Genomic DNA, 58,259 nt, shown 5'->3' with positions numbered 1-58,259 from the left:
CTGGGGGAGTAGAACCTCTGATCAGTTCACCCTACTGAACCTAGGCAGTCATAGCGTGAGGAAAATGGTGAGTACCAGCATGACAGGGAGCACGAAGGCCTTTTCTTACGCTCTTTGAAGTGTGTCTCTGACGGAAAGCTGACGCAGCTCCCGCTGAAGGACATCACCTTCACCGTGTACTCCTGCCCGCATTCCTTTGAGCCAATGCTCAGCATGGGTTGCGTGGTGTTGTGCCGAGTCATCGTCGTCTGGTTTGCGTCTGAGATTACAGTGACGTAGCCGTCTGCTTTTCTCTGTGCGTCCCAGCTGATGTTCGCAGCACCGGACGCACAGTTCAGCTTCACGCGGACGTTGGACGGGCCGCAGGGAACTGGACAGAGACGAGAGCGAAGACGTTTTAGTTACAAGAGCGGGAGGGTGTGGAGGTGCATAAAGGTAGCTGTTAGGTAAGCTGTGGAGGGATGTAAAATGAGCTCATGTTCAGAAACGTTAAGTTGATCCTGATTTTTTTTTTTAAACGGTAACGCTTATATTAAGACTGATTCTTTACTGGTGGATAAGTAACAGGAGACAAACACTAAGCAGAAGGTTTGATTTCATGACTTCAACATAGTGATTATGCCCTCAACAATGTCTTGCACCCTTATACAGCTGAAACCAGATATTTACATACAGTCTATAGAACAACACGTAACCTTTTAAGGTCCCCCCCCCCCCCCCCCCCCCCGGGATAAACCAACCATTTGCTCAGTGGCAGAATAATGAAAGAGAAAAAGCAATTTATTTATTTTTAGCTATTTTTACATTCTTAAAATCAAGACATTTCCAAATATTCCCTCAATATTTGGTAGAATTGAGTTTTAAATTGTAATACTCGTGTCAACCTTTCTCCCATTTTTTCAAATATCTGTTGATTGGTCCTGACAAGCCTGATGTAACTGAGTAATGATGGGATTTTAACAGCGACTCCAAAGATAAGTGGGGGCTCCCGGACGAGCCCCCACATATCTTACGCCCATACTTGGCTGGAAGAACGGGGCAACATAAAATTAAAGAGTCTAGTTTGTAAAATTGATTAAAGGTTTACTTATATGTTTTTTTTTTAACAAAAAGAGACAACGTCCAACACGTTGTTAAACTAGATAAAAACAAAAAACTGGAATTAACCATCTTTTAATGAATAAAATAGCTTCTCAGCAAAACAAACCCAACAAGAAAAAAAACACAAAAAAAGGGGAAGGACTAAACTCAACGTTTTCAGGTTTGCAAAACAATAACATAACCAAAACTAATATCTAAGCGGAGTATTTCAAGTTTAGCAAGCCGAAAACTAACTAGCAGTCAAATGGCAGGAGTCAGAGCATTCACACACTGCAAAAACAGAACTAAAAATAAGTTAAATGTTCTTAAGATTAGTGTATTTGTCCTTGATTTGCCAATGGAATTAGATTTTTGCACTTAAAATAGGAACAATTCATCTCATCTTATTTCAAGTGCAGGATATCTAATTATTTTATTTTAGTGGTCAAAATACTCATTCCAATTGGCAAACCATCTTATTTACCTGCTCAAATCAAGGACAAATGCACTAATTTTAAGAACATTTTACTTATTTTTATATCCATTTTTGCAGTGCAAGGTTTGCAAACCAATAGTGATTCACAAAATGCCCAAACAGCACACAGCAGCTGCATTCGAACAGTCAACACTGTTTGTTAATTTTATGTTACCCAGTTCATCCAGCCAACTGTGGACGTAACAAACGTCCCTGAAGATTATGAGGTTAGGACATATGTCTCATTACTCAAGCATTTAGGAAACAAAATGTAAATAAGGTAATTCCAGCTGACCTAAAACAGAGACGGTTTGGTTTGATTGGATGTCAGAAAGTGATAAAAGGGTAGATGAGATGTGTATTTTTTTTTTTTTATTTTGCCACAGATTAATGTGTGGATCTGCTAATGTTCCTACCAGACTCCATTTGGATGGGCTTAGAGGGAACGCTGGAGCAGCTGGCGGCATCAAGGTGAGACACGGACACGCTGTAGTTTCGGCCACACGTCAGGTTGGAAACTTTGCAGCTGGTGGTGGTGGAGTTACAGCTCAGACGTCCGCCAACCTCGTCCTCCACGGTGGCGGTGAAGGAGTTTATTGGTGACGGCCACTGCCAGGAAACCAAAGCCTTGTTGGAGGCGCAGTCCAGGGACGTAGAGACACTATCTGGGGAGCAGGCGGCTGCAAGGGGGGAGATTCAAAACCGTTAGCCACCCTTATCCTTGCCGTTGTTGGCGTGCAACTTGCGTGCAAAGAGCCCCGTGCCGTACCTGTTTTTAAGATGACCGTCTCGCTTTCGGAGCTGTTGCAGTAGAAGTTCGAAGCGATGACGTAGACGGTGTAGTTGCTGCTGCACTTCAGGCCGCTGATGACGCAGGACGCAGCCAGGGAGTTGCAGCTGCTGGTCACACCGTCGCTGCCCTTGGCGAAGGCGATGTAGAAAAGCGTTCCGCTGTTCATCTTCCACGTCACCCTGATGGAGTCGGATCCACATTGCGTTACAGCCGCCACGCCCTGGGGCACGCATGGGACTAAAGGAGAGGAAACAAAAAAACGTCATATCGCTGATGGACGACGTCTCCCACCCCCCAGGCATGGAGCTGGTGCAGAGCTGGAGGGCTCTTTTAGAGACAGACTGCTGCATCCCAGATGCTCTAAGGAGCGTTTCCGCAGGTCCTTCCTCCCGGCTGCTGTCAGACTTTATAATCTTAGCTGCTCGCAACAGACATATCATGCGTTGCTCTTGATGTTTAATCATACTTGTATTTACATAGATTTCAAATGATAAATGCATGTACAACATGTTTATATCAAACAAAGTTAAGGTCAGCCCTTCCAGTTCAAAGGCCAGGATAGGTGTTTGCAAACAAACATGTTCATTGCATGTTTATTTAGTTGTTGTTTTTTTGCCTTCTTTATGTGTAATGTGAACTGGAGTAGCCAAAGAGAACATGCGGTGACAGATAAAATATTCTGATTCTGATTCAATGAAGCAGCTCTCGACTTCTAAAAGGTTTGTGACCCCTCCTTTAGAGCTGACTTTAGATTAGCCCGTTTTGCTATTTTTCTTTTTTTTCCTCATTTATAATAACTGTGTGTAACTGTCCGTGTGTCTGCCACCGTCACGCCTGAATTTCCCCATTGCGGGACATTCGAGGAACTCTTATTCTTAAATTCAATTCATGCCTATTGAAGAATGTCATTCTAAACATTGTTTACAAACTTTGTTCTTTTTGATTAAATATTAAGGTATTATTGGACGATAACTCTTCGCTACCGTCACACACAGCTGAGTGAAACCTGTCTTCCTCACCTGTCTCAGCAGGAGGCCCCAGCTGTGCTGGACTGGAACAGTCGTCATCGTGAGCCGTGATGGTCATGGTCAGCTGATCTCCGCAGAGGACGCCCTCCATGGCGCAGCTGTTGGACCGGGAGCTGCAGTTATAGGTGCTGTTCCTGATGTTGCCTTCAGCCTCAACCATGTACCACAAGGCCCCCTCAGAGTGGTCCCACTTGCTGACCAGAATGTCACTGCTGCAGCTGGCTGAGGTCTGCAGGTTCTGGGGAATGCACGGAGCTGGATAAAAAATAAAGTATATTAGAGGTTGTTTTATCAAATCTAACATGCAGATAGACACAAACTTCACTCGCTTTTATTTACACAGGCAGAAATCTTTGGCCATTCTCCGTTGCAAAATAGCTAAATCTTGGTCAGATTTGACAGAGCACATCAGTGAAGATCGGTTTTCAAGTGTAGCCACAGATTCTAGGATAAACTGAGGTCTAGGCTTTGACTAGGCCGTTTTAACACCTTTGATTCAGTAAATTGTGGGTCTGGCTGCTTGTTTGGGGCCGTTCTTCTGCTGAAAGGTGAACCTGCACCTCACTCTCAAGCCTCAGCAGCCTCCAGCAGGTTTGCTCCCTGGATCCCACAGCATGATGCTGCCAAGACCGTGTTTCCGTGAGCACAGCGGCTACCTTATATGTAATGTGGCGGATTTTAAATGTTATGTCTTTCTGTTAACAAGCAAATTACTCTGGATTCTCTTTTGCAAAGGACACATTTTAAAGTGCACCAGTGGTGTATTCCTGCAGCTCCTCCAGAGTCACCAGGAACCTCTCGGATGTTTCTCAGATTAATTTTCTTGCCCTGTCTCTCATGTTTTGGTAAATTTACAGTTTAAAGTGGTGCTTATTGAGCAGTGCTCTGTGAGATGTTCACCTAACCCTGCTTCAAACATCTCCACACATCGATTCTTGCAGCTTCATTAATACAGAGATTAAGCTGAACGCAGAAGGACTCTATGTACTGACTGGATTTCGTTTAAATGTATGAGATTAAAATGGTTGAGAGAGCAACGGATGCCACATAAATCTTTTTATTTGACAAAATTTGAGAAGGTTGTCTCTCAGTTTTGCTTCTTGCTTAGACCTTTTTAAAGTATTTTGAATAATATGTATCATAAGTTGAGAAGGAAAAGTGACCCTTAGAGTCAATCACCTGCTAATTTTCTTTTACAGTAGAGATAAATGGCTGCCCTGCCAACAGCTTCTGCTATTTAATAAGTTACTTTGAAGATTGACCCAGCTTGGTGTTGCAGCACAAACGCACACAGTACACAAACACGACATGTTTTTAAAGATCTGAGAAGCAGATATTCATCGTTGCATTCCAGAAAGCAGATTCCTGCTTAAGAACGAAAGATAGTCGCAGAGTAAGAAATTAAGATTTAGGAGATCTGCGCCGAAGCTGCGCACATGAAACTGCGCAGGCAGCTGATGGATGAGTTCAAAATCTTAGAGAAAAATGCACATCTGTGTGTCTACACCCACGTTTGTTTTGCAAATCTAAGTGGTTTTTACCTGTTTGAATGCCAACAGGGGAGCTGACGGCGCTCCTGCAGCCCTCTGTGATGGAGAAGACCGTGAAGGAATACCGTCGGCCGCACGCTGTGCGTGTGAAGTAGCACGAGTTGTCTTCAGTCAGGCAGTTCATGACCTCTCCCTGGAAACAGAAACAAAATTTTATTGATAAGCTGTGAAATGTTCTTTGTGTGTTTTAACTAAAAAAAAAAGGTTATTTAAAAAAAATTGTCAATTTAAATTACATGACAAATTTCCATTCATATAGATTCAGTATTATGCATGCCAGACATTGAAATCCATTTTATCTTAAGCTGATTCATAAGTTACGCCAACAGGCTGCAGGAAACTGAAATGTATGCAGTATAATTAATAGAGATGAGGTAATTGAAACTAGCAATGCACAGAATTATGTCTTTTTAATAAATAAAAAAAAAGCTAGAAGTTTATAGTAATCAACGTTGTGATCATTATGATTAAAGCACATTTATTAATAAATGTACAGGTACACCTCAGCTAAGGAAACCTTTGTAGGTGATTGAGGTGTGACACCATTGGGATATTATTCCTCAACATGTAAACATTTTCTGTGACGCCATATTAAAATATTTCTCCATATATGTAGCGGGTCTATGTAGAATATTAGTTTCACTTTCTGAAATCAGTCAAAGAATATTTAACTTTTTCACTATATTCACATTTTTTTTTTTTTTAGATATACCTGTATGTATATGTAATAAACAAGTGCATTTCAAATCTAAAGAACCCAGACTTGACAAAAAGCTGCTTCAATTATATTTTATTTTCTCCAGCAGGAGACCCCGGGCAAACACATTTACACCCAAAGGTAATTTAGAGCGACCAGGAAACCTGACGATCATGGACTGCAAGAGGAAAGTGGAGTACCCGGAGAGAACCCATGAATGCACAGGGAGAACAAGCAAACTCCATGCAGAAAGTCCCCAGGTTGGGATTTAAACCCAGGACCATCTGGGTGCAAGCAAACTTCGCCCCTTTGCAGCCGTTAGCACAGGAATTCAAACCCATCCGTCTAAAATGTATTTAAAACACACAGACACGGGTTGAAATCAAGTCCAGCACGCCTCACCTTTGAGTCCTCTGCCATGGCCATGTAGTAATCTACGTTGCTGGTGTGATTCCATGAGAAGACGATAACGTCACTGCTGCATTCCCGCAGCAACGTCAGGTTGCCAGGAGGACAGGGGGCTTGAAAGTAAGACACATCACAGCAGTAATTTAAACCTCGTAGCCGCACCACGTTACGTACTTTAACATAAACACTCACATAGGGTTACATAGAAGAAGGATGGATAACAGAGGGGCTAAAAATACACGTAATTATGGTTAAATGTCACAATCAAAAGGAAATGTCTCACATCTCCTTTTTTTTTTTTTTTTTTTAGGTTAAAACGCCCTGATACCAAAGAAAGCTGTTTAGCTTTTCGCCGCATTCAGGCTTTTATAAAAGCACGGGTCTGAGACGAACAATGCAACAATGACATATTGAGTGCGAAGATGAATGGGAGACCCATTTAAAAAAAAAAGAAAAAAAAGATGATTCAAACATACATGTGAACTTGGGTGGCAAAAAAAGGACTTGAAATATAAAACCTGTAAACAAGTATCCCCCAGTGGCTTTTGGCTGGTGTGAGCTGAGAAGCACTAAAGGAGCATCTTATTCCTCTTTTAACTCATCTTATTTTTAGTTTTTTGGGGAGGTTTATGATGCTTATAACAAATTTTAGGGGTTATGATCACCACGTTTAATGATTCAAAGGTTTAGTTTGCTTTACTGCTGTGTTTGGTCATTTATCGGCCAGTGAGGAAATTCTATCAAGCAGAGACGAAAGTTCATCTGCGTCATACGTGACCTGCGTGGGTGTGGCAGGACAGCCAGTATGGGCCAGGTTCTTAAGAAGAATAGAGGGATATGTGAGAAGATATAAAAAAACAGACACCAGGGTGGAGCAGTAAACACCCATCGAAGAATTTGTTAGAACGTCCCCGTTCGTTTTAGCCGTGTTTAAGGGATATGTTACGTCTTTTCTTCTGAAATAGTCACCCAATTAATTCTTAGGGGTGTTGTTACAGTGGGGTTCGGGTTTTCTGCTGCTTCTGCATCATTTTCAAACAACAACAGCTTTTAAAGACCGAATGTCCCACTTATCAACTTTTTGGAGCAAGAAACAGGAGGCTGTGGGTTGAAAGTCCAGCCTTCCAATTGTACACTGTAAAAACAAAACTAAACATAAGTCACATTTTCTTGAAATGAATGTATTTGTTCTTGATTTGAGCAGGTAAATAAGATGATTTTCCAATGGAATGAGATTTTTGAACTTAAAATAGGAACAACTCATCTCCGTCATCTTATTTAGAGGGCAGAATATCTAATTATCTTATTTTAGGGGTCAAAATACTCATTCCATTAGCAGATCATCTTATTTACCTGCTCAAATCAAGGACAAACACACTCATTGCAAGAAACTTTGACTTATTTTTAGTTCCGTTTTTGCAGTGCAAGAGCATCAATCAGCCCTCTGATCCACAGTCGCCCTTGATAATCAGATCAGAACGACGACTCAGTTCCTAATTCGGTTGACTGATGTGTGCATTTATGTACAGGAGTTTGTCTTAACTGAATTACTTCTATGGCACCCAGGATTTTATCAGAATACCTGCAGAAACGTGTGAGAATTAAGAGATTTGGGCTGATTTTAGGCTGTAAAGTCTAAAGAAAGAAAAGGTTTGACTCTTGAGGCCGCGTCTTTCCTTCTTTACATAACTGTAACTTTTGGGCCTATCGTAGCAGTTTGGATGCCTCAGCATTGGACTTCACATTTCCTATGGCACCTCTTGTCCCTGTAAGTTTAGTTACTGTGTCTTCAGGGATTTTCCATCCCAGAAGGCCCTTTCTGCTTATGTAGAATCGTACCATTCTTGTTCTAAGCTGCCTTTACTTCAGAAGTCAGAACTTGGGTCAGAAAACGACTTAATGGCATGTCCCAAGCCAGACAACCCGTGAAAATTGCTCACTGTTGTGGTTGCTGAGCAGGCAAAATGCTTTTAACACAACACAAGCCAACAACCAATCAGAGGTTGCGCTCCCTTTTAGACTTGTGGCAGCCATGTTGGATTCTGAGGACTTACCAAGTCAGAAATCAGATGTTAGTGGAGCAGTAAAGGTGATTTTTCCTAAAATAAACTCAGCTATTTCGATGTCAGAAAGCTGGTGTGCTTTTTGTTTTGCTGTGGGTGCAAAATTGTAGCTAATAAACAGGTATTCTGACACTTGTGTCATAATTATTCACTTGTGATGTTGAATTCTTGGAGTTCAGCACTTTGACTTGGCCATATTTGAAAGCTCATTGGTCATCCTGACTTCAACATGAGATTTCTGAGTATTTTGGTTTATTTTTTTTAATCATTTTGTGTCTCACCAGTCTGGAACGATGCTGATGTGGCATTGATCCGGTTCCTGCAGTTGTTGGACATCGGTATTACGTGCACCTCGTAGTCCTGGCCACAGCTGAGTCCTTTGATGTTGCAGCTGGTGCTGCGGTCCGTGCACTCCATCTTGGTTCCGTTTTCACCCACTGCCGTGGCCAGGTAGGAGTCGGCTCCTTGGACGGACGACCATGAAACCGTGACAGAGTTCGTGGAGCAGGAGTAGTCCACCGAGACTGAAGACACTGGTGCCAACTCTGAAAGTGGTCAAGCGTCGCAAATTAGGATAAACTCAGAAACAATGAGGATTACATATTCAAGCCACTTTCAACAGTTCATATGATAAGATCAGAAGGACTGTCTTTGGATTCATTTATCTCTTTATATGACACCCTCATCAGCGGATGAGACGCTGGTGAATCAGAATCCTTTTTGCCCTGAGGATCGTCTTCTGTGTGTCTGAAAGGGTGGCCCGGGAAAGAAAAGCTGACCTAGATCTTTATCCAGAAGTGAGCGACATGAGCCGGGGCTCTGGTAACTCACTGTTGGTGGTGTAGTTGTGCTTCGTGGGCTCGCTCAGCAGCAGGAACTTGCTGAATGAGAACACGGAGATCAGGTAGTTGGTGCACGGGAGGATGCCGCTCACGTCCAGCTTGGTGTCGGTGACGTTGTACACGGACGGCTTGGCGGCGGGCTCGTCGGCGTCCTGCAAGGCGACCTGGTACATCAGGACGTTCTGCACCGGCTCCCACGTGATTCTCGCCGTTCCCACGTTAGTTTGGGTTGCTTTGATTCCAACTGGGGGCTGCACCACTACAAACATGAACAAAATGCGTAATTAGAGTACATTATATACCTCTTTTTTATTTAACACTAAGGATTGTAATTAGAGACGTCCCGATCTCAACCGCTTTGGGGGCCTGGTCATGATATTTATGAGAGATCCCTGACTTAGCTCGATAAAATAGAAATCATATTGATCGCTATCGATAATTATCAACAAATTAAAAACATATTTTAAGAGCAGCCCTGGGCATTTTATGATGCTGCTTAGCAACCTATTATTAGATAAAGAACGCACAAACACTGAATTCAAAGTAAACCAACTTTTTTATCAAAACTGCAAGTTTTTAAAAAAGAAAATAGAACTCGTGCTCTCTGAACTCTTTGAAGGGGGCGGAGCTTAGTTCCTGGGTCTGCGTTTGTGATTGGTTGGGAGGATGTAATGACTGTAATATTAACCTACATGGCTAGAATGCATAAGGAAGGAAAACTGTTATTCTGTTTAACTTTTTATTGACACTTTTTTGTTCTATCATCGATATATATATTGTTATTAAATTATCTGATAGAGGGAGGCTGAAACGACGGGCAGCATTTAAAGCAGGCTGTTTATGAAGTAGGAGAATAGCTTTTTCCGTAAAGGTGGCAACACGCTCTATGACCTTATAGAGACAATAGAAGGTGCTCACACTTACTTTTTTTTATATTTTAGTTCACAACTAAGACACTGGGGGAGCGCTTCAAACTCTGGTGAAAACTCTCTCTGAGGCAAAAGTTTCAAGGACCATACATACCAGCAGGTGGCGCTAACAGATGAGGTTCTCTAACTTGTAAAGGGTTATATTTCTGTTTAACCCTATTTAAAAAAAACAAAAAAACAAAAAGACAGGCAGCTGCAGATGCAGAACTGTAACTTTAATCCACAGGCAAATATGTCTGGAACATGTATTTGAGCTCGTTAGTGGGGTTTGGAACGACTGTATACGTTGACTTTAATCTAAAGTAAAGTAATATTATTTAAATCTGAACAGAAAGCGACATTGTGTTTGGGCAGGTTTGTTCAAATAAGCTTTGAGAATAATTGATAAAAAGTTATGGGGTTTTTTATAGTGAAAAATATTTTGTTTGTTTATTTAAGTCTCCTTACATTAAGGTGCAATTAATGAATTGTTGTGGTTTGTTGCAATAATTATTAATTACTGTGTTTTAGTCATATCAGAGCATCCCTCTGTTATTCTTCACTTGTTCTTTTTAGCACTATGTGGTTAGTTAGTGTGTATTTTTTGTATTTTCTTTTTCATAATAAAGTACAAAAATAGTCAAATTGCAGCCTGTCCTTTTAATTGGGCATCAGCAACACACCGTTACAGTTGGGTCGGGGATGTAAATATTCTAAGACAGAGGTCGGGTCGGGTCGGCTCCCCTCACACATTTACAGGCTCCAATCATAACTCCTCTGACAGATTTTTGTTCCTGCGCTCTCTGCCAACTAACCACCATAGGGGGTAAAATTGGGCCAAAAAGAATCAGGTAGTGTGTTCCCTTTGTTCACACATCGTTTTGTGAAACCGCCCCAGAAATGTGAGAAGTTTTTAATTAAGCAGACAGGAAAGATGCGAAGGCCGTCAGCCAAAAGAGCTCCATGGAAGCACAGGAGCATGAGTTTACTGATGGTTGTGAGATTTGAATTGGATTTATCTTCAGATAACAATAACAAAGCTACGCCTGTTTTAGATGGAATGCTTTCAGGACATTTTACCAGCCTTTGTAACTTAGATAACCCCAGAGATGCTGCAACCTATGAATGCTCGCCATATTCCAGAGGAAAAATATATAGGAAAAATGGCAGCTGCAGTATAATCTTTGTACCAAAGGAGACCGTGTTATATCAGTAAAATGTAGTAAGATGTAGTTCTTTCATGTTCTTATTGCACTTTGAAGACACTGATACTTGATGTATACACGTGTATGTTTCTGATCTTAATAAATAAATGACTGTAGAAGGGATTTGGTGTCATTAAATGCCTAATCTAAAAAAAACTACAATCAAAACATCTTAATTTGTACATCCCTGATTGGGACTCTTTTTAAACTTGATACCTGTCTAAATGTTACAGGGAAGATTGTTTTTCAACCAGAACATTAAATAAACCTGCAAATCAAAGTGAAAAAACTCATTCATTCTCAGTTTTAAGAGAAACATTTGAGATGCACTTGAGAGCCTGATGATAAGGATGTCATTACCTATATGTGTTCCCTGCTTCCTGTTCAAGTTTGTTTCTATTTGGATGCAAAAGAACTCAAATAGAGTTATTACATATGTTTAAAAAAAACGTCTTTTATTCTTTTTTTTTTAAATGAACTTAATGCAGCACAAGTGTGGAGGAGCCTGACGCCCAGCGGTCCTGTGACGAACAGAGGATGCTGTTCATCTTCAGGTTTTAACAGGGGCGGCTCTAGACAGGGGCCCAAAGGGGCCAGTGCCCCTGTAGAAATGGTCCTGGCCCCTGTTATGGCCCCTGTACTACAAACATAAATTAAATAAACTTCTTACGATTATATGCATTGGTGAAGAAACCACCCCTGATTTGTCACTTTGACCAATTATTATTATTTTTTTTTTACCTTTACAATTTCACCCTAACAAGGGTTTAAAAATCAAGGTGTTTTATTTTTTAGCTTTAGCTGTATTGAGCTGGGATCACAGTTTTCATCTGCTAGATCAGGGATTTAAAACCTGCAGTACCAGAGCCACAGGTGTCTCACTTCATATTATTAAGCGATTAAATATTGCCCTGTTTTATGATTTCATTCTTTTATGTGCCCCTTTGAAAAAAACACTGCCCCCCCCCCCCCTCCCCTGGCAAATTTGGTCTAGAACCGCCACTGGGTTTTAATGCTTTACAGGAGGAAACGTGAGACTCACACGTTGTGATGGTCCTGACTTTGCTTCCGCTGCCCCAGCCGGCCTGGTTGGCCGTGAAAACGTAGCAGTCGTAGTTGGTGGTGGGCTGCAGGTTCGTCACCACGGTCGAGGTGTCGGTGAGGCTGAAGTTCAGCATGCCTCTCGTCGTCTGGGAGATCACCTGCAGGACGTAGTACTTTGCGGATGGTACGCTTGTCCATCTTAGAGAGATCGAAGTACTTGTTGGTGACGAGCCGTTTAAGATTTGTGATGTGTCGGGCACTGGGAGTAAAAAGCAAATTAAGGGAGAGGGATGGATGAGCCGCAGGGCAGATTTACACACAGAATGGTTCACCAAGCCTGTTCTAAGAAATCTGCATATCGTTTTATGTCTGTTTTATATCATGTGCAACAGTACAGATATTGCTGGTGGTGTTTACCTGTGGTCACCGACACCGACGTCACACAGTCCACAGATAAAAATTTGACCACTTTAAGAGTCACGAGGTAGTCGGTCCCGGGACTCAGACCCTGAACGGTCCTCTCGGTCACTCGTCCGCTTGACACGAGGATGATTGGCGCCGTATCTGTGGAGTTGACCCTTCTGGTGTCTAACAGGTAGCTTGTTGCGTCTGGGTAACCTTCCCATTGTATCCAAATGGACGAGGCGCTCATTGGCTTTGCTGACAAGATTTTACATGCTGAAACAAAAAACAAAAAACAAAAACAAATGGAAAGCAATAAAGTTTCAGAGCAAATCATGACAAAACAATCAAAAAATAATCTTTCTAAACACCTCTGCAGGGCTTTGAAATCGTTTTTATTTTTCTTACCTTGTGCACTGCACTGGTGTATCTGCAAACAAACATATAAGGCAACGTTATACGATTTGAATGTTAGCAATAAATTGCAATTTAGCCAGTAGGTTGACATGAAAAGCCCGGTTTACCTGCGTGAGAGACACCAAAGCTAAGGAAAATCCTACAGCTCCCAGCAATCCCATCTTTGACACTGAGCATGGGATTAATAGCTGTTTAGTATACTAGGGAGCCAAACACAAAAGGCACTTATGACTCTTTGGAGCTGTGATTTAAGAGGGAGCCAATCAGTTTTACCTGAGCGAGGACAGGCGGTCCAAGCAGCAGCCCGAGGCGGTCAGAGCCTGAGAACACAGCAGGTGGGAGGGATGGAGGCAAGGACCGAGGGATGGAAGAGAGTTGGATAACTTTAGCTGAGAGTTATGTGTCAGTCTGTGTAACCTGTTACGGTTTTTGTAACGGACCAATGAACCTCATAAGCCCCCCTGTCAGTATTTTATTCTAAGCACACCTCACCACTGTTGTGTTTTACTGTAGAATTGTTCCAAAAAAAAAATCCTTTTACATCTACATCGACATAAGTGTGGCTCTTCATCAGCAATCAGGCCAAGGTCAGTGCAGACTGTGGACAAGGACCTGGTGACTATTGGGGAATATTCTCTCCACTTTGATCAAAAAAGAGATTCCAAAGACTTTATTTTTTAAGATGTTTGATCTTTTTTTGTGCCACTAGCAGTAATTTTTTTTAAAAGTGGATTGAGAGGAATCAGGGCAGAGATAGAAGGGCAAGACCTGCAGCAAAGGTCCACAGACCCGGAGTCAAAACGGGGACGGCCGTATGGAGGACCAAGGCCTACACGGCCATCACCTCGCTTTATGTTCGACAAAACACTGAGGATTTTATTCTATAGATCCTATATTGGGTCTGTTTTAGCATTTGGTTTATTACTTCTTAGGGCCAAAAACATCCAAGCCAGCAGATAATTTGTTTTTCTTTCCTTCAGGTGGAAGGTAAAGTTTGCCAGCTATAAGGTGCAACTGGTACAAATGTTCTTTTGTGCAATTAAATAAATTTTTTGTTTGAATCCTTCATGATATATTTGATTAGTATTAAGTGAATGCTTTTAAAGTCTTTGCTGCTGCACAACACATTTCCACGACAATAAAGAACTGAACAGAAGAGATTTCCACATGGATTGTTTTTTATTTGTTCATCTCCATAGTTAATTAAAATGATGTAAGTTCATAAGACCGTTACAATAAACCACATACCTTATATACACCTGTAGTAATTTGCAGACTTTTGCAATGCTAATATCTATATCTAAAAACCATTTCCATCTTTAAGTATGACATACATGCTGTCTAATTCACCAGGAAAACAAATGTGTAGAAGAAAAACATACCAAAACAATAAAAAGCTACAATAACGCACTGGTCAAAGACTAATAGCTTGTTGAGGCACAGTTCATATTGGTTTCAACATTTAAACTTTTTTGTTGGGGGGAAAATCCACTTTGCTCCTCAGGTAACCCACTGATTTTCTCTCAGATTCAGATCTGAATGCTGGCTGAGACTTTGCGTAACTTTCATTTTATTTGCCCTGTGAACCAAATCTTTTGTTTTTCTTCATTATATGTCTTGGGATGCTCCTTTTGGATCCAAACTAGCTGTTATCTAGAAATGTTGTAGTGACATCCACCTTGACAAAGTCCCAGGAAGACGCTCCTGAGTGATGCCTCCATGTTCGCATCGGGTTCTTCTGGCCATGTGTTGCGTCTGTCCCAAACTTACATTTGTCTTAAAGTCGGTGACTGACTTCATCTGATAGTAACGCCTTCTCTCGCATGTTTAGCAGAAACTGCAGCCCTGCTCCATCCTTACACCGAAAAACAGGTTGAGTTAAACACAACCAGTACCAGTCAGAGCTACTGTCAGCCTCACCGGCCAGTCTCCATCTCGTCTTTTAGTTGATTTTGGAGAAACATCCAGTTTATGTAACATCCCTGTTGACCAAAGTCTTCTTGAATTATTCACGATTGCTTTTACGTCGACGACGTGTAACTGGGCTCTGCAGTGCAACAGATAAAACAAATAAACAAATAGATGGAAATGGCATTTTTTGTCATTAGGACCATGTTGGATTGTTGTTGGGGAGGGCTGAAGAAGTGGCTTCCTGTCATTGCATCCATCCATCAGCTTCATGATTGTCTGAGATCTCCGTGGCTCGTGCCTCCAGCTTCACTCAAGCTAAGCGTGGACGAACCCCTCAGAGGGGATGCACACACTCTGGAGTTTTCTCCCAGCGCCGTGTGCCCGGAAAATCTCAGACGAGAGGCGAAGAGGAGATGTTCTGGAGATATTTGCAGCAGTTTTTTTGCAGGGTTCCCGCAGGTGACCGAGCTCCTCATGCTGTCTTCAAAGCCGAGCCGCCCCACAGAGGAAGCTCCTCTCAGCTGCCTGAATGGCCGTTCTTTTCTTCTTGATCTACATCTGACGACTGAATACGATGTTCAGCTCAGAGGAGACCAGGCGTTTGCTGCAGCAGCTCCTGAATTATAGAATCAGCAAAGGCCTCTTCCTCATCTGTCTTTAAATTCCTTCTTAAAACCCTTCTCTGCTCCCCGGTCTTTGACACTGTCTGACATGCTTTTATCATGGGTTACTATTATTATTATTATTATTATTATTATTATTATTATTATTATTATTATTGTCATCATGTGACTGCTGTTTCCGTTATTCTGTGTGCAGTGTTTTGGTCCTGCTCTATAAAAGGGAGCTGACATATTATGGTGTGGTATGCTTTGGAAATAGATGGAACAAATAAAACAAAACATAAAAGGTGTTTATTGATCATATTACCCTCCGGATGGTCTCCATAGCTGTGTACTTGTCCTTTATTTAACTAAAAAAATAACTCATAGAGATTAAAACCTCTTTTTTCAAGAGTCACCTAGCCAAGACAGCAGCACAGAACATACAACAAATCCAAAAATACAAAACCAGACTCATAACACACATAACCATGAAGCATCGCATAATTAAACATTAGTTTAATTATAGAAGTCAAATAATCTAATTTCTCTGTCCTTTCTCCTCAAATTGATTTGAATTGCTCTTAAGAAGAGATGCTACCTTTAAATCCGTCTGTGTGACACTACAGGTAGCAGGGGAAGAACATTTAAAAGCCTTTTTACCCATTTCAGCTCAGATCTTTGGGACCTGCATTAAAGTTATGTCCCTAAAGCGCATAATAAAGGGTAAGATTGTCAATATGAGTTTTAAAGGATGGATTCTCGTCAATCAGAATATTGTTTGAGACCCAACAACAAACTTTATTGTTTGTAACTTCAATTACAACTTGAACAGTTAGCAGGCCGGGATGGTGAGGTGAGAGCTGCTTACCATTTGAAAATAGCTTATCTTTGATTTATTTGGTTCGATTTAAAGCCTGTCATTATTTTTTTAATATTTTCTTCACTTTTCAGTCTATAATATGTCTGTCTTCTGTAACCCCCAGTCGGTCGAGGCAGATGACCGTTCATACTGAGCCCGGTTCTGCCGGAGGTTTTCCTTCCCGTTAATAGGGAGTTTTTCTTCCCACTGTCGCTTCATGCTTGCTCAGTATGAGGGATTGCAGAAAAGCCATGTACAATGCAGATGACTCTTCCTGTGGCTCTACGGTTCCCCAGGAGTGAATGCTGCTTGTCGGGACTTTGATGCAATCAACTGGTTTCCTGCTATAGGACATTTTTGACCAATCTGTATAATCTGACCCAATCTGTATAATATGATTGAACTTGACTTTGTAAAGTGCCTTGAGATGACATGTTTCATGATTTGGCGCTATATAAATAAAATTGAATTTAATTGAATTGAATTAATGCATTTAATAAGTCAGAAACATTTTATGTACAACTACAATTTGAGCCGAAACGAAGTGCACTCCAGAGAAATTTACGTTACATTTACTTACACCATCATGGGTTTTCTAATAATTAGTAAAGTGGCTGAAATACGCACTGGTCCTATGATAAAAACTCAATATTTTGATCAAGATTGTCATAAACAAACATTTGTTTTTGTCAAAGAAATCTTCTTTTTATTTTTGTCTTTCCATCTTTCCTTCCACCTCCAGTTTACTGTAAGTCTATGAACTCTAAAGACATGTTCATGGGCTCAGAGATGTTATTTTTTTGTTATTCTTGCAACAATACATGAGAACACGGTGTATGAGCCGATCCCCAGAGATAATGACTAAGGAGGGGCAGCCCGAGAAAAGGAGACAAGCTTTTTACTGAATCTGAAGTCAGGAAAGTAATATTGAGGATTTGGATTTCATCTAAATAGACAGATTCTAAGAAAAAGAAAACTACCTGTTAATACCTCATCTGTTTTTTTTTTTAAAGATTTTTTAAACATACTTGATAACGAAAAGCAAAATTACTTTCAATCAACAAAAACTAACCCCATTCATGCCTTTATGTAGGCTAGCGATCTTTTATGACGGAGTCATAAAAGGCTTATCACCACCCGCTTCCTTGTGGCGCGTTAGGAAAAGAAGAAAAAGGGAAGTCAACATGAAAGCGGATATACGCCGTGACCCCTGCAGGAAACCTTACCCCGGCGTAAACAAAAGCCCAATTTTAAGCACAATAAAGGAGGATAAGCGATGTGAACACCTTGATATGTCCTTGTATTGTCCTGAGAGGACACAGTTACGGGTCACGGGTATTGAGCGTCTCGTGATGCAACTTCCAGTAAACTTCTCAACCAGTCTTCATCTTTCGTGTTGGGCACCTTGTTGCCCGTACCTAGCAACAGAGCATTATTACACTGGTCAGTCATAGCATTGCTGTGATTATCTCTTCTTTGTGGCACCTGTTGGTCGGTGGGATGCATGTTAGGCAGCTGGTGAGCATTTTGTCCTTCCTGGCAGGAAAGACAAGCAAGTGCAAAGGACAGGGGTCACATGGTTGCTATTTTTGCTGATTTTTATAAAAAGTAAAAGCTCTCAGCATAACGTGGCCTCTTCTTACTGCTGCGAGAAGCAACAACATCAGAGCGGGAGCACAGAGCGATGGAAGAAGGCGCTCAGTCCTGATTAAACGTGCGTTTGTTCAGCTAACAGGAACGGACAGGTGCGTTGTTTACCTGGGGAACACATGGTGGCAGGATGCACTGTGGGAAGAAAGGAAAGCAGGCGGAGGTAGTATGATGGTTTGGGCAGTATTCTGCTGGAAAGGCTTTAGTCGTGCAGATGTAGATCCAACAGACCACCTACTGAGACACTGCTGTGGGATCATGTACAGAAAAGGTATTCCTTTCAGGAGGATGATGCACCTTGCTGATAAACACACACTGCTCTCCAGGTCAGCATTTAGGGGAGCATCCTGTAGATGTGAAAGACCAACAGTCCTGATACGTAAAGAGACTACCTCACCCCTCATTTACCGGATTTAACCTCTTAAACCTGAGGGTCTATTTTCCAAAGAATGCATGCTCATTCTTTATGAGGCGTTTCTCAACTTGGACAACGCCTAAACTGCTAACCTTGTTATCAACTAACATGGAGGTCCTGGAGGTTTACGTGGATGTGAAAATTTGAGAGTAAATTATTCTGGGCCTGGGTAAATGAGATTTAAGTGCCCAAAAAATACATTTCTCTTAAAATAAAATGGATGTTTACAATATAAAACGTCTCACTTTTGCAGCAAAGACGGAAATAAACACAGTAAATTGTAACTAGGCTGCACAGGGGCGCAGCAGTTTCCTGCTCAGTTTACATCTACTTTATATTTTAATACCTGAGAATCTCAAACAACTCAGATCACCACAGTTAACTTATAAAAAGTTATATTTTGACTAACATTTTTGGTTTATTATTTAATAACGTTGTTATATTGCAGATTTTAATTGTTTAATCCAAAACAAGGAGGAGCATTGGAGTCCAGGATAGAAGCGATTTAAGAACAGGGTTTGGGGTGTGGTTACTTTTTTTTTTTAATGATTTAATTTTTTTTTTATCATTTATTAGGAAAGATTGATAATTAATATGCAACTCTACCTGTCATTCATACAAAACAAACCTTTTAGGTTCGTTTCGTGTTTCTCTTCTCTACCTCAGTAAATATTCTCTCTTTTCCTCGCTGGTTTCCTACATTTGAGTTCCTGCTCCCTGTTGCTCCGTTGCATCATGCTCCCTGTTACTTTTGTTATTTTCCCCATTCCCGATGTTATTTGTCCCGAGTTTGCTTATTGTTGGGGCATTATTAACATCTTTGCTTTCATATTGCGGCTTCTGAGACCCTTTCTGTGCTTTGGTCCAACAAAAAAGTCAGTTTCCTGTTGCTCGCCGTACCTCAACGTTCTACACTGCAATTAGAGGACTAAAAGTAAGTGAAGTTTTTTTTGAAATTTGTAGTTTTTGTAAATGATCTGACAATGGAATAAGATTTTTGCGCTTAAAGTAGAAACAATTAATCTCAATCATCTTATTTCAAGTGCAGTATACCTAATTATCTTGTTTTAGGGGCCAAAATACCCATTCCATTGGCAGATAATCTTGTTTACCTGCTGAAATCAAGGACAAATACAATTCTTTTCAAGTAAATTTGACTTACTTTTAGCTCCCTTTTTGATGTGTACTAACTTTCAGGAAACTATAAGTACAGGATTTTACTCTAAAAGGTTGTTACAAATGTTGCTGCTCTTTAAAAGCCACACTTTCCTATCGCACTGACAGCCATTGACAAACTTGCATAAAACACAGGGGCTTTTTCACTAATGGTGCTTGATGCCTCACTAAACATGGACAAAAAAGCACCAGCGCAAAGCCGACCTGCACCCCTGCAGCAAAATCAAGGTGCAAATCTTCCCTTTGGCGAGCTTTTTGAATTAGACGGACTCCAATTTTGGGTTTGCAAGCTTTGTGCACGTGAAAAATCATCATTTGTTGGCATTTGAGAAAGCACAAGAGAACGTCTGGAAGACATATTCAACTATTTAAGGGAGAATTGGGATGCTTAGTGTCTAAAAAAAAATCCTCCTGGTTTCCAACACATTGCATGAATTGCCTGATATCCTTAACATACGCATAATGTGGGTATGGAAGGAATTTTATTTCCTTGGTCCGGTTATGTCCCGGGTATCATTGGCCTATCTATTCCCAACCGAGTGTCACAGTATCTCTTTTATCAAACCAACCCCATTTACAGCGCATTGTGTAAAATACAGACGACGATCTTTTCAGATATTTTGGAGAATTGTTCCAAAAAAAAATCATTTTACATCGACATAAGTGTGGCTCTTCATCAGCAATCAGGGCAACGTCAGTGGAGACTGTGGACAAGGACCTGGTGACTATGGGGGAATATTCTCTCCACTTTGATCAACACACTGCAGCAATTTGCAAAAAGAGATTCCAAAGACTTTGTTTTTTAAGATGTTTGATCTTTTTTTTGTGTGGCACTAGAGGCCTTTATTTAAAAAGTGGATCGAGAGGAAACAGGGCAGAGAGAGAAGGGCAAGACCTGCAGCAAAGGTCCACAGACCCGGAGTTAAACCCGGGACGGCGGTATGGAGGACAAAGGCCTACACGGCCATCACCTCACTTGATGTTCGACAAAACACTGGGGATTTTATTCTATAGATCCTATATTGAGTCTGTTTTAGCATTTGGTTTATTATTTCTTAGGGCCAAAAACATCCAGGCCAGCAGAGGAATTTGTTTTCCTTCCTTCAGGTGGAAAGTAAAGTTTGCCAGCTATAAGGTGCAACTGGTACAAATGTTCTTTAATGCAATGAAATTAGTTATTTGTTTAAATCCTTTATGATATATTTGATTATTAGTAAGTCTATGCTTTTAATCTCTTTGCTGCTGCACAACGTATTTCCCTCTGTGTGACAATAAAGAACTGAACAGAAGAGATTTCCACGAGGATTGCTTTTTACTTGTTCATCTCCATAGTTAATAAAGGACATAAGTTCATAAGACTGTTACATTAAACCACACACCTTATATACACCTGTTGTAATTTGCAGACTTTTGCAATGCAGATTCCGCTGCCTACTTGTTACTGTCTACTTGCACACTATCGTCTCAGAATATCTAAATGAACATTACTGTAAACAAAACCTCAAATCATCATTGTTCAATAAGCACCGTACTAACTCACTGTCTGCTATCTGTGACTCTCCCGAACGCTGAAAAAGAAAAATGTAACCCTTGTTCATTGCATGCTTGTTTGTCACAAGAGAACAACGTCTGGAAGACTAATATTCAACACTTTAAGGGAGAATTGGGATGTTTAGTGTCTAAAAAAATCCTCCCGGTTTCCAACACATTGCATGAATTGCCTGATATCATTAACATACGCATTACGTGGGTATGGAAGGAATTTTATTTCCTTGGTCCGGTTATGTCCCGGGTATCATTGGCCTATCTATTCCCTACTGAGCGTCACAGTATCTCTTTTATCAAACCAACCCCATTTACAGCGCATTGTGTAAAATACAGAGGACGATCTTTTCAGATATTTTGGGAATTGAGCCAACTGAAACTTGGACTGCAGCAAGAAAGTTCACCAAGAACATGGCAGCTGGGCGTGTTTTTAAAGACAAACTCATGTAACATTTCAAAAACATTGTAAAAAGTTATTTGTGCTCATTGAATACCCTGTGATGTAGTTTTATTTAAAGACTTTGGCTCATTATGGTTGTAAATATGTTTTATTTTTTTATAAATGTCTTCAAACAAATATCTAAATGACAAACAGACCACAGAACACATAATAGATGCTGAGATTATGTTTAATGACAGAAACATGCATCGGTTTTAAACAGTTACACACATTTAACACACTTGAAATGAGCGTAGCAGTCAGAAGCAGCGCTGAAAAATCATTTTGCTAACTGGAAGTTTTACTGAAAGCACAGATCTGGCTCTGCTGCTTCATTACAAGGCGGCTTTCTGCTTAGGGACGACTGAATAAATACAGATTAACCTTTTTGTTTAAAAGTCAAAATGTTTATTATTGAAATAAAACGGAGGAATGTGTAACGTGGCTCTCTTTCAGTGGGATTATTCTCCGCCAATGTTATTCTTTTAAACCCAACATGTCTGTAATTTCATGCATTAGTTGGTAAAATCAGATACAAGCTTAATTTAAGTTAAGATTAAATGTTTAATCTCAGTACATGCTGTGAGAAAAAGCCACTTTCGCCTTTGCCTTAAAACTTCACGCAATTTCGAATCTTGATGTTTTAGTCGGCCATTAGGTTTTTATAGTATGATGTAAACTATTCCTTAATCGTGGGTACTTATGTGCTCATGAATCATGGCCAAAATATCATGTCTGTCAAAAGAGAGGAAGAGGTTATGCAGGAGGAAGAGGAGCTGAACTGCATTCGCCACCAGAGTCTGTAAAGAAAAACACCATTTAATCATGAGGAAGATGATAATTACATTTTCAGGTAATTTCCTTGTGTCGTGCACAGAAAATTATCACTTCAATAACGCACCATAAAGCAATAGTAAATGATCTGGATGAGGAAGCATTGAATACCTGAATAACTGAATTAAAAACTGAATAAAATGCACATTTGAACCTGTCTATCCATGTTTGTTTGTCTTTCTCTTGGTGGCTTGTACTGAAAAAAACAACCGAAATGATGTTGGTTTTGCTTAAAACTTACTTTATATAGTGTTACATTATTAATGAATGTATGTATTAATTACTACACTACACACAGAGTGATCTATTTCACTTGTTTCCTTGATGATTGTGGCTCACATTTCAAATTTATCAGAAGATTTGATAATTTCATAAGAAAAATAACAAGAAAAATGAATGAACTGTTGCTCAGTTGTTCAAAGTCCTCATTCTTTCTTTTTTCAAAATGGCAATAAAAGTCCTAAAGTCAGGATGAAAACTGGAGAAGCACAGAGTCCACGGTGAAGTCCAGTGAGAAGTTTGACGGTGATTATCCGGGAAGCCATGTTACCGGTCTGAAGAATCCTTTTTATTATTTGTTTTATGTTAAATTTCAGATTTTATGAAGAACTGAATTTTCACAAACATTATTTCCAGTCAGAAATAATAATAAATAAAAAAAAACAACCTTTGAATGCGTTAAACCTGAATCTGCAGGACTGACTATCATGTTGGGCCTTTACCCAGCTTGATCAGGGTTTCTTTAAATTATAACGGCAAAGAAAAAAAACCTTCATCTGCTACCAGAAACTCTTATCCACCTTGTGTCTCTGCGGGAGTCTTTCAAAAAACTGAACAGTTGTGTGATGATTTATTGCAATTAAATTAATTATCTCTCAGTCGGGCCTAATTGTGGTAACGGCAAATGAATCCTTATGATTGTATTTTTTTAATTTATTTTTTTTATAAAACTTACCTTGAAGCTAGTCGACACTTCTTTTTCCTCTGTAAATGACTGGAGGTAAAGAGAAAGAAGCGATTCTTTTCAATAATGCAGTAATAATTGGTGTTTTGCAGGTAGCTGGGAGCTGAAACAGGAGATACGCTCACCTGAGCCGATGTTGCTCCCTGCACAGGTGACTAGAAGAACAGAAACAGAAACATAGCTCAACTTCTCAGTGTTTTATTCAAACTAAAAGCTCATATTTAACTAAGAAGAAGATGGTAGTGAAAGATCTGAGGAGGACTGGCACACCTGAGTAGAGTCTGCGGGGGCAGAACAGAACTCTGCTGCCCTCTGGAGTGAGCGGAGCTACAGCTACGTGATACGGGCCCTCACACTGGATGTTTTCCACAACGCAGCTGTTCTGCCCAGGCGATGCGGTGCAGGTATAGTTGCTGGTGCCCACCATGTCCACCATGGTGCCGTGGCTGCTGGCTGCGCTCCGCCAGTAAACCCGCAGAGAGTTACCGGCCAACATCTGGAGCTTGACGCCCGATGGGCAGCAGGGGCCTGGAGAGACACACTCCTGGTGAATAACAGGCTTTATTTTATCAATGAAAGCCAAGGGTATGGGTCTTTGGTGGCAGCTTGGTTTGAACACATTTATACAGCTGTTAAAATGGCAAATATATATATATATATATATATATATATATATATACGGACCCTTTAATAAGGGCTGTCAGGTCTCTGTACGACCGGTGTCAGAGTCTGGTCCGCATTGCCGGCAGTAAGTCGGACTCGTTTCCGGTGAGAGTTGGACTCCGCCAAGGCTGCCCTTTGTCACCGATTCTGTTCATAACTTTTATGGACAGAATTTCTAGGCGCAGCCAAGGTGTTGAGGGGATCCGCTTTGGTGGCCTTAGGATTGCGTCTCTGCTATTCGCGGATGACGTGGTCCTATTGGCTTCATCAGGGCGTGATCTACAGCTCTCACTGGAGCGGTTCGCAGCCGAGTGCGAAGCGGCCGGGATGAAAATCAGTGCCTCCAAATCCGAGACCATGGTCTTGAACCGGAAAAGGGTAGAGTGCCTTCTCCGGGTTGGGGAGGATATCCTGCCCCTAGTGGAGGAGTTCAAGTATCTTGGGGTCTTGTTCACGAATGAGGGGAGGATGGAGCGGGAGATCGACAGGCGGATTGGTGCAGCGTCTGCTGTGAAGCGGGCGCTGTACCGATCCGTTGTGGTGAAGAGAGAGCTGAGCCAAAAGGCCAAGCTCTCGATTTACCGGTCGATCTACGTTCCTACCCTCATCTATGGTCACGAGCTTTGGGTCGTGACCGAAAAACGAGATCCCGGATACAAGCGGCCGAAATGAGTTTTCTCCGTAGTGTGTCTGGGCTCTCCCTTAGAGATAGGGTGAGGAGCTCAGTCATCTGGGGAGGACTCAGAGTAGAGCCGCTGCTCCTCCACGTCGAGAGGAGCCAGTTGAGGTGGCTCGGGCATCTGGTTAGGATGGCTCCTGGACGCCTCCCTGGTGAGGTGTTCCAGGCACGTCCCACCGGGAGGAGACCCAGGGGAAGACCCAGGACACGCTGGAGGGACTATGTCTCCCGGCTGGCCTGGGAACGCCTTGGGGTTCCTCCTGAGGAGCTGGCCCAAGTGGCTGGGGAGAGGGACGTCTGGGCCTCCCTACTGAAGCTGCTACCCCCGCGACCCGACCCCGGATAAGCGGAAGAAGACGGACGGACGGACGGATATATATATATACAAAATATTAAAAAGATCTGATAAAGATAAATCCAGAAACAGTCCTTGAGACATTTAGAATATGTGAAGAAACCAACTTTTCTGATTCTGTCCAGCTTTTAAAGTATAGTATTTCATAATTGTTTTCATTGCTACCTGCTACCTTCTGGGAAGAGGTTCCGCAGCATCTGCTGCAGGTCCACCAGGTTCTGCAAAAGCTTTTTCCCTTTTGCCATCAGACTGTTGATCTGCTGAACTCTGCACCACTTTTGCACATTTGCATCATTGCATCTTTATCTAGCATTACAAATGCTGCCGAACTTGGAGTTTCCAAATGTATTTTTGCACAAATGCCTTTTGCACCATCATTTCTGCACATACAAATGGTTTTCAGTGTTCTCTTCTCCTGCATTGTTTACATTTCAATTGTTTACTTTTTAATTAAAAGCTGTATGCAACGAAATTTTGTTCTGTAGGCACACTGTACATACAAAATGACAAATAAAGATGTCTAAGTCTAAGTCTATTTAAAATATGCACCCAGATAACTGAATTAACCACGTTAAGCAAGTTGAGAGGCCTTAGCTTATGTTCATTTTAGACTGTCGAGTATGTAGAGGGATGTTTTAGCATGAAGAAAGCCCTGGGCGTGCAGCTCCTCAGGTCCTCGTTCTTTGCTTTTACAAAGAGGACAAAGATTATTATGGATCCCAGACCAATTAGTGTAGAAAAATTCAGTACAGGTCTGATCTTGTCAGGATTTTGGTTGTTTGTGGTATTTTGTCATTATGGATCATGCTTTAGTTTTGGGGTTTTTAGGATTGTTTTTGGAATAAGTCACATTCTAGGTTATTGTTTCTGTTCCCTCTTCCCTGCGTTTCTTCCTGTCTGCAGTTCCTCTCCCCAAGATTTGGGTTTAAGTTTACTTATTTCTTGGTCTCTACTACCGGACCTCTGTAAGGTTATTTATTTCTGTTATCAAAACCCTAGTTCAAACCATTTGCAGCTTCCGAGCTGTTGTTTGTGTTTTGATCCGGCTGCTACATCTGGAACCGTGGCAGATCCATTAATAAATTTTAGCTATTATGTTTGACTTAATCATGAAAAACAACAAAGGTATTGTAAATCTCAAACTGTGTTTTTAACACAGTTTTCTATTATCAGCATAGAAAATAGTTCAATATAACTTAGGGTTGGACAATATAGAAAAAAAGCATACCAATAAAATAGAAACCATATTGATCGATATCGATAATTATCAACAAAATGACCATCGTCGCTTCCAACGGGATCTGCGATTTGGCCCCCACTCAAGCAGACATTCTGCAGTCTGGTGAGTTATTAGACCCTTAAATATTTCTTTAATCCCTTCCTCATTATAAAAAAGAGGAGAAATAACTGATAAAGGAGCTTAATTCATCCACCTTTGCTTCATTTTCCTCTATATCATTTTATTTATACTGGGACGGGAGGATATAGAAAAAAGCATATTAATAAAATAGAAATCATATCGATAATTATCAACAAATTCAAAACATATATTTTATTTATTTATGGCCATTATATGCTGTTGCTTAGCAACCGATGTTTAGATCCAGAACACACAAACACTGAATTCAAACTCAACCTTTCATTCAACCAACTTTTTACCAAAACTGCAAGTGTTTAAAAAAGAAAAAAACAACGTGTGCTCTCTGAACTCTTTGAAGGGGGCGGAGCTTGGTTCCTGGGTCTGCGTTTGTGATTGGTCGGGAGTTATTATAACTTTTTATTGACCCTTTTTTTTTCTATCGTCGAAATACGTCTATCGATCGGTCTATATTGTTATTGAATTATCAACCAGCCCTAATACAACTGTATAAAATATAGTTACATGGTCTGTAAATAAAACATCAAATGACTATTACAAGATTTTCTAAGGGAAGAGTAATAACTGGATCTATCTGTGCGTAAAAATGATCACTCACTGGAGGAGAAGCCCTGATAGGAGCAGTTGGAGGCGTGTCCACTCGTGCTGAACGCCTCCATGGTGACGGTGTAGTTCGTGCCACAGGTGATGCATCCCATGAGGCAATGGGAGTCCTGGGTGTGGCAGCGGGCGTGTCCGCGCGGTGACGTCAGGGAGGCGATGAACGACTGCGCCCCTTTGGCGTGAGACCACGAGACGTTGGACATGGCCTGGGTCACCTGTTCGACATTCAGACTCGCTGGGCAGCAGGGCTCTGCAGGAGAAGATCATAGGTGTGGATGCAACATTTTAGAAGAGCGACACCTTGGACTTCACTTAACTGTATATATGTATAACTGTTACAATTACTGTAACAAGTGTTTTGCAGTAACTACGTGCAATAATGTGCTGTGTTTATTATTATTATTATTATTATTATTATTGTTGTTATTATTATTATTATTATTATTATTATGGTGTTATATTATTATGTTATAAAGGTCACTCATTCCTGCTGCTACCTGATCATAGCTTTATAAGTGTAACTATTAGAGTAACGACTGCAACCATGCACCATAGCTGCAACAATAACTGTAATAACTTATGTGCAATAAGCTATTTAAACAAGGTGCTATAATCAGTGCATTAAGCCTAGGCAATAATCCTGTATAAACTGTATAAACTGTGCAATAAGCCTGTGCAATAGTCCTGTATAAACTGTATAATAACATATGTGCAATAACATATTTATACATAGGAGTGTACAGAATTGTATATTGTATATAGCTGTATAACTGTATCTAACTGATTCTACTTCCTACTTTGACACCTTCTTCTGACTTTTGACTATTGAGCCGATGGGACAAGTGAATTTCTCCACTGTGAGATCAATAAAGCTTATCTTAACTTATCTTCACTTAAGCAACAAATATATCCAGTTATTGCGTTCTTGGGCTGCACAGTGACGCTGTTGGTAGCTCTCTGGCCATGCTCCATGGAGTTTGTATGTTCTCCATCTGGATGCACTGGTTTCTGGCTTCCTCTCACAGTCTGAAAACATGACTGTGATGTTAATTGTCTCTCTATACTGCCCTTTGGCTTTTTTACATACATAAAAAGCAGTTTATCTCTTTTGTTTATGTGTTGCACTACAAGGGACTCTCCAAAATGGATGCCACCTCTTGCCAATTAAATGCTAGATAGACACCAGCCCCATTGGTACCCTGGAAGGTTTGGAAGGATATAAAACATTGACAATGCTGCTTGTTACTATTATAATACATAGGAATACAGTTTGGCTTTTCCCTTTACTGGTCATCGATAACTCCTATAAAACCCCTAAACAGAAGGGGACCTTTTGTCTTGTGTGCAAATTAACAGTGTATTGTTTTATGTGCACTCACAATGTTGCAGGAAATATAAAAATACAAATTGCTTCTTATTGCTTATAGATGCACAGAGTGATTTATAAATAGGTGAATATTTCTTGAAATAAATGTAAAATCACCTGCCAATGGAATTGACATTTTGGCCCCTACAAATAGATAATTTGTTTACTGCAACTGAAATAAGATAAAAAAAAAATCTTATTTTAAATGCAAAACTCCTATTCAATTGGCTGATCACTTGACATACATGCACAAGTCAAAAGAAAATACGCTTATTTCAAGAAAATTTTACTTTTTAGTTAACTTTTTGCAGTGAAGTGTCCAGAAAGCATAGAAACTTATAGTTCTTTTTCTAGAAGTAGAATTGATGCGTTGTTTATAGCACGTTTTAAGAGCTTTTTCATTCCATTTTTATTGAAAAAAAGTACTACAACAAAACCTGATGGTGATCCCCAAAAATTACAAAAGCATCTTTTTTTTTTATCTCCACCATTGGACGTCTCACCTGTTTCCAGCGAGGTGGAGAAGCTGGGTAAGCTCTGCCCCGCGCTGCTGGTTGCTGTCACGCTAAACTCAAAGCTAGAGCCGCAGGTGAGTCCGGTGACGTCACAGCCGCTTCCGCTGGTGCTACAGGTACGCCTGCCGTCCTCCCCGTCTGCGCTCACGGTGTAATTCGCAGCCCTGTTGCTCGCTGTCCAGCTGACACTGATGACGGAGGAGTTCCTGAGATTCAGAACCAGGTTTGTTGGCGTGCAGGGAGCTGAAGTGCAAGAAAGAAGACCAGGAGACCTTTTTTATTATCTATTTTAAAATGTCCTTCTTGGTAATGCTCAACACAGAAGAGCTGCCTCCTCAGGTCAAGACTCTGCTGTCCACCTGCACCTTAGGGACAAAGTACACTCTTTTGAGGACCAAAATGTCCACATTTTGGACAAAGAAGACAGATGGTTTGAAAGGGTTGTGATGGAAGCCATCTACGTTAAGAGAGAAAAAACAACCTTAAACAGAGGAGGGGGCCTTAGGTTCCAACTCTCAAAAACTTACAATACAGCTATAGGATTCTGGCCAATCATCACCTCAATTCTCACCCTTATATGGGTGATTATAACATCGGTCCTTTAAACCAGGGCAATAACAACCCTAACGACTCCTTGGTACAGAGGAGTGGACCAGTTTCGGTTCAATCTACTGATTTAATGTCTTTAACGACCGCCCATTACTAAGGGGTGGACCTGTTTCGATTGAATTTGCATGTTATCTAAGCCATTACAAGGCCTTTGTTTGGCAATGGTATAAATATGTTACTCCACATTACTCCAGACTTTTTGAATTGAGAAAGCTTCCTGGAGAGGAGACGAAACGTCTTCAACTACAGAAAACAAGTCCAGTTGCTTTGTTTTTTACCTTTTTTTGGAAATATACAGTCAGTTTTATATTAATCATGTATTTTTCAGCAAGAGTTACCAAAGTCCTAATTACTTAACTGTGTGGCTTGGAATGCAAAGAGGACGGAGTCTCCAGGGTCACTAACAGGCAATAAATTCATTTAACCATCTTTTTGGGATACTAGGCAAGTGGGAGTCACATGATGTTTTATGGGGTACCCGTCAAGAAGGTTGATGGTAAAAGCTTTTTTATTGTTCTTTATGCTTATCTTAGTAAACTCCTAGAATACCTGTTAAAATATATCAAGGCCAACCTAATCAAAAGATGAGCCCTGGGCGGGGTCGGCGGACACACGCTTGCAACCGGTATGGAAGGGCGGTCTCTGATAATTGTTTTCTTCCTTCGCTGCCAAATCTAGAAAACTGGGTGAGGCGGGCCTTAGTGAATGAGACGGGAAGAACTAGAGGCCGTCCTGTCATTGCCAAAGTCAATATAAAAACAAGCTCTTTTTAAAAAAAAGTAAGAACCCTCTACCTGTGTCTGTGGTGTGGGATTTGCAGGCACGGTTGCAGCCACTGATTTCATTGCAGGGCGTCACCAGCACGGCGTAGGAGCTGTCGCAGCTGAGGTCAGAGAGGGCGCACACCGGAGCCGTGTCATTGCAGAGGATGACCTCCGAGACGTCAGCCGCCCGAGTCTGGTACAGCTCTGCTCCCCGCGACGCTGCCCAGGTAATCTCCAGGGTGTCGGCGCTCACAGCAGAAACAGACACATTGTCCGGGCAGCAGGGCACTGAAACACACACACGCTTGTAAACATGGAAGCACAGTCTCATGTCCAGGCCACCTGTGGTATGGAGCTAAAACAGTGACAGCTTACAGCGGCATTGACAAGAGATTTGGCATTGGAAAATCAAACACTGAAAAGTGAAACACTGAAAAATCACTTGCAATGACACCGAAAAAGAGATTTGGCATTGAGAACTTAGACACTGAAAAGTTAAACATTGTTAGAAAGTAAAAACTTATGATTATGGAGCTAAAACAGTGACAAATTGCAGGGACATTGAAAAGAGATTTGGCATTGAAAAATTAAACATTGTAAAGTTAAATATTGAAAAAATCCCTTGCAATGACATCAAAAAAGAGATTTGGCATTGAAAACTTAGACATTAAAAGGTCAAACATTGTTAGAAAGTAAAAACCTATGATTATGGAGCTAAAACAGTGTCAACTTGCAGTGACATTGAAAAGATATTTTGGCATTGAAAAATTAAACATTGTAATTTTAAATATTGAAAAAAATCACTTGCAATGACATCAAAAAAGAGATCTGGCATTGAAAACTTAGACATTGAAAAGTCAAACATTGTTAGAAAGTAATAACTTGTGATTATGGAGCTAAAACAGTGACAAATTGCAGGGACATTGAAAAGAGATTTGGCATTGAAAAATTAAACATTGTAAAGTTAAATATTGAAAAAAACCTTGCAATGACATCAAAAAAGAGATCTGGAATTGAAAAATTAGACATTGAAAAGTCAAACATTGTTAGAAAGTAAAAAAATTATGATGATATCCTCATTTTATGATGATGAGTACCGGAAAAACGGAGGGCCCTTGAAGGGGCCCGACCCCCATAACAGTGCCAGCTTGTAGTGAAATTGTAGCTGAAGAAACTCTGCAGTGACACTGAAAACATCTCTTTGAATAAAAGCAGCAGCATAATATGACATTCTCATTAAGTTTTTACTTTCTAACAATGTTTGACTTTTAAATGTCTAATTCTTCAATGCCAAATCTCCTTTTTCAATGTCATTGCAAGTGATTTTTCAGTGTTTCACCTTTCAGTGTTTGATTTTACAATGCCAAATCTCACTTCAATGTCGTTGTTTTAGCTCCATACCTGTGCTGCTTCTCACCTGTGGTGTGGTTGAGAATCTTCCCTTCAGGACTGCTGCCAGCCTGATTGTACGCCGACACGGACATCAGGTAGGTGTAGCCACACAGGCACTGATACGTGCAACTGTTGCCGGTGGAGTTGCAGGTCGCCTCGCTGCCGTCGTCTCGTTTGACGGAGGCCTCATAGCCGTCTGCGTGAGGTACCGTGTTCCACGTCAGCGTGCAGTTTCCTTCTGACGAATCCGCAAAAGTCAGAGACTCTGGAGGGCAGGGGACTGTAGAGCAAAGAAGAGGAGAGTTTGGACATTTGGTAAACGTGTCCCTCTAACATATGACACTCTGAAGACTTCATTTGAAACATGCACTTGGAAATTGAGCAAGAATTATTCCTAATAATCAAACTTATAATCTTACAGTCAGGTGTTGGGGGGGGGGGGGGGGGGGGATCACAGTCAAATTTAGACACATAATTCAAACAAAGGGTCAAAAATCAATGTGGAAATTTTAGAATAACAAATGAGACTTCGATGATTTGCAAATTATTGCTATTATTTTATCAAATATGAATTATATTTTTTTATATTTAGCTGTTTTAATTATGGACTTTAGCAAAAAATATATAAATCGTGTCAAATTTTAAACAAAACTAAACCTAACAAGCATCCATCCATCCATCCATCCATCCATCCATCCATCCATCCATCCATCCATCCATCCATCCATCCATCCATCCATCCATCCATCCAGCCCTCCATCCATCCATCCATCCATCCATCCATCCATCCATCCATGGTAAAATATCTTCTCCATTTCAGATTCTCCAATTCTGGGGTAAAACCTCATTCTAGACCAACAGATTGTAATCCATCATTCTCCTTACTGGTTATGTATAAAATGATTATTATTGATTAATTGATTAACTTTAATTTTAATGGACATAACAGACAATTACTAAGCTAGCATGTGTCTGTGGACCCCATATGGATTTTGCTCAGGCAGGATAGGAACCATGTGACCATGGACTTACAAAACGCTTGGCATGGGACCCACTTTGGTTGGGCAAATATAACCTAAAACCACGGAAATCAGTTGTGTAGCTTGTAGAATAAACCAGTGGATGAATAAATCAGACAAAAAGTGCATAAATCATATAGGTTCCACCTGGGTCACATGTGTGACATCCAGAGATGTCTGTCATGAAGCCCATATAGGCAGTCTATAAAAAGCTTTTATTTAACCTACTGAGCATCCCAGCTATAGTACATGCTTCATAAAAAAAAAAATATATATATATATATATTTTTTTATTATTTTTTAATGGGCTCCATTTGTAATTTCTGGTAGCGAAAGTCTTCAGAGCGGTGCAACCGTGTTTCTACTCACAGGTGACAAAGCCCACAGGGCTGGATGGATGACTGGGACCCGCTTGGTTTGAGGCCGTGACGTGGACGGTGTGTACTTCTCCACAGCCCACTGGTGACAGCGTGCAGGAGCTGGAGGAGCCGCTGCAGTTTAGGTTCTGGTCGCTTGTCGCCTGATACTCAACGGTGCCGTGGACGTCTTCGTTGAGTTCCCAGGAAACAGCGAGGCCGGCCACGTTGTTACTCATCACCACCAACACCTTGACAGAGGATGGAGTTGGAGGTCCTGGTAAATAAAAATTAAACACTCATTTTAAAATAATACTGAAAATTCCTTGTTATTTCAAGGCCATACATTTTAAAAACCTTACTTCTGGACATTACTTGTCAAGAAAGTTACCTTTATAGGTATATGGCAGCCAATGCTATTCAAATAATCAGATTTAAAAATGGACCCAATGTAATAAACACGGAGGATAAAATCTGAGTCTCCTTACGAGTAGTCTGGTTGATGTACAAACTTCCCTCTCCCTCTCGGCCCTCGGCGTCCCAAGCTGAGCTCCTGAAGACGTACAGGGAGCCGGCATCCAAGCCGGGGAAGGTCAGGTTGGTGTTGGTTGTGTTGTACTTATCCCGAGTGTTGGAGCCAAACTTATAGATGGACACTGTGTACTGCACAGCGTGGGGAACAGGAGGCCAGGTTACAACAATGCTGTCATTGCTGGGAGAGGAGGTGGAGAGTTGAGGAGGTGCCAACACTGAGGAGCAGAAGAAAGGTTTCGTAAGTGAGAAAAATAGACATTAAACTTCATTCTGCTGTTTAAAGGCTGGAAAATTATTAAATAATGACAGAACCTTGGTGGTATAGTTGCTTTTGCTTAAAGAAGTGCCATATCCATTGTTTATACCCACTTATTAGCGCAGGGTTGCTTGTTCCTATCTCCAGCGGTTATTAGGTTATTAAGAATTAAGGTCCATCCTGAACGGACCACCTGTCCATCACAGGACAAACAACCATGCACACACTGGAGGGACCAATCCATCCGACAGTCATGTCCCTGGACTGCAGGAAGAAGCTTGAATACTCAGAGAAAACCCACACATGCACAGGGAGACCCCAGGCCCGGATTCAAACTTATGCTGCAAGACAGCAGCGCTATCAGCTGCACCACCACACAACCAGCTGTATGTACATTAATTGTTTATTTTAAGTCAAAGCTCAGCTAATACTGCCCCAAATTGATCATGCCAATATATTTGTTGAAGGGCTGTTATCGGAATTATTGGATACTAAAAAAAAAGATTTTGCTTTGACAGCATGTTTTTGAAAGGTATTCTATTCTTATTTGAGTCTTACTAAAATCCAAAGTTTTGTTTTGGTTCAGGTCTTTGTCACCACGTTCCAAACAAGATGTTCAGAGCCGGTCAGGGGTTTAGACTTATCATCCGCATGAATTTCAAATTGATTTGTCCCCTGACTGATTTATTCAAGCTTTTATTTTTCCATTGTGGAACGAAACAACAAATTATACAACCAACATGCTCAATGATTTAAAAAAAAAAAGGGGTCTTCATGGTGCTACGGACTGTGTGAGTGCTAAAAAGGTAAGACATAGATGCTGTAAAATAGACATGTTCAAACTTTACTGTCATCCTGGTACGACAAGGCGAGGCAAAGATTGAGCTATTTAGTCTCAGTGACAGGATGTATACTTTGAGGGTCCAATAAAAGGAATTTATTAAATTATTATAAGTATTATGGTGGCAGCATCATGCAGTGGGATTATTTTGTGGTCAGTGATGGAATAGAAAAGGAGGAGGACTACCACCAGATTCTTCAAGTTATCTCAAACCAAAACGTTGAAGCCTGGACATTTTATGAAGCTCCAAATATAAGCATCAGTTCCTCCAGGTGAAGCTGTAAATGTTAAATTGTGAACCGTAATGCTATTTGATTTCATGCATCGTGAGTATCAGATGCTTCCCACTGGGGTAAGAAGCACTAATAAGTTGTAAACGCTTTGTTCTATGGACTGAGGATGGGACCATCTCTTTGTGTGTTCAAGGATGGGGTTAGATAGAGTTACGGATGATATCTGAGAAGGCCCTCAGGGATGCTGACACATTTCCTGGGTAAAGTTTGAACAGAAGATGTTTTGCATCGGCTCGGCTACTGAACAATATGGCAGATCAAGTGACATCTGCAGGGCAAATGAGACTGATGCATAACAGCTATTTACTGTAATAAAAAATACTACCTGTCTTTGCTGCTAGGCGAGATGATGGCTGACTCCGGCCTGCATCATTTACAGCCATGATGCTGAGCTGGTACTCAGTGTACGGGTTGAGAAACTTGATCTCTGCCGGGGAGGAGGACACCGTATCCTCTCTGAAGAAGCCATTGCTGTTCTCCACTCGTATGATGTAAGAGCTCGCCCCTGTCTTTGGGTTAAAATCCACCATCAAGGTCCGGCTGTCCATTGGCTTGACGTTCTTGATGGGATCCATCATATCAGGAGCTGAAACAGAGATGCACACACATGCAAGTGTAACCTGACAGTGTTTTTATTACGTGTTTAAGGTAAAAGCACAAAGAATATTGGACACTTGTAGACTGGTATGGCTTATGTGATTCTTCCTATGTCAAATGCACAAATGAAACACCAATATTTAGTTATTTACAGAGTCTATCCTGAAATAAAACATGTAGAAAATCTTAAGCCAGTGGTGAGATTTAACTTCTAGCAGCACGACTAGACACACTCACAACTCCAATGGAACGGTTCAATCAAAACATGTTCATGCATCACAACGGCCCAGTCAATCTCTAGACTTCAAAGTATCTTAAAATCTGTGGCAAGAACTCAAAAGATACATTCACAGATGTTCTCTGTGCCCTCTAACAGAGCTTGAGTATTTTTAAGGAAAAATGGGAAATACATACAGTATCTATATGTGAAAAGCTGGTTTAGACAAATCCACCCCAAAGACTTGCAGTTTTATTGCGAAACGCGATTCTACAACGTATTGATTCAAGGGAGCTGAATACAAAACGCTTTTTAAAGCTATACCTGCAACAACTTTTTTTAAAACCATGTATCGCTTCCCTTTCAGTTCAATTCCCAATCATGCACTATGTTCTGTATAACAGGAAATCTCACTACAATATATAGAAGATTGCAGTTGGAACATGACAAAATCTGAAAGCGCTTAAAAGGTTATAAATAGTTTAGCAAGGCCCTAAAAATGATATGTAATGGATATCTGCAAACATGTGCTGCAAGAATACGTTCAGAAAGGATACAGTGATATAATAAATCATATTAGTGGGCAGTAGAGTAGCTCACCTGTTGATGTCTGGGTTGATGCATGGCTTAGCACATTCTGGTTAGCATCCAAAGCTTCAACAGTAAAGACATATGCAACATCTTGGGACAGAGAGCTTATGGAACCCATCACAGTATTTGGACCAAACGTGGCAAAAGCGACCGGATTGTTTTGTGAGCTCGAGAGGGCTGCAGATATCTTGTAGGAGGTTGCTCCGGAATAGCTGGTCCACCTGAGAATTACCGTCTTGGATGTTGCAGAGAACACAGATACCTTGATGTCTGATGAGAAACGAGAACATGCATGTTTTTTTTTTTTTTTCCTTGGACTTTAAGGCTCTGATAAGCATTGTGTTGTTGTGATTCCTTCTCATTTGAAGCATCCACAGAGCAATGTGTGTCAAAGGAAAATATACAGTACCTGATTGTCCCGCGGCCTGCAGATTTACAGGAGAAAAACATGACATAAATATAACAAAGTTAAAAAAGGTGTTCTACAGCTAAGCAAGCATACTGCTTAACAGTACCTGTGAATATATATTCAGAAAGACCAGAATGGCCAGCCACTTAATAACACCCATTCTTGATTTGTTTCTTGAAGTTCTTCTTTTACACCTCACACCTCTTTTTGATCCCCAGATTCTCTTCTCTGTGATGTCTTCAACTTCTCTTAAAGATATAAGGTGTCTGTGCTTATTAAAATATCTCCTCCCTCTTTGGGACAAAGGTCCAATCATACCAAAGTACAACGTCATCGCCTTTAGACAGGTCCATTGTGTATAATGCAATCTATGGGTAATTGTGACACACAGACACATAGACTCACATAAACATACATACATACATTCTTTAAAAAACGCTATTAATAATAGGAGTAAATTATTAGAAAATACAATACATAAAGCATATTGTGCGTAGTAGTTGCTTGTGATAAAAATGCATGTTGTAATAATATTTAAGACTGTATAAATGATGGTAGATGATTACTATCATAATTGGCATAATTGTACATTTATTATATACACCCATTCATCTGTCTATCGTCTATGTTCATACAGGGTTACGGGATTTTAATATAAAATCAAAGCATTAATAAACAAATTTAGAACAGTGCACAGTGAAATAGTAGTAAGCTTATAATAGCTGGTACTCCAGCTTCCTCCCACAGAATTAAAACCTGTATCTTAGGATAACTGGCTACTTAAAATTGTCTTTATGTTTGACTGTGTCTGTGGACGTTTGGCTTTCCTGTATCTTGTTACTGCACCCTGATGAATAGGAGGCCTGTCCAGAGTTTACCATGATTTTTTGCTTACTGGCCACTGGAGATGGGCAACAGCCTCCAAAAGCTCTGCAATGACTAATCAGGTATACAATTATAATATTAAGAATAAACTATAATAACTAGAATACATAAGGAATTAGCTTTATAAGAAATAAATGCTAGAATGATAAAGCAAAAATACTTTGTATGTTGTCTTTTAATCTGTTTTAATAAGAATTATTATTTCCCCCCAAAATAAATAATTGTAATTTTGTGTTGTTATTTATTAATACACAGTTAAAAATATAAATAATATTTTAAATACAATTACAAATTTAACCTTTAACAATATATTATTGTATTTTTTCCTCATTGCTATCAAATATATATATTATCATAATAACAATGAAAACAATTGTATTGTTTATATATATATATATATATATATATATATATATATATATATATATATATATATATATATATATATATATATATGTACATATCATTCATAAAACACATCGTCTGTAGTTCTTTTTCTCTTTTTTTCCACTGGTGGAAAGAGAACTACAGCGCTGCGCCGTCGCGCACTTTCTGACGTAATCGGTGATGCGTCAACCGACCGGAAAAAGAGTCGCAACGGGGAGGAAAAAAAAGAAGAGGAAAACAAGATGGCAGCGGGCTCGGATCACGGGCTAAAGCGAATAGTTTGGAAAAGTAAGTTCCCTCGCAGTTTTAGCGTTTTTATACTAAACTTTTATGAGACTCGATGATTATATAGGTTCTTTTTATTACTTTTCTCCCAAAGCAGCTGGTGTGAGGTCACTTTGTGTGTCGCTTTGAGCCCCACCTTCTTCCTTTTTGGAAAAATAAAGCGCCACTGACAGAAACAAACTTGCTGTCACCTTCACAGCTTTCCTGGGAAATAAAAATCAGCACCGCTGTGGAAACAAAGCAACACGATGCTGAGTTTATTTGCTTCTAAAAGGCTTTTTGGGGGAAAGCAGTGCGGCTGGATCCATGTCTGACAGCGTTGAAGTAGTCATGTCCTGTTGTCACCCTAACTGACCTTAAAGCTGAATGAATATGTCAACAATGTTAAGTCAATAATAGAGGTTGACGGAAAAAAAAATATGTTTAAAATAATACCCGGGAGGGTTTTTACTTTTCCTGGTCCTTTGTTTTGACAAAACAGAATGATTTATGTTAATATTAGAAGTTAGTTCTGTTGTGCATCGACAGAAATCTGAACTCTGGGTTAAAACGATATCTAAAAAAAATTGTTGTAAACGTTTTTCTGTTGAATCTTTAAGCAAACTGAGACGATGCTTTTTGCAATTTCAGTTTGGATGGATTGTCATAAGCACAAAATGTCATAATTCCAAAGTATTTCCACACAAATCCTCAATAAGAATGTGTATTTTATTTTTATTTTAAATAGAATAGAAATACCTTTTATTAAAATCAGGGTTTGACGGTGGTAAAAGCAAGTAGAACATTTTAAGTTAAGCTTTACATAGGGGTAGACAATAATTCAGTGTCTATATATCGGAATCTTAACTTTATTCCAAAATGTTTAGATGACATTTCTGATGTTTCAATATCCATGATTGTCTATGATTACTGCATTTGTATCTCTGACTGACATTCAGAGTTTTATGTAGTTGTTTTATCTGCTTTAATTTTTAATGCAGATATTTCTAAAATGTTATATTGGAGGAGTTTTATAAATATGGTAATTGTAAAGTAATTGTCAAGTTTGTACAGGCATCTGTTGTGGTTATTCTTGGCAGTTTTTCTGGGCTTTGTATTTTTCATATATATATATATATATATATATATATATATATATATATAAATTTTGGGGGATATCTTCCAGCTCTAGGTTTACAGCAGAAGGGAAGCAACATATTTTGAGAAAATGAAAAGTTAAAATGAATAGAGCAACAGCAGCTGATTCACATAAGGATTGTTTAAACCAAAATCCCATAGAATCTGAAAGTGATCAAATAGTCATTAGCGTCTGAGAGACAGTGCAAGTAATTGTTGTACAGACTGAGATTGCACTCAGATAAAGCACTTTACAGAGAATCAAAGGACAGAAATTAAAATAACTGAAACCTTGATGCATTGAAAACAATTGCAGGAAAATAAACACATGTTAAAATTTTTATTTAATCTTAAACATAAGCTTCAATCACCTTTTGGGGATCGAGAAGTGGTTCATTTGTGAGACTTTCGAGTCAACAGCTGTTGTAAATGACAGTGCTGCCTTCCCCCTTTTTTTTTTTTTTTTACTTCTGGTCCTGGGAAGACTGTATTAGCCGGTTTCTGACGACCTGCAGAGATGAAAGAGAAAAGCAACAATTATTCCCACTGCTGCTAAAATAATATATTGATAACAAAGCTCTAATAATGTTACAGATAACATTTGATGCATAGAAGGAAGCAAAGGTATTAAATAAACCTGATTAAATGTATTAGTATTTGTACCTTTTTGTTTCCTTATCACCCTTATAGTTCTTTCAGTTACATTATAGAGTTGCCCATCTATAATTAATAATAATAATAATAATAATAATAATACATCAAGCCTATATAGCTCTTTTTTTTGGACACTCAAAGATGCTTTACAAAACACAAAGACTAGCTGAAACAACCTGGCTTAATAGTCAGGCCATCCACTTGTTTTGTTTCCACTCAAGGCTTTTTTTACCTTTGCAAAAAAAAAAACATGTTTGCAAGAGAGGGAAGAGTAATGGACAAGCAGCAGTCCAGCAGTTTGCAGCAGCAGGAAGGGAGGGGAGCAATCCAGTACATTCTCTGAGATCTCTGTAAAAGCACTTTAAACTGTAGGGACGGTATGAGACCAAGGTTTTGTGTTTCTAAGATCTATATGTAAAGAGCTCTTGCTTTTTATAGACGTGCTGCATTTGTCGTATGAAAGTCTAGTTGAGTAGAAAGTTTAGAGTTTTGGGGGGGGGGAATCTTTAAAATTGTTGACTTTTGCAAAAGCATTGTATACTTGTAAAATCTCTAAAGTGAAGCCTTGCATTTCTGGTAACCGTTTAAAAACATACACACCACACAAAAGTATTTAATTAAGCTTAATGAGAGCATTTGTTTTGGTCATGATTGTCATGTATCGATTATAAGGCGTATTTAGAAACCGTGCAGGTTGTTGCTGTTTTTTTTTTGTTTTTTTTTTTGCTTTCTAGATCCATCTGTGACCACATACCTGATGTTGGAGCTCAAGTGTGATTCCTGATATTTTTTTGTATCTCTGCAGGGATAAAAGACACAATAATTGCAGACTGCAAAAAATCTGAAGTATGGAAGGTAGGGAAGCAACTCCTGACTTGAAAATGCATGACCAGAAAATCTCCAGGTCAGGTTTTAGTTATTAGACCCTTTTCCGCAGCAGGGACTTTCAGCTTGAAAGACTTCTGTGCGTTTCAGTGTGTTTTTTACTCCAGTAATTTCAATTTCTCCCATCCCAGATAAAAGATCTTGGTCTGAGGGAAGGACTTTCAGATTAGTCCTTAATTTTTTAAGGGGTGGGGTTACATGCTGAGCAACAATCATTGGTATTCAGACTTCCTCTCACCTGCCATATTTAAAGCAGTAAATACACTGGGCGCATAATGTCACGTGGCGTAGCTTCCGCACTTGTTTGTTTTTTTAAAAAGTCGAAACTTACACCAAAAGCTGCAAAGCACGCTCCACAGCTACGTGTTTCTGCGCAGAGAAGAACCTTCACCACTTGGAAAGAGCACCAAATAGAAGGCGCACCTTGGTCTTCCTCCTGCTAGTTGACGAGGTGATGCGAGAGAAAAAGCATCAATTAGTGGCGTCAACAACAAGGTGACTTTACAACCTTGTGGCCGAACTGCAACTCGACTATTATTATGAGGTACTTTTGGAAGTGAGCTTTGAGACAGGATGTTGTTTTCCTGTTTACTCCTTGCCAAACATGAGCGTATAAGCGTGTGAAATTAGAACGTCAGCCTAATTTAGGCGTAGCGTAAATACGCACGTCCTTAAGAGCTGTGTGTTGTTTTCTTTGTACTTCTTGTGATTAAAAGACGATTACATACGCCAGTTGTGCGTTCTCCATCTTGTTTCATGAACAAATGGCAGGATACAGGCTTTGCTTGTTTGGCCTTCAGTTTCTCATTACCGCCACCCACTGGACTGGAGGTGTAGTGCAGTCTCTATGTGTCATGTGCAATTTCAGAGCATAGAAAAGAGACAGGATTTCTTTTACCCGGATAAAAAAAACCCAAAAGAGATCTTTAAATTAAAGGAAATTCTGCGGAAAATGGGCTAATTTGACTCAAAACAAACAAAACTACACAACAGTGCTATAGGTGAGAAATGGTATTAAGTGGTTGCTTTGGATTTCTCTTCACAGATACTAATTTTGGACCCATTTACCGCCAAGCTTCTCGCGTCATGCTGCAAAATGTCAGATCTGTTAGAAGAAAGAATAACAAGTAGGTTATGATGTTTGCAGTAGAACATTCGGGCACAGAACTGAGTGAAGACTGTGTGTGTTGGCTGTTGTCCGATGTTTGCTTCTTACGTTAAATGTTGTCTCTGTTCAGTTGTGGAGGATCTGTACAAAAGCAGAGAACCTGTTCCTGAAATGAAGGCCATCTACTTCATGACGCCGACCTCCAAGGTTTGCTATAACAACTGATGTGACCCTAATTTAGAGGATGACGTAAGATTTTATTTTTAGTAAATTCTGCTTTCAGGACTAAATTGTTTTTGTTTCAACAGTGTGTGGATGCCTTCATAGCCGACTTCAAGCCCAAACCTAAATACAAATCAGCTTATGTTTATTTTACAGACTGTACGTGACGTATAAATTACTCTTAAGACACATTTCCTGGTGACATGATCAACGTAGACCCTGACGTGTTTTTGTCTGACTTCCACAGACTGCCCAGATGACCTGTTTAACAACATGAAGCTTTACTGTGCAAGGTACATACGTGTCTGCAAGGAAATAAACATTTCCTTCTTACCACAAGAAGCACAGGTAAACGGTTGCAGCTTGAATGGTTTTTGTATTCATTTTAAAGTCCTATTTCCTCTTTTTTTTATTCCTAGTAAAATGAGGAATTAAGAGACTGTAATGTTTTTAGATGTTGCAGTTGCAGAGGAAGACATTTTAATCCTCTTACGGAGACTTTTCTGGGTGTTGGCTGCGTTGTTATGATGTAACTTCTTGGCTTAAGAACAGTTACTGTCTGCTTTATGTATTTTAGTAATCCAAGAATTGAAAAAATACCTCTGTAATTTCTCATTAGCTTTTTCAGAATATCACCAATGTCGATGCTTAATCATATAGGTAGACCAACAGCTAATAAAAACTGCTAGTTTCTCAGAGCATTACAATATTACATAAAGCCAAAAATATTATTTTGATAGAGAAAACTGTTCTTAAGGCAGTTTTTCGGTCTGCAGAATCACAAGATCCTACAAGATCCATTACACGCAGACATAGACTACAGCCGCTGCATCTTTTAAGCCGTTCTGCTCACAGACATTAGAAACGTTTTACTATCAGATTACGCAGATGAGCTAAAGACCAGCATTAAAGCATCACCACAGCAGAGCTACAGGATGATAGCCTCCATGTTCAGCTGCGGTGATGCACTAATTCACCCTCAATCAAGTGTTGGTTGCGTATACTCTATAGTTTTGGGTGATATTTTTCATTTGGCAGCCGTAGCTTTATTTAAATCCTTCTTTATTCTTATAGAATGTTCTTATTTTCTGAGAAGCTGAATTTGTTTTTGTTTTCTTTCATTAGCTGCGAGTCAATCTAGGGCTGGACGATATAGAAAAAAAAAACATGTCGATAAAATAGAAATCATATTGATCGATAATTATCAACAAATTCAAAACATATTTTAAGTGCAGCCCTGAGCGTTTTATGCTGTTGCTTAGCACACTGAATTCAAACTCAACCCTTTTTACTTTTTGAACTTTTTAACAACTTTTTACCAAAACTACAAGTTTTTGAAAAAAGAATGCATGCTCTCTAAACTCTCTGAAGGGGGCGGAGCTTTGCTGGGTCTGCTGGCTAAAATGCATAAGGAAGGAAAACTTTTATTCTATTGAACTTTTTATTGACCCTTTTTTTCTATCATCGATATACGTCTATCGATCCATATATATCGTTATTGAATTATCGTCCAGCCCTAAGTCTATCATCAAAAATTATCAGGCAGGAACGGCTGAAATGTGTGTCACCAATCTAAAGAGTTTCACTATTTAACATGAAAACTTTTAGGGGGGGAAAAAAATGCATTTTGGTGATAATCTATTTTTATAGAAATGCGTCTGTGCTGTTGGATACAACTTTGTCGCTTTTTTTTTTTAAAGGTGTTCACGTGTGACAATCCGGGGGCTTTCCGAAGAATCTACAGTCCTCACAGCCAGGACAAAAGGAGGACACTGGAGACTCTGGCGGACCAGCTCGTCACTCTGTGTGCCACGCTGAACGAGAACCCGGGGGTCCGATACAAGAAGTAAGTCAGAGAGAAGAAGAGTCAGGTTCTCTGCTTGGGTTACAGCACACCGCAGGCCCTAAGCAAGAGAACATCTTTTGTTAGGCTTGTCTTTTGACAAGGAATTACCCATCTGTCCCTTTTAGTTAGAATAATTTAGAAAACTCTAGGTTCATGAGAGGTTAATGTAATGGAAGTGTGAGCTGGGATGTTACAGTGCAAAACCAGGCCTAAAAATAAGATAGATAGATAGATAGATAGATAGAGAGATAGCTTTATTTGTCATTTTGTATGCACAAAGTGCGTACAGAACGAAATTTCATTTGCATACAGCTTGAAAAATCACAGTAGATTGCACTAATTAGTACTTTGACCCCCAAAACAAGATATTTAGACATCCTGCACTTTAAATAAGACGATGGAGATGAGTTGTTCCTATTTCAAGTGCAAAAATCTTATTCCATTGGCAGATCATCTTATTTAGCTGCTCAAATCAAGGACACATACTCATTTTAAGAACATTTTACTTATTTTTAGTTCCGTTTTTGCAGTGTGGATTATAATATCTGCTGATGTCCACAATTGTGGAAGTATTTAGGTACTTATTATTGCGCAGAATTTTACCAGTTTTCGCAGATTTCCTCTTAATACAGTAACACTGGGAGTGGAACAAGCTGAACCTTAATTATCTGGCTATTGACTCGGTGTGCTAGCTTGCACTCTAACCACCTAACACCTAACAGGCATGCCTCTTTTTTTTTTTTTTTTTCTTTTGCAAAACTGTGGTTTTACCCTACTAAGTTGCAGTAATAGGTTGCCCTGCTTTGCCCCTAATGACTTCCCAATCAGTGGCCTGTTTTTCTTGTAGAAAACCGTGTAGGAGGTACTTCTTATGGTCCGTAACAGATGCAGGAGGGGCAGCACGGAGCGACTCCGCTCTTAACTGCTCGTTGTTTAACGTCATCAGAGAAAGTCGCTAATTTCTGACCTTTCTTTACATATTATTAGCTCATCAGCGCAAATAACCTCAGATTTTTATGCTCTGGTGCAAAAGGAGAGCCGGGCAAAGCTTAATAAGTTGGTGGTCGCTCAAGTTTCTACGAGATTTATTTTCTGATTTTTCTAGAAAAGCATCAAGCTAATTGGTTTATCAGTCTGATTCTTTAGTCTAAACTTTTATTTTTTCTAGTTTATTGAATCAGTAGTTGTTTAGATGGCTTTGCACATTCTTTAGGACACTGTCTACTAATAAAAACTCAGTAGAACCCCGCTCCAAAACATCCAAGCAATGCCTTTTGATAGTGGAGATAAAAAGCCTAAATAAATATAAAACGGCGTATAAAACATTCTCGATAAAAGAGAATGTCTCACATATAAGTGTTTGTGATCTGATTAATGAAAATTATACTGTCTATAAATGTGGTTTTGCCCCGAAACTGTTGGGCAATAAATACATCAATGTGGTGGCAAATGACTGAAATGCTTCTCCAAATGGCTCCTTTCATAGCACAAGGAACATTGGTTGTGTGCCTGCAAAGTTAAAGCCTCTAAATGTTAAAACTCACACATAACTCCTGCATAAAACCGTGTGTTGTGTCCAGCGACAGCAACATGCCGAACGCCCAAACTCTGGCAGAGCTGGTGGACAACAAGCTGGCCAGACACTACGAGCTGGACGACACCGGGAAGAAGAAGGTGAGCCGGCAGAACAAAGAAAGCAGAGGAAGTGGGCCAGGTCCTAGCCCTGGGACTGAACCTAAGTGTCGTAGTGGAGTCTTGTTTTTCACGCCCGTCTTTGTACGTGTCGAGATTCATTCCCTTGCCTTGAAGCAGAAGTTTTCCCAGAAATCTGAGGATCATTAGGTCAATGAACAGTAATATTCAAAAAAAACATCAACTGAAGCATCTTGGTTTTATGTGATATGGGACACTTCTTAACCTTCCTATGGTGTTAGGGTCCCGACGGACCCGTTTTGAGTTTTAACATGCATAAAAGCACTTCATACATTTGTTTTTTGAGTTGAAACTTTTTGACTTTGTCATGGACTTCCATTTAAACAAAGTAAAATCTTTTTTTTTTTTTTTTACTAAATTATAAAGTGCTCTGGTGAAAAAAATGACTTTTGTGGTGTTCGGGTCATTTGTGACCCAGTTAAAATTTTCTATTATAAAACAATAAAAAATGCCCAAAATTAAATCATGAACACACAGTCAACCAACAGCCTCTTCCTCCAACCACTTGAGCTTCATTTAGGGGCTTTTCTCTTTGCCTTTTTGCAAGAACAAACAAAGGGAGACATGTCCAGGCTTGTCAAGCCATTTGAGTGTAGAGGTGGTGACTTGCAGAGTACACATCTCCAATTCACAGGACGCAACAATGAGGAGAAGATATGCTGTTAAAACAAAGGCCCAGGGGGCCACAAAAAAATATTAATACCAATCTTTTCATGGATAAGGGAGCCCAACCAGCTAAACAAGAGTTAAGAAAACATTGGATGATAAAAGATTGTTTTTAGGGTATTTTATGGCTGATTTAATACACGGGTCCAAAATGACCCGCTAACACTACAGATGGCAGCAGAAAGCTAACACCAGAGGAAGGTAAAAAAAATTTATGTGCTTCTTCATTAATTGATCTAAGTTTGCTATCGATAGTCCATATTATTTGACCAGGTCAATACTGTGCTTGGTTCTATAACAAATCCATTATCAGCAAATCAAATGCATTTACTTTGATTACTTTGATGTATAAATCAAATGATTTAATTAGCAACTTTTTTTAGACAGTGTTTTTGGAGGTTTCCCCTTTAATTAACCTTGTCATAGTCTGCTATTCTGGAAATGGTGTTGCTGGAGCATTTTTACTTTTATTTTTAACATATAAAACTCACTACTTTTCAACAGGATTAACTACATTTTATTTGTTGCTATTTTCTAAGGAAGATATTTCATGATAGTAACAATTTTATTCTTTGGCTGATTAAAATATTTACTTAGATACAGTTTAAAAGACATTACAGTTCACCTAGGAAGTTATAAAGACCAGAAAACTTAAACAGAAGGCTGTTTTATTGTCCACCGTGTTTTACTGTAAGGGGGTATACTAGAGTATCAAACAATGACAACAATAAAGCTCTAACTCTTTTACTTGGAAGCTTGCTATTAGCTTTTATTATTATTATTATTATTCCTTTATTTAACCAGGAAAAGTCCCATTGAGATTAACAATCTCTTTTTCAAGGGAGTCCTGACCAAGATGGCGGCAAAAGATTACATTACAAATTACATTACAGTTTACAATAACATCTATCTAAATTAGAATTTCATAACAGTTACAAACCATAGATCTCATTTCCAAACCTTTGAGCAATCGTTTAAAATGTCCGATCGGAATCAAATCCTTCAACTTCCAGTCTTTCTGAAGATTGTTCCATGCTGTGGGGGCAGAGTACTGAAAAGCTGTCTTTCCAGCTTCAGTGCGGATGCTAGGTACAGACAGAAGCAGAGACTCTTGAGAACGTAGAGAATACAGTCCAGCCATTCTTGGTTGAATGTACTCACAGAGGTATAAGGGGAGCAGACGCAGAATACCCTTATAAATGATCATATACCAGTGAGTGAGTCTACGTGTCTCTAATGCTGGCCAGCCCACACGTATATAAAGTTCACAGTGGTGTGTGCGAGGCTTACAATTTGTGATAAATCGTAGGGAGGCATGGTAAATTGAGTCTAACATTTTTAAAACTTGATCTGGGGCATTAATATAGATTACATTGCAGCTACCAGTCTCTTCTTTGACTTAAAAGAGAAACAAAGTCTATTCCTGAAGATCAATTGTTCAACATGAGGTTTAAAATTTAGATTTTCATCACTTAAAATTCCTAAATATTTAAAAGATTGAACCCTTTCTATCTCTGACCCATGCAAAGTGATAAGAGGATAGCTATTTTGCAATTTTGTATTTTTTTCTTGAAAATAGCATCATTTTACTTTTATTTGAATTTAAAAAAAAGATCTAATTTTTAAAGCCTGTGCTGAACCAAATTAAAAGCAATTTGTAACGTAACGACACACGCACTAGGGTTTTTTCCAAAACTGTAAAAAACCATGTCATCAGCATAAAAATGGTAGTTAGTGTCTATAAGATCCTGACCAACATTGTTCACATAGATCAGGGGTGTCAAACATACGGCCCGAACAATTTTGTCCGGCCCTGTGGCTAAATGCATTATCATTGTTAAAAAAAAAAAAATATATATATATATATATATATATATATATATATATATATATATATATATATATATATATATATATATATATATAATTTTTTTTTTTTTTTTTTTTTTTTTTTTTTTTTTCCAGTGTCCTTTCTGGCAATGTGGCAATAAGAATTGTTGTCTTAATGCCAAAAAGAGCTCATCAGATTTGACTTTCACAAGTGGAGCAGTACTGCTTTTGCCATAGTGCTCCTCTTGATTTATGAATGTGAATAGTTTTATTATGATTCATGCGGGGAATATCTTAAATGATATGGACACTACAATTGGAAAGTAGGAGAGGAAAGGAAGAACAAGAAGAAAAACAGAAAAGGTGAAAGAAAGAGGAGATAAAAGGAAGAGAATGATATAAAAACAATTATTGAAAAAAAAACATGTACTTCGTTTAATTGAAAATATGCAGTCCCTATATTGTCCACGAGGGGCGCTGTTTTAATTTGCAGATTAAGCTTCAGGTGTGGAAAAATTTAAATAATTTCTTAATTTTTATCTGTTTGATGTATTTTGTCATGCAGGACAGTGTTTTTAAGTTCCAAAAAATGTGAATAAATGTTTTTCAACATTGTGCAATCACTGTGTTCAGTTCTTATGCATAATGTACAAGTAAATGTTTAATTGAGTAAAAGTATTGTTGAAATTGCACACACTTTTCTTAAAAACGCTGAGGTTATTCATAATATATTGTGTAAAAGTGAAATTCATTTAATATAAAAATCAATAACAAGTCCACTTTAATTAATTCTATTTAATCTTGCAATGAGTTTACTCGTGTGGCCCTCTTGAGATCAGATTAAGCTGAATGCGGCCCCTAAACCAAAATGAGTTTGACACCCCTGACATAGATAGTAAATAGTAGAGGCCCCAAAACAGAGCCTTGGGGCACTCGTTTAGTTAGTTAATTTTTTACTAAACCTGCTTTAGCTTTAGTAAACCAGACAATAAACTGTGTTTTTGTGAGTACGTTTCACTGTTAAAGTTGACGTTCTAATGCTTTGACTTTCTCTCCGCCCACAGGAGAAAACCCCGGCCCAGCTGCTGATTGTAGAAAGAGGTTTCGACCCCGTAAGCCCCATCCTCCATGAGCTCACCTACCAGGCCATGGCCTACGATCTCATTGATATCCAGAACGACACCTACAGGTAGACCTTTACCAAAACGCCGCACGGTTTCCTGAGTCCCAGCAGGTCGCAGGTGGCTAAAAGCAGCTGTGCGGACGCTCTTGCCTTCAGGTACAGGTCCAAAGACGGCTCGGAGAAGGAAGCTCTGCTGAACGAGGACGACATGCTGTGGGTGAAGCTCCGGCACAGACACATCGCTGAGGCCATAGAGTAAGTCTCCCGACACATTCAGCGTGTCGCGGTGTCCTGGTTCTGTTGTCCTCTCTCATTTCTTTGCTTGGTTTTCATCTCGTTATAGACAGATCCCCAAGATGGTGAAGGAAATATCCGCCAGCAAGAAGCAGCCCGACGGGAAGGTGAAGAGCTGGAGTGTTTGTCGTGCATCAGCCTCTCGTCTCTTTTAAACTTTACTCAGATTGTTTTATTATTATTATTAGTTTGCTGATTCAAGCTTCCATGTAATCCTCTCAGATCACAATAAGCAACTTGGCACAGATGATGAAGAAGATGCCTTCATTCCGTAAGCAGCTGAACGAGGTACTCAGTCAATACTTTACAGTTTTCCAGTGATTCAGAACGTAGGAGGTCATTATTATCTTGGTGAATAATACACGGGTCAAAGAACTGCCTCTATGATAAACGTCTCAATGTCACTGCAAAACTAAAACTGTCTTATTATCTTCATGATTTCAGAAAACGATCCACCTGCAGCTGGCCGAGGACTGCATGAAGCATTTCTCAAACAATGTGGAGAAACTCTGCAAAGCGGAACAGGTCCGTCTGGACGCACGTCGCCACTGTTGTCCATTTTGAAACTGTGATTGTTAATCAGAGTTCAGGTATATGAGACATCAGTGAATCGCAGGTGACCCACTGTCCACCCGTCTCACAGCTCCGTCAGGAAGTAACTGCTGAGCCTCTGGGCCAAAACCAGAGAAGTGTCCCAAAGGACAGCTTCAGCTCTCTTCCTGCTCTACACCCACGATAGACTTTGCTCTGAAATGGGAGCGCATTCACAAGATGCCAAAATTAGGCTCAGTGTTAAAGGAGCAATACTCGATGTTTTACTACTAGGTGGGCTGTTAAAAATGATGCCCTGAATGTGCTGAGAATCACTGCCCAAGCGCCCCTTTATTGATGTTCTCACATATTCTAAAACACATGTAGCGCCATCATTAGCTGCGTTTACATGGACAAAAGTGATCGGAATAAAAATGCGTCATGTGAACACGCCGATCGGAATATGATGATCGGATTAAGATCAATCGGAATGAAATTGTAATCCGAATGAGAGGGGTGGTTTATGCCAATTGATAATCCGGTCATCGTGCATATAAACGCTTGTCAGGTTCAAGTTATTCCAAATGTGGCGCACTGCCCACGTGCGCCCGACGTAAACGTGACGTATTTCCACGTTGGCGAGTGGCGGAAATGCGTCTGGAAGGAAAACTGTCATGGATCCCGATACAACCTTTCTGTTCAAAACATTTAAAGAGCTCAAAACTAAAATTTGTTCAGTAACGCTTCAACCTTAATTAGAAATATGTCCAGACCATGGCGACAAACGAACTCGTATAATAATGCTTTGTTTACTATTTCTTTTATTGTTTAGCAAAGACGGAAGTTCTTCTTCTGTGGTTTTATTTCAGGGAAACTTGATGGCTGCGCATGTCAGACTGTTTCTATTCTGAACAAAGCCAGGAGCAAATACATGCACAATATATTATGTGATTGTGTGTGTGTGGCTGTGAAGTCTATTAACCTCTACAACATAAAAGTTGCAGAGGTTGCAGGCTAACGTTAGCGTAGCTCTCTTCCTCTCTGTTTTCATACGACTCTTTGATCATTTGGCTCGTCCAGGCCTTAGAGTAAACTAGCGTGGATTGAATTTACAGAAACCCTTTTCTCCGGCTTCACGAATTTCAAACTTTGCTTCGAACGTCTACGTAGGGATTTACAACATATATTTCAGCTGCACTCTGCTCTCCCTTTTGGTGAAGGCCAGGTTAAGTAGGTTACATCGCACAGACGGGCATGGATCTGCTGGGACAAATATGGTCAAAAGAACATGAATGTCGTTGTACAGGTGTCAGCCGGTTAGAAAAAAAACACAAATGCATGAGATTAGGACGAGGATTCTGCACCATGGAAGTCTTGAGGGAAGTAGAAAGTGTTAAAATTAAGTTCTTGTTTTTTTGTTGTTGTTTTTTGTTTTTTTTTACAGATTACTTCTTTTTAGGATTGTATGGAGAGAAAAAAAGTGCAAATTGGATTACTTGGACAGCTCTAAATAGCTCTAATTTCTGTTCTTAATTATCTGAATCCTACTAAAACCACGAGTCGATGAACAATTCAATTAAATTTTATTTATATAGCGCCAATTCATGAAACGTCATCTCAAGGCTCTTTAAAAAGTCAGACTCCATCAGATCCTCCAGGTTGGTGAGAAAGTTTCCTCTCTAAGGAAACGCAGCAGGTTGCATCAAGTCTCTCCAAGCAGCATTCACTCCTCCTGAAAGAGCGTAGAGCTACAGTGGACAGTCGTCTGCATTGTTGATGGCTTTGCAGCAATCCCTCATACTGAGCATGCATGAAGCGACAGTGGAGAGTAAAACTCCCCTTTAACAGGGAGGAGAACCTCCAGCAGAACCAGGGTCAGTGTGAACTTACATGCTATACTTTGCAAACATGTGCAAGGCTCAGTTGTCTCTGTTCCCTTCTTTAGCTGATAGTACGTGTCCACAGAGGTACTTTTGGACCATAGTTTTTGTTTCTGTTCCTGAATTTCGCTATGGGCCCAACGCAAAATCAAGTTTCAAAATGTGCTGTGGGGAAACAACCCATGCTTTTAACATTACCGAGCTCACTTTAGCTCCAAAAGGGGCTGGTCGTGTATGATCACGTGGAAATCTGTGCTCTTCTGTCGCCAGCTCCGACGTTCACCTTGTCAAATGGTTAGATTAACTGATTTTAGGATGCTGGATATGCTGTGGTTTCCTGTGTAGGACCTGGCTGTTGGTTCTGACGTGGACGGGGCGAAGGTCAAAGACCCCATGAGGACCCTGCTGCCCGTGCTGCTTAATCCGTACAGCAAACACGACAAGATCAGAGCTGTGCTGCTCTACATCTTTAGTCTAAATGGTAAGACATTCCTCTCACCCTGTAAAAACCTCAGCCGTTTGGACAAATTGGACAGCATGAATGCTAAATTTGTTGTTACTTTTCTTCTTTACAGATGCAGCTTAGTGAAATGTTGCCTTCACCTGATTGGTTTCGTTCTGCCTTGTTTTATGCAAACAGGAACGACGGACGAGAACTTGAACAAATTTCTCCAGCACGTTAAAATCGAAGACGAACGAGAGTTCATCCTGAACTGGAAGGAGCTGGGCGTCTCCATCATCTCGTCGGTATGTGGAGGACGTCGGAAGTTGGCGCCTCTTGACCGAAGGCTGCGATTTGAGCAGGAAAACGAGCCTTTTTAGTCTCCGTTTCACGTCATTACTCTTCTTCTCCCTGTTCCGTTCAGCCCAGTTTCTTTTCCCGCAAGCCGAGCCGACGCGATCGATCCCAAGAGGAGACGTACAACCTTTCAAGATGGACTCCAGTCATCAAGGACGTGATGGAGGTCAGTGAGGGCACACTGTTGAGACAGAGGAATCCACAAAGCGTCAGGTTTTCTGCCAGCTATTAATTTAGCATCTGGTCGTTTAGCCAAGAATGGGAATCAGCTCTGGTCTGAAGATTGCTCAAACCCACCCTGCAGACATGAATGGGGAACTGAGAGGAGGAGTGTGACAAAATTCACCCTTTGAGCCTCAGTTCTGTTTCTGCTTATTTGTTTTTTCCTGAGGTTTGTTTCCTCTTTACGATTGTGCTGGTTTAGGTCGTAAAAGTCGACGTGCAGCATAAAAGATCGTTTACTCCCTCCTTCTTTTTTTCACTTTGCTGCTGTCTTGAAATGTTAAAACAACCCAGAAATGTCCAAAAAGTTAAAAAGTGATGCAGAATCAGGAGTTTAAAGTACAACTCACCCCAATATCAACTTATTTTGCAGATAAACTGTCTAAGGGTGCTTCTTTAATGAATAAATGAGTTTAACACCCCTGGGCTAAAACATCTCAGTGCTCCGCAGTGGGCGCTGTTTCGGATGTTAAAGTTTGTTGTATTTGTAGGTCGCGGCGGAGCCTTCACCTCTCGGTACGATGGCTTTGCGAGATTGTAAGTCGCGGCCTTTCTTTCCGGTGTTTCTGGTGTCACATATCTCCACGCAGTGTTAGCCACGGCGCTAGGCTCCGTGCGTCTCTGTTTGCTGGCTGCTACCTGTGGGGAAAAAAAAAAAAAAAAAGCGGAAGCGGATCTCGTCATGAGAGGCTGGAGGAACTCGGCTCCGTTCAGGAAATCCTTTCCACAGTTAGCAGCATGCTAGCAGAGCAGCTTTCCAGCATAAAACATTGGAAGCACAGACGCAGCTTCTGGATCGGAAATGTCCCATCCGTAAAAAAAAAAAAAAAGTTGGTATTGGAGCCCGATATTGATACTGGATCGGATCGGCCCCATCCCTAGTTTTTGTATTACCCATATAGCATTCACAAGTATAAGAAATACCCAGATAATACCCCTGAACCTGAAAACTGGTTGTACCACCCTTTGCAACAACAGTTACCATCAACTATTTGCCGCTATTGCCATTGAGTATTTAACATTTCTGTGGAGGGATTTTGAGCCCGGCTTCTTCGAAGAATTGTTTTAATTCAGACACATTGGAGGGTTTTTCAACATAAGCAGTCTATTACAGGTCATCCCACAGACTCTCAATCAAGGCCAGACTTTGACTAGACCTTTTTTAGCCATTCAGAGGTAGACTTGCTGGTATGTATTGGATCAGTATTGGGCAACCCAATGGATGTTTTTATAAAGGTACTGGGGATCTTTGAGTTTTTTAAGTAAATGTAAGACAGGCTGCTGTGGTGTTTTTGGTCAGCATTTTAGATCAGGACACCTTTCAGCCTACTTCGTGTTGTCAGACAGGTTCTGCTGTTTTGATTTCCTGATTCTGCAGGTCTGGCAGTAATCAGGGCTGGAATTAACTGTGATTTAAAAATGTGGTAAAAACGGATAATTCTCGATTAACCAAGTGGGCCTTGGTTTGATTTGGATAATTTTATTCCCGTTTACCCTCAGGATGCCGTGGAGAACAAACTGGACACCAGAGAGTGGCCGCACCAGTCCGAGTGCCCCGCTGCCTGGAACGGCTCCGGCGCCGTCAGGTGGGTCAACCATGAATAAAATGCTCTATTGCTACTCGGAGAAATCGTGAAGTGTGCAGTCTGCTCACATTCATGTCAAATGTTTTAACATTAAAGCAACAAGATCAAAGGGACATTGGCAAACAGGTAACATGTTATTGATATTAGGCAAAATAATGATAGAATAACACTCTTAATTAGTGATCGATGACGAACTAGCATCAGCTGATCTTCTGCCAGATTGACCTATACTTTGATGCTACGTTAACTAATGTATAATAAACCGTATTGTGTCCGATCTCAGGTTATCGTTACGTTTTCACCCTAGGATGAGCCGATTCGATACGATTCTCCATACATAGCTCAGCTTGATTTGATTTGACTCCAATATCGATATTTTTCTTTTTCAAATTAATGCTCAAAGTCATTCAATCAACAAAATCAGCCAAATATTATATTTATGTTCAATTTATTGAACCCTGATATATTAACAGGAAAATAAAATGCATTTGGTACAAAGCATTTAACATATCACAGAAACCAAAAATATGACCAAACGTCTGATTTTAGGGACGAAGGCGCTTCTAAAATCCTGTCGGCTGTTCTGCAAATTCGTCTCACTTACACTTCCTTGCTGTGAACAATAATGGTGCGCTGTAATAACGCCCCCTAGTGGTCGGGAGGTATATCGATTTTGAAAGCCAGAATATTGATATTAAATCGTTTTTAAAAACATGGATATTAATCTTTGTATTGATTTTTATGCTCAGCCTTATACTCTACACATCCCTTAATGTACCGAAACAGCTACTCGCAGCTCAAGCAATCGGCGCACGCAGGCTTGTGGGGGAGTTGGATAGAGCAAGGACGCTTGCAGTAATTTTCTTGTCAGGAAATGTCAAAGAGAAATAACCCTTGTGGTTTTCCCAAGTCTACATTTCGTTGATGACCTGAGTTTGCTGTCTCACGCGTTCTCGGGGATCTTTGCTGTTTTTGAAAAGCAACCACATCCACTGAGGTAGAGAGAAGCTGCTGAAAGCCGTGTTCAGCTGCAGCGCTCCGTCACGCTTAAAGCCAGGTACGACAGCCTCGGCCTGCAGAACAGTCCGTGCTGAAGGTTTTTTTTTTAGCCCTTCTGTGGTTGGGTGTAATATCTCTGTGTTAGTGCTTACGCATGATGCATTTACTAATCAGGAAAGAATCAGATTTTAGTTTCGTTCTTTACCGCCTGATCAGAAAGAAAAATCTGTTAATTCCAGCCAAGTTCTCCTACATCTTCACTCATATTCTGACCTCCTCTCTAAAATCTCTTGATGTCTGTGCTCTGCAGTGCCCGCCAGAGGAACAAAACCATTTCCCAGGACGATCGCCGGACCGGCTCACGCCTCATCATCTTCGTCATCGGGGGTATCACCTACTCTGAGATGCGCTGCGCCTACGAGGTCACCCAGGCGGTAAAGTCCTGCGAGGTCATCGTAGGTTGGTATTAAAGCAGCGTTGCTCTTGGAAATGTGAAATGAATGCAGTTTCTTCAAAGCCGATCTGGTTTTGTCATCCAGTTCCCTTCAGTATTGCGTTAATAACCTGCTTAAATGTTCCTCCTTGACCATACATCACTCTGTTTTTACCAGCAGAGGGCTTATTACGCCCTCTGCTGGTACTTCTCAGAACTCAAAGCATCCTTTTTTTTTATTAATATTTCAGAAGCAATGATTTTTGTGTTATGTTAACACAAAAATGATTGTGTTGATGATGAATGATGTTAATGATTTATTTTTTTCCCCCACTCATTTTTATTCAGGGTCTTCTCATATTTTGACCCCCACCAGTCTTCTGGAGGATATTAAAGCGCTGAGCAAAGGTCCAATGGAAACCTTTACAATCGAGTGAAGAAGCAACGCCACGCTACACTCAACTGGGCTTCCTGATGGCGTCACTAAAGGGAATTTGCTTGTAGCTTAACTTCCTCTGGTTCTTTTCTTTTGCTTTATGCAGATTTGCAGTAGCAGGTATGAGGACGAATTTTCTTTACGTTTTCATTTTACTAAAGGATACGACCTGCCTCTAGTGTAAGTAACTTTATAACAAAATGGATCAATTTTATAATTAACTAACCTCGTTCTACTAAAGCAAGCTTTTGTTAAAGAAAGTATCTATAATGCATTATTCTGCGGACATTTGTCCTTAAAGAAAGGTGCTGATAATGTTATAAGTTGAACAGCCTGTGATAATAAGGATTTAGTTGTGGGAAAATAAAAGCACAAAGCTGCTGTATATACTGTATGTATGCACTGAGTTCCTGCTTTGCCATTTTGACTTTTCTGATGACCGCTTATTAGAAACACTTACTGTGAGTGTTTTTTTTATATATAATTATTTACATGTTTCTGGATTGAACAACTGACTAATAAATGGATGAAGTGGTTCAACCTTTCACAACCGTTTTTAGTAGGACTTTCCCTTGTTTGTTGTTTGAAGAAACACACAATAAATAAATACATAAAAGAAGCATGTCACATTACATTCACAATTTAAAAAAAAAACGTGTAAAGACCCTTTTATAAAGAATCCGTTATAAGAAAAATGAATACATAAAAGAAGCATGTCAGTTTCGTTTCTTATTTCACCATTTACTGTTTGATACTGTTTATTGCTGTAATGGAAAGCAGAACAGATGAGTTCTTATAGCGGTTCAGTCTACAGGCAGGGACACTAAGATGTCGACCTGAAGGAAGAAACTTGTACTCTGAATAAAGAATATGAGTGGAGTCTGAGATGATTTTACCATCATCCAGCGCTGCTTAAAAGGATGGAGACATACCCAACACCTGAACACAGAAAAGCTGGATTTCAAAATATCTTTTAGAATTTGAAGCAAAAAATAGGTTGGCTAAATACACAGAATAACTAAAAAAAAAAAGAAAATAATTTGAAGCAAACAAGAAACTGAAACTAATATGTATTTAGGAGGAGATTAAAGAACAGTTTTCTTACTATGAATTAAGATAAATTTAAATCCCAGAAAAGTTTCAAGAACAACTTGATATTGATAAATGGCTTGTCTGGTAAAGGTTAAAACTTGTTACTGCTGCCCCCCAGTGGAGAAAGTCAGGTGTACCTGCAGGGACATGACAGGCAGGTTCATACAAAGGTGAAAATAGAAAAACCAAAGAGGTTGTACAGTGAAGGCGAATTTACAGCATAAGAAAAATAAATACTGTGCAGCATAAAAAATATACACGTGGACAAATCAACAAGACTATGAGAAATTGAAAGGCTTTGCAAATAACGGCAGAGATGTAAAGTAGGTTAACGTAGAATTGAGTAGCTAGACAATTCTGGATCCAACCCTGTTAAATGCATTTGAATTTATTCCGGCGCCAGGAAGGCGGGCTTAAATTATATCTGATGATTTGCTGGGAACAAATTGAGCTTGCAAGACTCTCGGGGAAATGTGCCGTTAAATTTGTGAACACAATTCCTCTTATACAATGAGCTACA

At 40.0% G+C, this 58,259-nt stretch overlaps 3 protein-coding genes across 3 annotated transcripts in view; 1 reads left to right on the top strand and 2 right to left on the bottom strand.

Moving 5' to 3' along the window:
• The window catches only part of LOC105936915, a 62,989-nt gene extending 49,916 nt beyond the window's left edge, over window positions 1-13,073 (bottom strand). The window contains exons 1-12 of the mRNA XM_036141644.1: window positions 13,020-13,073; window positions 12,904-12,925; window positions 12,511-12,771; window positions 12,092-12,352; window positions 8,926-9,195; window positions 8,376-8,639; window positions 6,026-6,204; window positions 4,918-5,059; window positions 3,368-3,631; window positions 2,325-2,585; window positions 1,972-2,235; window positions 110-370 (exon numbers count right to left, since the gene is read on the bottom strand). Coding sequence (XP_035997537.1) covers window positions 110-370; window positions 1,972-2,235; window positions 2,325-2,585; window positions 3,368-3,631; window positions 4,918-5,059; window positions 6,026-6,204; window positions 8,376-8,639; window positions 8,926-9,195; window positions 12,092-12,352; window positions 12,511-12,771; window positions 12,904-12,925; window positions 13,020-13,073 — 2,503 coding nt within the window. The remainder of the gene's footprint in view (window positions 1-109; window positions 371-1,971; window positions 2,236-2,324; window positions 2,586-3,367; window positions 3,632-4,917; window positions 5,060-6,025; window positions 6,205-8,375; window positions 8,640-8,925; window positions 9,196-12,091; window positions 12,353-12,510; window positions 12,772-12,903; window positions 12,926-13,019) is intronic.
• An 8,623-nt stretch (window positions 13,074-21,696) lies between these two features.
• On the bottom strand, window positions 21,697-36,959 carry LOC105936955 (fibronectin type III domain-containing protein 7). Its single transcript, XM_012878033.3, has 14 exons — window positions 36,854-36,959; window positions 36,748-36,763; window positions 36,348-36,608; window positions 35,259-35,519; window positions 33,498-33,758; window positions 33,023-33,286; window positions 31,660-31,914; window positions 30,273-30,530; window positions 28,858-29,112; window positions 26,984-27,238; window positions 23,581-23,838; window positions 23,436-23,465; window positions 23,302-23,340; window positions 21,697-22,312 (listed from the first exon to the last, which is right to left on the bottom strand). The coding sequence occupies exons 1-13, from the start codon at window positions 36,905-36,907 to the stop codon at window positions 23,309-23,311; spliced, it is 2,460 nt and encodes an 819-aa protein (XP_012733487.2). The 5' UTR covers window positions 36,908-36,959; the 3' UTR covers window positions 21,697-22,312; window positions 23,302-23,308.
• Window positions 36,960-38,173: 1,214 nt separating this feature from the next.
• Window positions 38,174-57,199, top strand: stxbp3 (syntaxin binding protein 3). The gene is made up of 19 exons (XM_012878034.3): window positions 38,174-38,307; window positions 40,880-40,929; window positions 42,005-42,086; window positions 42,198-42,274; window positions 42,376-42,448; window positions 42,537-42,637; window positions 43,990-44,135; window positions 45,716-45,809; window positions 49,409-49,533; window positions 49,624-49,722; window positions 49,811-49,868; window positions 49,984-50,049; window positions 50,206-50,286; window positions 52,518-52,653; window positions 52,813-52,919; window positions 53,039-53,137; window positions 54,694-54,779; window positions 56,089-56,237; window positions 56,560-57,199. Exons 1-19 carry the CDS (start codon window positions 38,262-38,264, stop codon window positions 56,646-56,648), a joined length of 1,764 nt encoding a protein of 587 aa, XP_012733488.2. The 5' UTR covers window positions 38,174-38,261; the 3' UTR covers window positions 56,649-57,199.
• The last annotated feature ends 1,060 nt before the right edge of the window (window positions 57,200-58,259 follow it).

Source organism: Fundulus heteroclitus, chromosome 9 (genome assembly GCF_011125445.2).
Source record: "Fundulus heteroclitus isolate FHET01 chromosome 9, MU-UCD_Fhet_4.1, whole genome shotgun sequence".
Classification (NCBI taxonomy): domain Eukaryota; kingdom Metazoa; phylum Chordata; class Actinopteri; order Cyprinodontiformes; family Fundulidae; genus Fundulus; species Fundulus heteroclitus.
Note: the sequence above shows the minus strand (reverse complement) of the source record. Positions and strands in the feature narration are given on the sequence as shown.

Coding starts and splice junctions, on each gene's coding strand:
- LOC105936955 (XM_012878033.3), bottom strand. CDS start 36,907: ATGGGTGTTATTAAGTGGCTGGCCATTCTGGTCTTTCTGAATATATAT. Junction 33,759..35,258: donor TCGCCTAGCAGCAAAGACAG/GTAGTATTTTTT, acceptor TCTGCTCCTCAG/TGTTGGCACCTCCTCAACTC. Junction 33,287..33,497: donor GTACATCAACCAGACTACTC/GTAAGGAGACTC, acceptor TTTATTTACCAG/GACCTCCAACTCCATCCTCT.
- stxbp3 (XM_012878034.3), top strand. CDS start 38,262: ATGGCAGCGGGCTCGGATCACGGGCTAAAGCGAATAGTTTGGAAAA. Junction 45,810..49,408: donor ACGACACCGGGAAGAAGAAG/GTGAGCCGGCAG, acceptor CTCCGCCCACAG/GAGAAAACCCCGGCCCAGCT. Junction 52,920..53,038: donor GCGTCTCCATCATCTCGTCG/GTATGTGGAGGA, acceptor TGTTCCGTTCAG/CCCAGTTTCTTTTCCCGCAA.